General features: G+C 48.4%; 1 protein-coding gene across 1 annotated transcript; it reads left to right on the forward strand.

Moving 5' to 3' along the window:
- Positions 1–18,101: 18,101 nt before the first annotated feature.
- LOC129381992 (uncharacterized) lies at positions 18,102–57,419 on the forward strand. The gene is made up of 3 exons (XM_055065312.2): positions 18,102–18,405; positions 19,143–19,462; positions 56,941–57,419. Exons 1-3 carry the CDS (start codon positions 18,112–18,114, stop codon positions 57,062–57,064), a joined length of 738 nt encoding a protein of 245 aa, XP_054921287.2. The 5' UTR covers positions 18,102–18,111; the 3' UTR covers positions 57,065–57,419.
- The last annotated feature ends 3,529 nt before the right edge of the window (positions 57,420–60,948 follow it).

The following is a 60,948-nucleotide window of genomic DNA, read 5'->3' on the forward strand; positions in this document are numbered from 1 at the left end:
TCATGACGGTGTGACAACAGATGCATTACGGCGATTGTCTGACGACGACGCAATGCCGACGATGGCATGACAACGGTGGCTTACCATGAGTGAATGATGAGAGCATGATTTGGGTAGAACGGCGGAGAAGGAATGAAGTCGGTGGAACGAAAGGGGGGGGGGTATCACGAGAAAGAGTTGACGTCAATGGGAATTGAAGAACAAGCTGAACAAGGACAACAGAAAGGCACATCTGACACACACAGCGCTGTGTGTGTCAGGTGTGCCTTTCTGTTGTCCTTGTTCAGCTTGCGCTACAACAAAATAAGAGATGCCGTACCAATAAGCCCTTATAGCTATCCTCGTCAATGGGAGGAGCTTTCTGAAGCGCTGACGATTGTAAAATACCATCGTCGATGACTATGGCGTGACGACGGCGCCATGACGGGATTGGGATGACGTAGATAGAATGACGACAATAAAACGAGCACGACGGCAACATGACGATGGTATGACGACAATGGCGTGTCGACGACGGCATGACGAGAGTGGGATGGCAAAGTCTAATGGACAACGATGGAGTGATTGCGACGATGCTATGACAACGAATGTTTGGCGACGACTGTATGACGACGACAGTGGCTTGAAGACCATTGTATGAAGACGTGTGTATGGCGACAATGGCGTGACGAGAGTCGGATGACGTATCTGAAGTGACGGCGATAGGTGTATTGGCTAGTCGTGTAGGTGTGTGATCAACAGGCTTAGGGAACACAAGAATCTGGTTGCAAAGAGTCGTATCGGGCCACCTGTCACTACATTGCAGAAGTTGTAACCCGGTCTACGGGGATTGTACAGTGGTTAAGAAAGACAAGGATAAGCTGACACGTGAAATGATCGAAGCTTGCGAAATCCATCGTGATAAACATAATTGCGTAAGCACCTTCGGTGACGCTGTCAAAAAAGGAAATTGTATATCAGGATGACGCTTTGTAAAGGTCAGAGGGCAATATGAAGAGTCCGAATTCTCTTAATATTTTTTTTGTGTTTGGCTTCGTTAGCTTTCCCATTGGCTGTTTTAGCCTACATATATGCTGCCTCTTACAATAAAGTACAAGTTGTAGTTCAGCGCTGTGTCCTGTTGTTTCTCACTCTGTCCCCGACTGTGTGCGCTGTTACCCCTCTAAGTTGCCATAGAATGAGCACGACGGCATCCCGACGAAGGTGTGGCAATGAATGCATGAGGACTGTGTGATGGTGTGACGACGACGAGATGACGACATTCGGGTAACAAAGCTAGAATGACAACGATCCAACGAGCACAACGGAATCCCGAGCACACGCCTAGTGACCCAATCTATTAGACAACTTGGGGGACTGGGTAAGAGGCTAGTATTTGGATAAATAGGTTCAAATCGTCTGAAGAAGGCAGAGTGGTAATCGCGTTATAATATTAAGACAAAACACACCAACGTGTCTTAATGCGAACTTGGCGGCTGTATTTCGTATATAGAAATATGTGGCGTAATGTGTTTGAACAGTTAACTAGCGTAATTACGTTCATTCTTCAATTGAACATGTTGATTTCTCGTAGATGTAATGGCCGCCTCATCGAGTAATTGAGATGAAGGGTTATAATTGGGCTACCTGCCATAGGCAATATTTAAAAATTTGGTACAGCTAAAAAAACACCATGTTTATGTGTATATAGACACCGCAACTGACGGTGGTCTACTCCTCGAAGGTGCAGAGCGTGTGTGCCGAGAGAGCTCCTGAACAACGCGCTGCAGTGTGGTGCACGCGGTCTCAATCATCGATCCGGCAGACCTCAAAGGGGTGGGACGTAATGCTAACGCATTTCACTCGCCTTTACCGTTAAGTGGTCAACGAATATTCTTAGTTCTTTCATTGGGCGACGATAAATGCCGACGATTTCACGGTGCTGTCAACCCGTGCGCCATCGGTGTGCAACAGTGTCACTGCCAGCCTTCCTAATCGAGCCAGCATGGCGGCCCGCCTTGTATCTCTCAGGGCGCGGTCCCAGCTGCTGCGGAGCATTCAGTTCTCTCGCAATGTGCGTGTAGCCATGCCAACTATGCGTATTGTTAGAGCACCGTTGGATGAGCTCGAAAGCAGCAATAAACATCGCTATCACTTTGAATGCTTCGCCTTTGGACAACATAGCGAATATCTTTTTCCAAAAATACCTCAGTGCTACCGCTTGCCACAGAATAGTGTTACCGCGTCACATTCACCATTCTATAGGCTCCTGCAGCAGTTCTAAAACGCATTACATTGTTCTTATTACAATCCCTCCTTTTGAGTGTGTTTTCGTTTGTGCAAAACTCGGATACAGCGATAGCTGTGTTGAAGTCCTTGTTTGCCCGTCATGAGATAGTATTCATAGAATTGTTTGTAGAAGGAAGTTCCAACCAGTCGAGGTGCTAGAAATATTCACCTGCGTACTTGTTTATCTTTACGGGGTGACCACGTTTCATCGCCTAACAAATGTTATCCCGCAGCGCAGGACGCGCCTGCATGTGTCAGAAGTTTCTCGAAAGTTATCGATGGTTTTATCTGCTGTCTGTTTTCACCGAACCTTGTGTAATCTCATTTCATGTTTGCGCGATGCGAATGGTGTAGAACTTTATGGAAGACACGTGGGCACCAGTGATTACTCGGGAACCTTCGACGACTGATGTAAAAAAGCAGACGCGCCTAACCCGCTGATCAGATTTTCGATGATCGCCGGCTGTCTTCGCTACTATCGTTGTGCATTGAGTGTAGCCTGTTTTTGAGGGTATAAGTTCGCCTCATAAAACACTTGCTTCGCCATTCACAGTTTTGCTGTTTTCTTCACCGTCACTACCACGTGGCAATATTATCATCTAAGGCGGCCAGGCAATGACAACCATTGTTTAGGTACGAGATTATTTGTATATTCGGCCACTGTTTATTTCGTGCTCTTCTTTTTCTATGAACTGTGCTCATTCGCGGGATATCGTACTCATATATTCCGGAATGATATTAAGCGGAAACTTTAGCTCAAGGTCAACTCCAATTTCCCTATTGAAATATATGTCAAACGCAGAAATGCTTTTATGAGACAACCACTGTACCGATTTCAATACAGTGAGAGAGGGAGAGAGAGAACAAAGCTTTATTGAGAAACGGCGTAAAGATATGACTGGACCCCTTCGTCCAGGTAACCACTGCCTTGAGTGGCTGTCTGCGCTTGGTCCAAGAAAGCCAGCTGGCTTTCCTGTTCCTCAGACGCTAGCCTTGTCTCCCACCGCTTTAGAAATTCGTGTTTTTGTGTGTTGGCTTGTAGAGGTCCTCTGGTCTAGGTGAGTGGAATGTGTGACAATTTACGCTTTTCGGCACACCAGGAACCATTGTCCGCGTACACTTCGCCATGTATTTGCCTTAGCTCGAGTATATTGGTATAAGTGTTTGTTTGGACTCGACGCCAGTACGTCGCATGCCATCTGGTCAATTTTGGATGGGACCTGCCGAACTCATATCTTTCCTCTGTTTGCTATTAAAAAATTATTTATCACAGTCGTTTCAATATCCGTACGTGACTAGTCCGACGCTTGGCTACTTAGTATTCGAGGCATTCAGTCCGCCTTCAGGTTTCCCTCACCGCCTTCCTGTGGCGGGAACCACATGAGGCTGTGAAAATTAGTGAGCTGATTGCCTATGGTCCTAATCGACGCCCGGCGGGATTAGCTGACTGCAGCAAGCCAAGTTTGATTAGTGCCCCAAACATTTGACGAAAATAGCCTAAAATCGTTAGGTATAAAAAATTGAAGTACCAAGTTTAGAATTCCTTCACTCTGCACCAAAAACAGATATGGCAGCTCTATAAACTGCATTCATTATAGCCTCTAAAGCAGACAAATCTGATATACAAATATACAGCTTACGTGAGTTCATTGCAATGTCTACAAGGGTTTTAATTACGAATCGTTCGGGTCAGCTACAGGCCGGCGCCGGGCACGGGCAGCGCACGAGAACACTTTGGTGCTTGGGCCGGGCCCGGGCCAGAAAAAACAAACGGCCCAGGAAGTATTCTAGTGCGCATCAATATATTGCTGCTATTTCCTTAAGATTTTATATGAGTCCCAGTAACTGAAACCATCTACGTTACCATAACGCTGACTGGAAGAGGACACGCTGCGTGCAAGTGCGTCATTTTTCATTCATTTCTTTCTAACATTTTCCCTTATTTTAGTAGTAAGTGCAATTTCCTCATACCATCCGAATCTTCGCCAATGCCCCACAGTGGGTATGCGCCATTCACTAAGGAAAAGAAAACCAAGTGCGTGCTGTGCTTCCACAACCTTTCATCTATGTTGAGGGCCCCGCAGCCAAGTGAGCGTGCCGAGATAAGAACGAAGATCCCCGAGCTGTCATGACGGATCAGAAGAGACGTCGGCGCCAGCGGTCTCATTCGCTCTTTCAGGACGATCCCGATGTCCGGACCTTCTTTGGGGAGCAGGACCCGCTGACCGACTTCGAAGTGGAATTAGACTCCGTTATAAGTCCGGAACTTGAAAATCAGGTAAGTTACTGCATGCACAGAGAAACACAGCTTCCAGGACGCAGGTAGAGGACTGCTAGAAATAGAGCGTTATTACCACAAGTGAAAGCCACTCCAAAATCCACTTCTCTCGAAGATTGGCCTCGCTAACGGGACGGACTTCACATTTTAGGATAGTGACTTGGCCAGTAGTATTAGGTTTCCAAGTGTAGATTAAATTAAAATTTTTCATTCTTCATTCAACCTAGCGCCTTACATCATCGCCCCAACATACATTTTACACCGGACCGGCCATGCACTGCAAGTGTCCCGTTTTCGCACCAGAACTGTCACATTTTCCCGCCTCCTTTTTTCCCCGTGCAGCCAAAGATTGAAACGACCTTCTCAGCTCTATTGTTTCCACCACCTCCACATCAACTTTCATAGCAAAGTTAACACATCACCTCTGTTGTTAAAATGAATGCGCCCAAATGTATTTTTTTCACGCACAAACCACCACTTATGTAAGCGCCCCAGTGGGGTTCCTAAGGAAATAAAAAAAATGAAAATGTAAAAGATTCCTTGGTTTTGTGTGCAGCAGGCGAGAGATTCCCTCGTTTTGCGTGCAGCAGGCAGCTTTGGCAGCGTTTCAACCAGGTGTTAACAGCGCAAAACATAGACGGGACACGAGGCGAGAAGGCAACACCACAAGCGCTGTTTATAGAGCTTGTGGTGTCGGTATCCTCTCCTAGTGTCCCGTCTACGTTTTGCGCTGTTAACAGCAGGATGGAAAACCAACAAGCCAAAGCTGCTAGCCTCAACCAGTGCAGTCAAATTTCGAGCACGCGCGTCCCGCACGACTGGCGATGTGGCTGCAGCCCCGGGCATTCCCATTCGCTAGACAATAGATGCTTGCTTTTTACAGTGCCTGGTATGCTGCAGTGGCATACTTCATTCTTAAAGCACACGAGTGCTATGTTGCAATACAACATTATCAGATATTACAATACCCGTTTCTACATGCAAAGATCCGTTATGCTCCAGATATCACATGTCGTTATTCCGCTTGTACCCATACCATAGCGTAAGTCGTACTGTTCAGCGCGCGTCATGTGACACGTCGGCTGCTGTGGTCTTTGTCCTAATTATTCTTAGTAGCGCCGAAAGCAGAGCGGAAAAAATAAACATATCAACTATTACACTAAATAAATTAAAACTGACCCAGGGGATCCAAAGAGGCTTCTTTATCAAAGCTGTACGGAGAAGTTCCTTTGAAATTTATGAAAAAGCAGTACAATGTGGCACATGCGTGTCGCATCTGCTCAACTCGGGCCAGATAACAGTACTTTTTTTGTTATTCGTGAGTTCCCGTGGGGGCTTGGACCCGGCCCCAGAGAGCGTTGGCTGAATTATCGAAGGCAGTGTAGGTATGACAAATGCCCCCATGAGGACCGTCGCCACAAGAGATAGTGTGAGAGGACTTAGTGACATACACGTGCCAACTCGCCGTGGCTGCTTAGTGACTACGGTGTTGGGCTGCTAAGTACGAGGTCGCGGGGAGTGAATCCCGGCCACGGCGGCGGCATTTCGATGAGGCCAAATGCGAAAACACCCGTCTGCTTAGATTTAGGTGCACGTTAAAGAACCCCTGGTGGTCTAAATCATTCCGGAGTCCCCCATTACGGCATACTCCATAATGAAATCGTGGTTTTGGCACGTAAAACCTCATTATTCTAATTCTTTAAACACGTGTCAGTGATTGCTCAAAGAAAATTTGCAGTCGGTGAGACGAGCTCCTGTCGTTTTATTGCGATAGCAATTATCTAGGCGCACTTTTGCCGTCGCCGTCGCCGTGTGCTGCACCTGGGAGTGAACAGTGTGCGAGGGTAAGCCGACGTTTGCGGCTGAACCCGGTGCGCTCAAGGGCGGAAAGTGGGGAGAACGAGTGCCGTCTTCCATCGCGCGCTCGGAACCGGGTAGAGAGGAGACAGTGTACGCTGTACTACGGAGTAACTCACGGCCGCACAGGCTTTATTTTGAAAGCGATCTGCTTTGCAGACACAGCCTAGGTGGGAAGACGGCTCGAAGCTTTGCGTGTGCTGCGTTCTCGTGTTTCAGTTTGTGTTGAAGCGATAGACAGCACGAAGGCAACTTCGCTCGCTGCTGCTGCCGTGCTTCTTCACACCAGTGTTTCGACAGCGAGTGTCCGCGGTCATCGAGTGTCATGTTTGGATGTTTGCCTACGCACGCTCACACCACGCTTGTAATTAATTAGTAATCGACCGTGTACAAGCTTAAACGACCTATAAAACTACTTATTTTTAATTCATACAATTCTCTAATAATTTGCCGTCGCAATCGCTCCTTCGACTTTCGGGCGGGCGAGAGTGCGTCTTTTTCTTGCCATCCCCATCCGGGTTTTCCATGTCATAAAGAAGAACACCGGGCGCGTGCAGGCCGAGCTGAATACCGAGCTGCTGTTCGGTGATACGGACAAGATCGTTGCCGACGCAGAGGCCTTCTCCGAGCGCATAAAGAGGCGGAAGCCGCGCAGGGACGGGGACAGCACCTTCGCGTCCGAGGCAGACGCATCTAGAGGTACAGTGACACATGTTTGCAGGCGACGCAGTCTATGCGGAACAAACCACGGCCTTCAAGATGGGATCTGTTTCAACACTTGCTGTAGAAAACAAAGTAGGCGGCTAAGCAAACAGCGGCCATTTTAAGTGTTCCAGTTCTGAGGAATGCGTCAAAGTATATTGCTTCGCGAAGACAGCTTTGAAGTAAAAAATGATGGAGGCCATTCTGCTACCCAAACAAGATGGTGGCTGAGCAGAAAGCTTGGAAAATTGGATGGGAAATTGGCCTGCGCACGCAAAAGTGTAGTCATGCCTATGTAAGCCATACTGCTAGTGCAGTACAATATATATAGAAAAACAGGACAAGAGGAGGCTACAACACATGCGCGTGTGCTGTAGCCTCCTTATGCGAAGCATTTCTTTGCCTTGTGCGAGCCAAGGTGAAACGCCAAGCCATCCAAGGTAAAAGCAATTGCGCCGATGCGCGCACACTCGCATGCGGCTGCTCGCTGGCCGCTATTGGCTCGGCCATAGAGTTTCATGCAATAATATCTAGAGAGCACTCTGGCGCTGGGGTCGTTTAGCCACAATGCGAATGATGACAAGTACATAGATTTGTCGGATCTTCGTACTTGCGGATTCGGACGTTCTTGTGGCTTCCTTTATTACGCTTTATCTGCCTTCATTGTCCTAAATTTCAAAGCGAGATATACTTTTCTAAGTGCAGAATATTCTTTGAACAACCACAATTATTACTGATTGGCGCGGCTCCGCCTATCCAGGTGGCCAAATTCAAACGCGCCAAGCGTGTCAACACGCTCGCCTGCCCACAAGAAATTCGTAAGGGTGTTCTGTGCAGCTTCTCGGTGCATGCGTGTGAGGAGTAAATGGTTTCAACATGGAGCTTCCGTGCTGGAGGTCCTCGGCTAAAATCCTGCCGTCATATAATTTTAATAAAGTTTATTTTTTCACTACGCAGTACATTATTGAAAATGACGAATTTAAAAAGTCGGGGAGACGTGTGAAGCCAGAAGGACAATGTTTATGCAAATAATAATAATTATTCCTATGCTGGCCGAACCGCCCCGATTGAAGCTCCCGTAGACACTAGCGCCAGAGTTCCCTCGAATAAGTATTGTCTGCGGGCCCCTTGCTCGACGCTCTACTCTGCCGCCCGCACGCCACTACTGTCTCGACACTTCGCCTCTTCTTTTCTCTCTCCACTCGCCGGTGCGGGTGTGCGCGCCACGAACAGACGAGGCACGGTTGCGCTACCTGCGCTTTGTAGCGCGTACTAGCAAATGCAACCAGGCCTCAAAAGTATCAAGCGGGAGAGAAGCGGAAGTGTGCTAAGTGCGGCGATTACAGGTGTACGTGATGCTTACCGGAGTGGTGAGGCAGGCCAAGCGACGGGCCGGTGACATACACGCGGCCGTAAAGCGCGAGCAACAAGAGAGCCGACGAGAGAACAGCGGCATACCAACAAAACGGCCGCTGAACAGGCCACCGGGCTGTGCCCATGGGAGCACCACCATTTGCGGGAAGTAGGTGGACACTTCCAAAAGCATTTTGTGGGACTCGGTAGAGTCAGTTTCTGCGTGCAGCGTCTTCGGACGTCGTCAAGCAGGTGCGGCGGCGGCCCTCGAGCGTAACAGGAGTTCGCAGTTTGCGCGCCATGCAGAGGACACATTAATCATAGAGGATGCTTTCATTCGTAATTTTCTGCAGCATGTCGTACCACCGACGCCGAATTTCTACCGTAATGTAAGGTACGTCTTGTTTTTGTAGGCTCGTTCATGTTGTGGTGAAGAGGAAGACGAAGAAGGCGCTCTTGTGTCGGCTGTGCGCGCCATCAGCGTTCGTCTACTGCCAGTGCAACTAGACTGTGCCTAGTGCTTTATAATAAATCATCCTATTACATTTGGTGGAAGGTGCTGCACTCCCCGACCCCACCCTGAAACTTCGCAGCCGAACTTTAACATCTGCTCCAGCCGCTACTATGAACAACGCTCCCAACAATCCGCTTGGCGCATCTGCCGCTCCTGTCCTGTGCGGCGCCGTGCAACGGCAACGGGATCCTCCTGTTTTTAGCGGATCAGGTGAGACGGACGTAGAAGATTGGCTCTCTACCTACGAGCGCGTCAGTGAACACAACAAGTGGGATGACCCGACGAAGCTCCGTAGCGTCATCTTCTATCTTGCTGACGTTGCGAACCTCTGGTTCCACAATCATGAACGGGAGCTGCAAACCTGGTCCGCTTTCAAAACTGCATTCGCGGAAGTCTTCGGTCACCCAGCCTTGCGAAAACTCCGTGCCGAACAGCGCCTCCGCCAGCGCGCTCAACAGCCCGGCGAGACTTATACTAGTTACATAGAGGATGTCGTTGATATTTGCCGCCCGCGTCGATTCCACCATGACTGAAGAGGACAAGGTGAAGCACATCCCCAAGGGCATCGAGGACGACGCATTTCAAATGCTCCTGGCGCGGAAGCCTACTTCTGTCGCAGCTGTCGTCACTCTTTGCCAGAGCTTCGATGAGCTGCGTCGACAAAGGGTCCTTGCGCGCAGCGCTCTCGCACCTGGCGACTCCCTCTCGGGCCTCACGCTTCGCTCAAACACCACTCCAGCAGCATCACTCTCTGTTGAGATTAAGGATTTCATTCGTGAGGAGGTGGCGCGCCAATTGTCTATGCTGCCTCTCAACGATGGACCTCCCCAGCCTGACACATCTCTGGCTGCTCCCATTAGGCGGGCCATTCGCGAGGAACTTGCTAGGGGTTTACCTTTCGCCCAACCCTGCCCTCCCGTGGCTGCACCTCTGACCTATGCCGAAGTCGCCGCGCGACCTGCGCCGCCGACGTTCTCATTTCCGGCGCCAATGCGACTTCAAGCTGCACCTCCTCCCGCGTCGCCTCCCATTCCATATCGACGCCCAGTTCAGACCCCTTGGCGCACACGCGACAACCGACCCATGTGCTTCGCTTGCGGTGTCGCCGGCCACGTTGCGCGCTTCTGCCATCGTCGCATGCCACCTGCTAACGCTACTGTCGCACCGCCTGGATATGCCTATTCCCACGATACTACCGGGCATACGATGCTTCCCGACCACGAGTTTTCGCCGCCTCCTCGACGCCCTGTCGGCATCCATCGTTCGCCATCACCACGTCGTCGCTCACTTTCCCCCTTACGTCGCCGCCAGTAACCTAGCGAGGGAAACTAGTTGCTGCAGTTCCGCAGGCACGCACTGCAAGCTTCGCGACTTCTGCAAGGCCTGCACAGTCGCCACGCAATCTATTGGACGTTTTGGTTGAAGGAACCGCCGCAATTGCGCTTATTGATACTGGGGCTGCAGTTTCTGTTATCGACGAAAAGCTTTGTCGCAGCCTCCATAAGGTCACAATGCCGTTGTCTGGTATGCTTCTAAGCACCGCGACTGCGCAGCACATAGCCACGCTTGCTCAATGTACCGCAAGGCTGGTCATCGACGGCATTGTCTATATTGTTGAATTTCTCGTGTTGTGATCATGTTCACATTACATTATTCTCGGCTGGGACTTCTTGTCTCACCATCGTGCCATCATCGACATTGCCCGGGCCGAAGTTGCGCTTTTCCCGCTTGCCGATGCCCCGCTGCCTGACCCCTCTGAACAAAAAGCCTCCACGCTCACTATTGTGTCCGATACGGACATACCACCCGACATGTGTGCGCTTTTGCCCGTCTCTTGCTCTACCGCGCCAGACGCTACAGTACTTTTTACACCGTCGCCTATTTTTCTACGTCGCAAGGCCCTACCTCTCCCATTTACTGTCCTCACCACTGTGTCTGGATTATCCTCAATGTTTGTGTGTAACCCGTCTCACTACCCTGTGACGTTACTGCGCGGCGAATCACTCGGTCGTGTTCAGCCCCTTGACCCGCTTCACATTCTCGATGCTTCCGACGACACGGCCTGTTATGAACTCGACGCCCTCACTTCTCCCGTGCCGTGCACGTCATCATCATCATTGTCGGCGTTGTCGTCAGACGTTCTTGAATCTGTCGTAGACGCCGATCTGCCGCCTCCATATCGCCAGCAAGTCCTCGCGCTTCTTCAGAATTTTCGCTCGTCGTTTGACTGTGAACAACTATCTCTGAGGCGTACGGCAGCCGTCACTCACAGCGTACACACTGGTTCCCATCCTCCTTTAAGCCAGCGACCATACCGCGTGTCGGCAGCCGAGCGACAGATCATTAACGAGCAGGTCGACGACATGCTGCACCGTGGCGTCATTCGCCCTTCCCACAGTCCTTGGGCGTCTCCTGTAGTATTAGTACGCAAGAAGGACGGGTCAATACGCTTCTGTGTGGATTACCGTCGACTCAATAAGATCACTCGTAAAGATGTCTATCCGCTGCCTCGGATAGATGACGCCCTCGACTCCTTGCAAGGCGCGGAGTACTTCTCATCTTTGGATCTTCGCTCCGGCTATTGGCAAGTGCCGATGGCAGATGATGACTGTGAGAAGACAGCTTTCATCACGCCCGATGTGCTTGTACGAATTTACCGTAATGCCATTCCGGCTCTGCAACGCGCCCGCAACTTTCGAGCGTATGATGGACGCCATCCTTCGCAACTAGAAGTGGAAAACATGTCTGTGCTACCTTGATGATATCGTGGTGTTTTCGCCAGATTTCCCGACGCGCCTCGTTCGCTTGCGTGAGATACTGACCTGCCTTACCTCTGCTGGCCTCCAACTTAACATCAAAAAGTGCAGTTTTGCTGCTCGCGAGTTAACAATATTGGGTCACGTTGTATCGAAGGACGGTGTGCTTCCTGACCCAGCCAAGCTTCGCGCGGTCGCAGAGTTTCCGACGCCCACAACTCTTAAGGTGCTCCGCAGCTTTATAGGGCTCTGCTCTTACTTTCGGCATTTTGTGCGCAATTTTGCAAATATCATCGCACCACGGACCAATTTGCTTACCGCTACCAACGGCATCTCCGCGTGGTCAACTTCCTGTGACGAAGCCTTCCAGCAACTACGTCTCCTACTTACTTCGCCACCGATTCTTCGACACTACGATCCCACAGCGCCTACAGAGGTACATACTGACGCCAGCGGTATCGGACTTGGTGCAGTCCTCGCACAACGGAAAGACGGCTATGACGAGTACGTCGTCGCGTATGCGAGCCGCACTTTAAAGAAGGCAGAAGCCAACTACTCAGTAACAGAAAAGGAGTGTTTGGCCATTATTTGGGCGCGCGTCAAATTTCGTCCATACCTATATGGTCGCCCTTTTGACATTGTCACCCACCACCATTCACGTTGCTGGCTGTCCTCGTTGAAGGATCCGTCAGGTCGCCTAGGCCGATGGGCACTCCGCTTACAAGAATATGATATCCGCGTTGTCTACCGATCGGGCAAAAAGCACTCTGACGCCAATGCGCTTTCCCGATCGCCGCTACCTTGTGATGTGGCTTCAGTGTCTCCGCTCTTCGCATCCATGTCAGCCTTCAACGTCGCTGATATGCCGGACGAGCAGCGTAAGGATCCCCTGCTTTCAACTATGCTGAATTTCCTCCACGACCCATCCGCCACACCCTCTTATCGACCACTTCGTCGCCAAGCCGCTCACTTTACTGTCCGCGACAACGTTCTTTACCGCAGAAATTATTTGCCTGATGGTCGCAAATGGCTCCTGGTGATACCACGACACATGCGTTCTGACATATGCGCTTATTTTTATGCTGCTCCTCAAAATGGTCACGCCGGTGTTCTGAAGATGTATACTCGGCTAAGGCAGCCTTTCTACTGGCACGACATGTATCACTTCGTGCGCCAGTACCTACGCGCTTGCACGGCGTGCCAACGGCGTAAAATTCCACAGCGCCCTCCTGGTGAGCTTCAGCCGCTGCCCTGCCCGGCTCGGCCCTTCGATCGCGTCGGCATAGACCTATACGAGCCACTTCCCTGCAGCTCCTCGGGTAAGCGATGGATAATTGTAGGTGTCGACCACTTGACGTGCTACGCCGAGACTGCCGCACTCCCGGCAGCCTCTGCGCGCGAAGTTGCGTACTTCATCTTGCGGAACTTCGTTCTTCGACATGGCGCACCACGCGAACTGCTCAGCGACCGGGGACGTGTCTTCTTGTCCGAAGTCATCCAAGCCCTTCTCGCTGCATGCAGCATCGTTCACCGCAAGTCTACAGCCTACCACCCGCAAACGAACGGCTTGGCAGAGAGGTTCAACCGCACACTCGGTGACATGTTGACTATGTAGGTCACCTCGGATCACAGTAACTGGGACACTGTTTTGCCGTTCGTCACGTATGCCTATAATACGGCCACACAAGCTACCACTGGCTTGTCGCCCTTTTTTCTGCTGTATGGACGAGAGCCTTCGTGTACTATGGACATAATGCTCCCATACCGACCCGACGCTTCCGAATGCACGCCTGTGTCAGCAGCCGCCAAGTACGCCGAGGACTGTAGGCAGCTCGCGCGAACCCTTACGACCCCTGCCCAAGGTCGTCAAAAGCTGCGGCGTGGCAATGGCGCGCTTACACCAGTTTTCCCGACTGGTTCCCTTGTTTGGTTGTGGGTCCCGCCTCACAGCCCTGGCCTTTCGACCAAACTCCTTGCACGCTATGATGGCCCCTACCGCGTCATAGACCGTACCTCCGCTATCACCTACGTTGTAGAACCTGTGGCACCTTCCCCCGACCATAGGCATCGCGGGGGTGACACGGTTCATGTCAACCGACTTAAGCCGTACTATGACCCCCTCATCCTGCCTACGCCGTAAGTCGCCAGGATGGCTCCTCTTCTCTCCCGGGTGCCATTGTGGTGAAGAGGAAGACAAAGAAGGCGCTCTTGTGTCGGCTGTGCGCGCGATCAGTGTTCGACTACTGCCAGTGCAACTAGACTTTGCCTAGTGCTTTATAATAAATCATCTTATTACAATGTAAATAATTAAAAAGCAGATATATTATTCACTTAGTTTGTCTTGTCGCCCAAAATAGCGTGACGTCGAAATGACGTCTTCAAAACGCCTTCCACTACTTGGCCTTGAAGCTGTCTTTCCAGCTGCCTACGTAGACTGTCTTATGGTGGCCAAAAATAGAACACACTCATACACTGGCTTGCGCGCAGGCGACCCGATTTCGGAGCCCATGACCTGGTTATGGAGTGTCTTCTCTTCGCATTTAAGATTTCTGTTTTTAAACACTATTGCTATTTAATCTATCTCATTAACTGATTACGTGTTACTCTGTCAACGCATTCTCTCTATACCTTCAGTAAAACACATTGTGGGGCTAGTTGGTGCATAGCTTTAAAAAAAATGAAGCGCCAACAGTAACGGCACACAATGAAGGAACAAAAGACAGGACAAAAAACAGGAAGCGCCTTGTCCTGTCTTTTCTTCCTTCTTTGTGTGCCGTTACCGTTGGCGCTTCATATTTTTTTAAATCTCTATACCTTCTTTCGGAACCTAGATGTGAAAACTAAAGTGTTGTGCAGCAATCTTTATTAAGATTCACAAACAGTACAAACGACAACGACGTTGTTATGAAGAGCAACATCTAAACCCTAGAGCGCAGTTATTGCTGGTAGCCATATTTGGCGATTCGGGACTTTATTTCCGCGTTTGTGACATCACACTGAGTGCGGCGTGATAATTTCCCTCTTTCGCCGCGCGTCGCTGCTCAGCGCCTTCGGCAGCTTTCCTTGAGCCTATTTCCAACCAAACCCATTTCCTATGCAACCACCAGCCCCGAAGATATCACTGCCTACGTTAACCTGATCCCACGTATACTGGTCGGTTCGCGCTCCCTCTAGCCGTCATGACATGTTCGGTGGTTCCTTTGGTGACTGGCTTAAGGTCGACTAAAGTTAGGTCAGCAAGCTTTTACTACTGCAGGGTCAAAGAGAAAGCGAAGGAGGCCCCCGCAGGGCAAGAAATCCGCCAGTGGCACGAAGGCGAGGGCTAAGAAGGAAAAGTCGTTTAAGGACCCGTATTCCCCCGAGCCGACCGAGAGGAGCACCCGAAGCGGGACAACCCGCCGAGGCTACGACGAGATGGCGAAAGCCGACGAAGTTCCGCACACCACTACTAGCGAAGCCACGACCGTTGCTGAATCCACTGCGAGGGCCGCAGGCGACGACAGCGCGAAGCCGCCCGAGTCGACCAAGGCCTCAGCGTCAGGGACCGGAGGGGAGCGCCAGAGTGCCGCAGCGCAGCACGAGCCCGTAGCAGCCATTCCAACGGGCGAGTCGGCCACGAGAAAGAGTTCCAAGGAGAGGGCAGCCAGAAGGAAGAACAACAGGACGCGAGGCAACGGCGGCGGCACAGGACAAGGCTTCAACGTCACCGACTTGGCCAAGGTGTTGCTCGACGTGCTCACGGCCGAGCAGCAGCAGTCGGTTCAGGCTAGGCCTCAGCCGCAACAGCAGCCACCATGCGAAGCCTGCATTGCTGCGCAAAAGAGCAGCAACCAGTGCACCGCGTGCGGGCCGCGGCGCGCCGAAGCGGAACGTACGGGCTCGCGGTGCGAGACGTGCGGCAACGACGACCGCCGCCTGGCGACGCCTGGAGGACGTCGTGTGTCTCGTCCCCTTCGCGGCCGCAGGCGAGGAGTCTACTACGATGATGAGGTGGATGAAGAAGAGGAAGGCTACGATGAAGAAACGTTCACCAGGCGAAAGCCGAGGAAGGTTTTCTCGCAAAGCAAGCGGGGCAGCCGGGGCAAGGGTCGCCATCCTTCGCAGAGGCCCGTCGCCGTCGAGGAGACCACGTCAACGAAAGTGGTCGAGACCAGGGAGCAGCGGCAGTCCCCCTATACCCCGTGGGAGCCCCGGTTTGGATACCCTCCGGAGGACTGCGACTACGATGCAGGCTACGGACCCTTTGATCTGTGCGGACACGAGCTTTACTATCCGCTCCCGGACGACGCCTTCCTCGAGTAAGTGGCTCACACGTGCTCCTCTTTTGCACAAAGGCGTCAGAAAGCAACTCTGCTCTTTACGTAGCACCACGCTTATGAAGAGTACCCGCCAGTGCGTATTCCCTTTCTGTAGGAGCTCGCGGTGCGACAAGTGCCGAGCGCTGGACGACGGCTGCCAGGCCATGTTGCGCCTCTTAGTGCCAACGGCCGTCAAGTAGCTCGCGGTGCCTAGGACCACAAGCTATGCTTTATTGCCGTACAGTGCTTAAAACGAAAGAGAAATGGATATCCATACATTTTTTTCTCAGTAGGGCTTTGTTAACAACACCCACGACGGCGAGTAACTGAATAAACAATACCGCGACAAATCTAAAGGTTGAAATTACTTCCTACCGGTGCTATAGCGCACCGTTTCGATGTGGTTGCTCCGGTTTACAGGTGGATGGCTCGAAAGGAGGCTTTTCTGTGTTTTTCTAGGACGATTGAAGCTTTTTGTAGAGGGCTTACCTATGTTGACATGATGTGCATTGGCTAAATACCGAATGTCGCTTGATTTCACTGTTTGGTTATACAATGGCCAGTTGTATAACGAAATGTTGTATAACGAAACTAACGAAAGAAAGGGCGGCCAAGGTGCGTGAAAGCTTGCATTCGAGTAGTCACCTTCTTAAATAATAGTAACTACACTCACTATCAAGCATAGTTGCCGCACGAAGAAACCGACACTGAAAGAGAGAACAGATGGTCATCGCTGAATCTCAACTGCGCTTGCTGGAGCCCATACAGCCACGCATAACAATAAGAGCGAAACCTGTAAGAAATAAGAACTTTAGGCACCGAATACAAACAAGGCTAGCGTGGCGAAGCTTCGGATGATGCCGCCATCAAAGTACTTCAGTGACAAATAAAAGATGATAAGGCTTCTTCAGGGTACGCATATAGCTCGGCATGCAAAACAAAGGTCACTGAAGGGTAGTTATCACACGTCCCAGTAGTTGCGCTAGACAGCACTAAAATTTCAGGGAAGTGTGAGTACTGCGCAACATAGTGCTTCCCATCATTTTATTTCACTTTTGCCGAATTGTAGGCAACTGGAAGGCATAATCAGTCCATAAATTAAAATTCCAGCCTACCGGAATTAATGGATACACGCCTCCATGCATACTGTTCAGATGGCATTTGTGCAGAAAAAGCGTTGATAAAAAGCATAAGTTTAGCCAAACCTTCAGGAAATAATACACGTGTTTATGTCTGCGCATATTTTATTTGTTCTTGCGCACGCTTCGCATAAAGAAGGTACGTATTTATGAACTCTTCCCTGCCAGATGCCGGTAGTAGCGATGGCGTTTCTTTTTCCTTACGTTAGCAGAAACCATTCTATCGTCTTCCTTAGCGCTTTCTCCTGAACAAAACTCATCTAGCCGAGCATATTACATTTGAAATTTGTCCGAAATATTTACCACACTTCCTCAGACTCGTTTCCAACTTCACTTCCGCAAGCGGCGTCTCCTTCCATCATAACCATTGTGCATAATTTGAGTGCATCAAAGCCTTCCGTACTGAATATATTTTGGCATAAACAACCATCACTTCCAGGGATAGTAGTCGCTTTGCGTGTTGCAACCCATAATGTAAGCAAACTGCGGGACGGAAACCACTGGACCCCTACGTCAATACATCCACATACCATTTCCGAAGAGATGCCGGATGGTTAGCGCTACTTGCACAGCCAAACTAGGGGGCATGCACTACAAGGCACGAGAGTCCGCAAGAGCTGCCTTATGTTCAAAACTGCAACTTCGCATTCGTTTATATATCTTAGACATGTCTTTATAGAGACGACTTCACGTTCTGTTCGTAGAAGCCGCATTAGTTACATTTTGCTTTTTTCCTGCCCAGTGGTGTGAAGATAAAGCAAGCGAGAAATGGAGAAATGTATTCACGGATGCTAATTAATTGTAACATCAAGCATTGTTCCAGTTACTTAAGTGGTCGTATGCACAGCCCAATGTTTTGACACTTGTGTGATTTTATAAAATCGTCAGCACACAGACATGCCAGACAATAATTATTGCGGCTACTTGAGTCTCGACAAATCTCACGATGCAACAATGTGCGAACAGAGACCTTGGAGAGCCATTCGATCCTTGGTCGCGGCAAGGCTATCGGTACTGGTGCGGCCCTTGTGTCGCTGGCCTTCCGGCGGAGTGGCCCGTTCCTTACGTCGAGCCGTGTCCTTGCATCGCTGCCCCGGAAACATCGCCCACGCAGGGAACCATTGTCCGCCGCGAAGAGGTTTGGACCGAAGGCGGCAGGCACCGCCACAGAGTCCAGGAGATCCTGGAAGGCGGAGCGCCCTCACCCAGCGGTCCGGACGCTCGAATGGAACGCTTCCAGGTGCGTCTCGCTGTTTGACCCTTTAAAACCAACCTAATGTAAGAAACACAAATGTGTATTAAGGCGTAAGCCTTTAGTGGCTCATGAGTGCCCGGGCGTAGTCGGCGGTGAACGCATGAAAGCGGTGATCACCGGCGAGAGAAGCAAGGAGAGGAGGCGCCACGCCAGTAGCGCTGTGCGAGTGGGCGCGTGGGAGAGCGCGGACGTGCGCGTGGCGGTGCGCGCACATCGGCGACAAACCGTGCAGCCATATGGCTGTGATTGCATCCCACGCTCGCAGCCACGGCGGCGTCCATTCGCAGAACAGTTCAGACAACAGCAACAGAGGCAGTCATAGATAGGCTTTCGCCTATCGCAGTTTAGCTCAGCGATGTGGCCATAGATTTCTGATGCAGAACTGTCAGCGTAAGTGGAAGCCGTCTCGAAGCGAACACGTAAGTACCTCGCACAAGCCAGACATATAAATTGCCAGAAGAAGCCAAGTCACTTGCGCACGGCGTTCCCAGATGATCTTCCCCACGTGCCGTTCAACTGCACATCGCGATTAAGCACAATGCTGCTTAGCATTGATCATCAGATGATGAAAGTACAGCGTTAGGGATTTGTGTCTTGTAGACATGTTCTTGTGAGCTCTGCAATGTCGTTCAGTTGGAAGGTGAAGTGTTGTCCGAAAATGATACCGCCAGAAGTAGTGCATGCAGCGAGAAAATTCATTGGGCACGCCAACAACCTCGCAGGAGGCACCGTCTGGTTTCCTGCGCGACGGCGTGGCACCCACGGCTGCCGGCAGCCAGGCATCCACCCGCATTGGTGCCGACCAGCCTTCAGCAAGCGGGGGCGGCAGGCGCATCGTGTTGGACGCCTACGAGGAGATCCGACCCCCTGGTTGTCCGCCGTCGCAGCCGCTTTTCTCGCAAGCAGCCGCGCCTCAGTCCGCCGTCAGCGCCACGTTTTCCAAGGCGTCGCCGCATGCTTTTCAAGCGGGCAGGAACAAGTCCCAGTCGGCCGTACCACACGGGAGAGTGCTGTACTGGGAGGAGGACACAGCTCCCTTAAGGTCAGTGTAACTATCCCTTGTCAGATGAACAGCCACGTTGGCCATAGCGTTCTATGAAAATGAGGCCACGGGTTGGATTGCCGGCAGTGGCGAACACATCGTTTGGGAGCAGAATGCAAAAGCACACTCGTGCACCGAGTTTTTGTGCGCCCGTTGAGGAACTTGAGGTAAAAATTAAACCAGAGCTCACCGCTTCGGTATATTTTATAGCTCGTCATTGCCTTGGGATGTTAACCATGCCATCAGACAAGTAGTGTAACCTCGAGCGTAACCTTAGAAGCCTCAGGCACATCGATCGACACTTAGTGCCAAATGCAGAGCTTAAGTGCTGTGGACTTCTCTCATTATGACATAGGTTAGAAGGACATCTCGATTCTGTCCGGACCTCCTTCTCTCTAGTCAATGGGGACACCTGAAAATTTCTGAGGCAGACAGTGGAATGCGAGTGCTCGCCATTCATTGGCCGTATCTCTCCGAAGGAGTGGGAGGTTGAATTTAGCTCCGATTGCGTTGTACATGGCGAGAAAACGACATACACGTGACCCATGCTTGAATAATTGAATCATGGCTTCTTCCACACAACGATACCTAGGTAAGGCGTGTGTTCAGTACAAAGATATGAGCAATATTGTTTCTCAGTTTTGTGACATAAAATTAACGTTACATGTCATTTTAGACCAAGTCATGCTGATCGAAATGAAAGCCGTCGTCAAAAAGCATTTGGCACTTTCGACCGACGGGAGAAGCACTGAAGGCGATAGCGAGCGTTGCCCTGGAGCTCCTGAGACTGTTATAAGAATACGCGACTCGGGCGCGACACCCGAGTCGCGCACCGCACTAGCTGAATACATAGAGTTTCTCACCACGTTACCTAGAGGGAAATCTGGCGCTGCTGCGCTGTGGTATGCATGGGAATGCCGGTATATTGTGGATTCGGATTGGCATCGTTCTCGTAGAGACAGGACACCTTGAAGACGCGCTTGGCAAGTACCGTTCCGTCTGTCACAATGATTCATTTTCTACTAGAACAGCACGTGAAAAGCTGTGTTAGCTTTATTATTACGCGAAAACATGTTTTGTTTAACTATGAGGACTTGTTATTGTGTGTACAACCACATGTTACGTAAAAAGTATCAGCGGGCCGCTAAAGTTGGAGGACAGACGACAAGGTTCGCGTTCGCTTTGAAACAGTTGGTCGTCTGTTCTTGCTTTTCTTCGCTTGGTCATGCATCGTGGGTGAGTAGAAATGTAATATGCGTGAATGGAAACATTTTATGAAGATTTTACTTTGAGAACGCGTTATTTGCGTAGCCATATCCGCGTTTTAGACGAAGCCTCTTACAACACCAGCCAACACGAGCCTCGCAGGCACATATACCGTCATTCCCATGACGGCACGGTGCTCCCTTAAGAAACTCCCATAGACGGTGGCGCCAGATTACCCTCTAGGTGTTATAGTGAGAAACTCTATGAATAGCAGCGCACAGCAGCACAGCCACAAGCGCGTGCTAGCGTTTATTACGCGTCCCACAACGCTGGCTCGGTGAGGAGTTGCGGCGTTCCGCGTGTCGTACCTCAATCGTGCATTAGATGAGACAGAATGAAAACCGGCAGCGTTGCAGTTCAAGTGCAGTGACCGTTCCACCCAGACATATAGTTTCACATGCCCATAACACATAGAGTTTCTCACTACATTACATAGAGGGAAATCTGGCGCTGCTGCGCTGTGGTATGCATAGGAATGCCGGTATATTGTGACTTCGGATTGGCATCGTTCTTGGAGAGACTGGACACCTTGAAGACGCGCTTGGTAAGCACCGTTCCGTCTGTCACAATGATTCAGTTTCTACTAAAACAGCATGTGAAAAGCTGTTTTAGCTTTATTATTATGCAAAAACATGTTTGTTTAACTATGAGAACTTGTTATTGCATATACGACCATGTATTACGTAAAAAGTATCAGCGAGCTGCTAAAGTTGGAGGACAGACGACAAGGTTCGCGCTCGCTTTGAAACAGTTTGTCGTCTGTTCTTGCTTTTCTTCTCTTGGTCATGCATTGTACGTGAGTAAAGACGTAATATACGTGAATGGAAACATTTTATCAAGCTTTTACTTTGAGGACACGTTATTTGTGTAGCCATATATCCAGGTTTTATACGAAGCCTCTGACAACACCAGCCAACACGAGTCTCGCAGACACATATAGCATCATTCCCATGCCGGCACGGTGCCCCCTTAAACTCCCATAGACGGTGGCGCCAGATTTCCCTCTAGTTATTATAGGGAGAAACTCTATGCCATAACAGGAGGGAAATCTGGCGCTGCGATCGTTCAACCACCATGGGAATGATGGGGAAGTACAGGCTACGGATTGGCATTTTGTTGATTGGCGAACTAGTCTACAGGTATTTTCTGGCAGTTTTAGTTTCGCTCCAAGCGCACGTGCTATAACCCGCAATGGGCCGGTGCTACGCAAAGCTTTCTGCCTTTGTTCTGTTGCTCGAAGTGGCGAGAGCACGCTCTGCCAGCGGCTGGGCCGATGTTTGTGCCGCAGTGTGATGGCGAAGCACTGACGAGAAAGCGACGGCATCGTAAACGTTGAAATAACGTGTTTTGACCGTCTTGACCTTGGTTCGTTAAGTGTTAGGTTGGCGCTGTAGCGTTACGTGCTATGTGGAACGTAAGAATAGGAAAAGAAGGCACTACTGATACAACACATAGAAAGATGTATTTCCAGTGGCCTGATAATCCATTTTTATTGAAGGCTTCATTACGCATTGCTTGTTTATGGGCTCATAGAAATGTATGTTTTAGGACTTTGAAACACAAACTTACTTGTGGTAGGAAAGGTTGCTGCTTCCTGGCTGTAGTCTGCAGTCGCAAAATGGGTAAGTGCAACGCCACGCAATGACAGCTGCTGGCGGCCGCTTCGCAAGCGGTACGTCCATATCAAATATAATGAAGCATAGTCGTACGCCAGCGTCCGGCGCTCAACCCTGGTCGGTCAGCTACCAGTCCTCACCCAACACGTCTCTGACGTGCTAGATAAGCACCGGCAGGAGAATGTTAGTTGCATGGGGTGGTGGAGTGAGCCAGTCCGTCCATGACCGTGGCTTGATGTTAGTGGGAATGTTAGAGAGGGCTGACTGCAGTTTGGGTTCAGTGTGAGGGCAATTCCATAGACAATGCTCTAGGGACGGATATTCTATGCAGTTCGGGCATTTCGGTGGCCCAGGTAGACCTTGAATGTAGTGACGGAAAAGAGGAGTCACTATTGAGTTTGTTTGAAGTCTTCGGAGAATAGCGCTGTCTTCTCGCGAGAGGTTAGCAGGAGGAGTAATAAAGGCGACGGCAATCGCGCGAAGTTGCTTTAAAAGTGATGTGCGCTCCTTGTGCAAAGTCTTTCAGTGTTCCCTTGGGTTAAATTAGGATGGTCATAGGCATGGGGGACCCGCAAAACTAACTACGCGGGTGAACTCATGAGCTCGGGATTTCCCCCCATGCCTTGGTGCCCAGGTATCCACTGCAAGGTAACACAGAGCGAAGGGTGTGCATCCAAGTGACATTGAAGTAGGCTGTGTATATGCTCAGGTAGCAAGTTGTCGCGAAACATGCGCCATGCATCTTGGCTATCGGTGCGAATAAAGATGCGTTGGGTAAGATGATGAGGCCGGCTGACTGCTTCGAGAATAGCAAGAGCCTCTGCGTCGGATGGGTCGGGAACTCCTATGTGTACGTTTACATGGTCGTAGTCAGGGCCGACTACTGCAGTTAGACATTTACTCTCCGAGTGACTAGCATCCGTATAATAATACGTAGTGTCTGGTAGTGGCTTTTCCCTATTTACTTGTTCGACTAACTGGCAGCGGCGAGCTTCGTGTTTGTGCGGCTGCATATGTTGTGGTATGGGTAGGACCGTGAATCTGGGTATTGAGTCCCATGTTGGTGAATACAACGGTGGAAAAGCGGGTAGAGCACCTGTATAGTATCCTTGATATTCGAGCAGTTTGCGCCCTTGTGGGAATGTTTCAAGCCTTTGAATTTGCGCTTGTCTGCAAATTGTAATGCGTTCATCAAGTGTGTTGAAAAGCCCAGTGGCGGCCACAAGGTCGTTTGTGGTAAATCGGGGTACTCCTCAAGCTCATCTCGTATATTCGCGGAGCGCCGTTTCTAATTTGGAGTGCTGGGTCTTGGTGAGAGATTGATATGAAAGTTGGTTGAGCACACGGAAGTAGACAAGCGCCTCAATAATCCTTCGAAGTTCTTGCTCCTTTAGTCCTCTGTGTTTACGTGTTATTCTAGATAGCATGTGGTATATATGGTTTAGTTGTGGGATTGTTTTTTCCAACCATACTTCAGCTCTACCGTCATCCTGACGGATGAAGCCCAGTATTTTGATGTTAGATCGGCGCGGTATTTGAGTGTGTTCGATATGGAGACTGATGCTTTGGCGCTGCTCTACCGCGCGGCGGCCTATTTGATTAGTTACTACTATGTACTTAGATTTTGTTGGATAACACTTAAGCCCAATACCGTTAACGTATTCGTGAATGGTATCTAAGCCTGACTGGATAGTGTGCTCCTGTTCTCCTAGGGACCCCTTGCAACACCATATAGTAATATCGTCCGCATAAATCATATCCAGCTTTCCTGGACACGTACCAACTAGCGCCCCAAGCGGCCCCGGCACGAAGCTAGCGCGTTTTCAATGGAACGAGCGGGTTTTTCGCGAACAACAAAAGCTGCAGGTCGATTATCGAAAAACGCAGGCGACAGACGTGTTCTGGAAGACAATCCACACGATCCAAATGCAGTGATCACGCTATGGCACGTAAGAATTTTGTTCCCACAGCGGTTAAAGGTTTAGCAATGGAAGCCTATGGAAACGACGAAAATTTGTACACGATTTTCGAGGCACGAACGGTGCCTGTAATTAACCTACGACGTCTATCGTAATACGCAGTGCAGCGTATGTAGTTCGGAGACTCAGCTTTCGATTGATGCCTATCGCGACTCTCCATACATGGCGCAACACTGTTCCCAAAAGCGTTTTTTGTAACACTGTTGTGAAAATTCACGAGGTATCTATAAAAACATAAGCGTACCGCTCGGCGAAGACTCGGAAACCGTGGCCGAGTGGTATAATCGCGCGAACCTTTCGTCTCCCGTCGCGGTTACCGCGGTTCGATTCCCGCTTCGCACTTTTTTTTTAAGCCGCATAGGGCCTAGTTTTATAGTCTGTCACTAGATGGCAGAAACACAAAATCCAATATTTGCTTTCGGTTCTGGTTTTGCAGCGGCGCAGTTTTTTTTTTTTTTATAAAGCCGCATGGGACTTAGTTTTACAGTCTCCCACCAGATGGCAGAAACACAAAACTCATGGTTTGCTTTCGGTTCCGGTTTTCCAGTGGTTCTCCTGAAATATTATGTTTTCTATTTTTCCTTCCTAAAACATGGCAGTGTCGTGTTCATTAGTTAGGTCATCGCATTTATGAATATTTTATTCATTGGACATCTTAACTAGAAGCTTGCGCATAGCTTTGTGTTATGCAAAAAAGAAATACTTTAGTGCTTTGTAGCGTGGAACCTGGGAGAACAAAATGGCTATTCTTATTGCGTTCTTCTGGAAGGTCCGTTTTCACGACTTTCGCCTGTCCTTAAGGGCACATACTCCGAGCCAATCAGGTCCACCTGGGCCACAATGCCACCCGGTGGCCAGTGCCATTCCTATGCAACATTCGTGCGGAACAAAGGGCCTGCTAAGCTGAGTCGCTGCCCGAACGTTAACTATTTCTAAAGATTCATCCAAATAAGAAATGCACCAACTAGGGGAAGACGTGCAGCGTGGGGATTAATAGCTACTGTTAATGTGTTGCCTACAGCCAAGTGATATGAATCCGTAGGTGTGGCCATAAAAAAACCATATGAATAAATGTCCCGTGCTGTGTCTGCCCCGGTCGCTCTACAGAGAAGCTAGCTTGGCTAGCCGTCAGTATTTAGGATCAACATATGACGTCGCTCGTTCGGGGCAGTTGCTTTGAATGCGCAGCATTCTTTGGCGAGTACCCCTGCAATTTGGTAGCAAAATCGTGCAAAATCGTGTCTGTAACGCCAAAAAACTTGACGCATTTCCCATATGAATACATAGGTCTTTATAAAAAGGGTTGGGCTGACCAATTTGAAACTGGAAGTGGCCTCAGCATAAATTTGGGCGTGATACAGGGATGGGCCAAGTTTAGTTTGGTAGTGATATGGGAGTGGCCCAACCTAAATTTGGGGTGAAATGGTAATGAGCCAAGCTGAATTTGAGCCTGATATGGGGGTGGCCCAACCTAAATTTGAGGTGATATGTGGGTGGGTAAGCCTAAGTTTGGGGGAATATGGGGGGTGGGCCAGCCTGGATTTGGGGATGATACGGGGGCGGGAGAACCTAAATTTGGTGGGATATGGGTAGTGGGACACCCTAACCATGGGGGTGACATGGGGCTGGGCGAAGCTGAATCGGGGGTGTTATGGGGATGGGCTAACCTAAATGTGGGAGTGATTTGCGGTGGGCCATCCTAAATTTGAGGTGATAGAGGGGTGGGCCAGGCTAAGTTCGGGGCTGATATGGTGGTGGGCCAACCTGAATTTGGGGATGATATGGGGGTGGGCCAACCTAAATTTGGGGTGACATTGGGACGGGCTAACCTAACCATGGGGGTGATGTGCGGCTGCGCCAAGCTGAATTGGGGGGGTGATCTATGGGTGGACTAACCTTAATTGGTGTGTGATTTGCGGTGGGCCATCCTAAATTTGAGGTGATTGAGGGGTGGGCCAGCGCTAGTTTGGGGCGGATATGGGGGTGGGCCAACCTCGATTTGCAGGTGGTATTGGAGTGGGCCAACCTAAATTTGGTGGTGTTGTGGAGGCCGTCCAATCTGAATTTGGGGGCGATATGGGGGTGGACCAGCCTAAATTTTGGGGTGCGCCGACTCGAAATTTGGACGTCGATTTATGGAAATTCGGGCGTGCATGCACCAACTTGAAAATTAGGGGTGGCCCAATTGAAATTTGGGATTGGGATTTGAGTTTAAGGCTGGTCGAAAAGAAAATCGGGCGTGGCCGAATTTAAATTTGGGGGATGGGCCAATTTAAATTTGAGGGTGTGCCTACTTGAAATTTGGGGGTGAGCCTACTTAATGTTTGGGGTGGGCCAATTGAAATTTGGGGGCCTGTTTACGAATAGTTAGACAACACCAGCGGTGTTTCTGCATCGTTTTCATCATCGCAAAGTACGTACATTAATAATTGTTAGCCAATACCCCTCAAAGTGAGCTACCACTCGAGCCTTCCCAGCCCACTGAGCTAATAATGTCACAGGAGTGCTCTCATCGTGACGACTGCTACGTTCAATGTGGAGATCCACAAGAACAAATCGCAGACCGAGCTGACCATTTTCACACGGATGTCATCGTTAACACTACTCACGCGTGCTAGACGCAACACAAGCTTACAACGATCATAATTCAACTTTCCATTGCACGCTAGTCGACACGCTCTAAGTGCACTATTTCGCCAATCATTGGATAGAGCCTTGCTGGATGTTTTACTGTCATGTTGCGTCGTTTTTCACGAAGGCCGTCTCCCGAAAAGAGAATACATTTTTGAGATTGACGAGGCAAGCTAGTATATAACTCATACGAAGCAAATGTATAAACGGTTATATTGATTTTTCAAAAATGAATATAAGTAAATAAGATTTCAGATGGTTTTGTTTCGACCGGGCATGACAACGAGTTTTTCCCGCCCGTCACAGTGCTTTGACCGAAAACCTAATCATTTTGCTCAAACGTGTTGCCCCAATACTACATGTGCTAAATGTAGAAAAGTGCGGTGCGTGGTCACAGCTTCAAAGCCAGTCTATTTTGTGTACGGTTGTTGATATTGTAGTAATGTGGAGTTTTCTTCTTTATAAGAGCACAAAAAGAAGAATATAACAGATGGTAGCTAAGCGCAAAGTAAATTGGAAGATCTGAAACCAGCAATTATTTTTAATTTGTGGGTTGGTCTTCTCCGCCGGTAGATCGCTGTCGGATCACTTCAAAGGATTTTGTTTGTGTGCAACTGCAGCAAAAACATAGATACTACCATTTCATTGCCAGGACCTTTATGCCCTCCACACACACAAGAAGGACACCAGATAATTGGCAATATCAGTTTATAAACTGACATTATTTTGCTAGTTTCAGTGTAGCGTGGTGCCTGCGGATGGAGTATTTTCTTAGTATCAGTCCAGTGTTAGCAGTGAGAAGCAGTTTGGTCTACCATTCCCATGAGGGCATACTAGCCATTGTAGCGCTTTACTGTAGGACAAGTTAAGTGCTAAAAACTTGGTGTGCCTTGTCCTTCCCGCAGGTCGTCCATCCATTCTATTATGGTGACGATCAACGTTGTGTCCGTCAGGCCTCCTCCTCATTTTTAGCTTCACCATCGCGAGAGTGGACAGAGAAAGGAAGCTTTCTTCACAATCAGCCCCAGCGGGATTCCACCACTCGTAACTGCTGCAATTTGCATTCAGTGACTGGGCATGCTAAGCACATCCTTAGTTTCACAATGACTAGAGTACGCAGAAAAAGTAGAGCTTTCGTCGCTATCACTACCATGAACCCATGTCAATGCAGATATAAGTATACGTGCAGGGGCTGAGTATGCTAACCTCTCCGCTACCACCTGCTTCCACCACCTTAGATTTTCCAGGCATACCTGCTTCTTGTTTTCATCGCAGACGCATGCAGGGTAAACGCGGATAACTAAAAAATCTCAGTGCCCTTCCACTCTGTGAAGAAACATGACCTGCAAAGCTGTGTATGTGGGTCCCTTAATGGCGAACTGCACCTCCACCGTATGTCGGCCCCGCATTGCACTGTCTTCGGGATCGGCCCACGTATGGGGAGTGCTTAACGCCTGCTTCATCTCCGCCGCGGGTCTCCCCGGCATATCGTTACATTCGGGATCAGCCCACATATGGGGAGCGCTGAACGCATGCTTCACCACCGCTGCGGGTCGGGCCGGTATTACGCTATCTTCGGGATTTGGCTCTACACGCGGACGCGATAGGGGGGAAAGTAGCCCTTAAGAGGAAGCTTTAGCTCTGGTGGTCCTATCTAAATAAACGTAAAAGGAGAATTCGTTTTTCTCGACAGCCACTCCATCTAATTTGACAAGGTTTGTTGCATTTAAAACAAAAACTTAAAATCTAGTGTCTGTTGGTTTCGAATTCTTGAATTAGGTCATCATTTGTTTATTCAAAATTGTCAAAAATTGCAAATTTTAAGAAAACGAAATCATCAAGTTTACAACTCGCTTTCGGCAATGAAAACTGATATCAAAATTATGTACATTGCATCTAACAGCACATCTAAAGCAGACAAAATTGATATATTACGCATGAATCTCAAAAAATTTAGTAATATGGAAACACAGCTTTTCCACAACCCTTGTTCACAACGTAACGACTTCACGTAAGATATAAATCGGCATATTGGAATTGTCTAATGGATGCTGTTTACAGAACCGCGATATCAGTTCTTGATGTGGAGTTAATAATTTGTAAACTTCGTGCTTGTGTACTTTTCACACTTTCGAATTGTTGAATATCTTTTACCAAAATTCAGGCCCTAAATAGAAATTCCGCTTGCAATAGTCACTAGAATTTATCTTTCTCTCCCGAATCCAACAAATTTCATTAAAATCGGTCCAGGGGTTATCTAAGAAAAGCGTTTCGGCGTTTTACATCTATTTGAATAGGCGGAGTCGGAGTAGGGCCCGTGTTAAAGCTTCCTCTTAACGACTTCGCTGTAAAAAAAAAAGAATAAAAGTATAAAAGAAAACAAAAACGCTGCAGCCATCAATATCGCCGGCTCAGATTTTGTGATGATGGCACCGTCCCCATCGGCACGGCTCCGTGAGCAGCTACCAAGCTGTTCACTTTCGTTATCTTCCTTCCCTCGGCGGCAGCGCATTGTCTTGATGCCAGCGACGCGCTAAATCTGCATCATCATTGAGTCATGCATCGCTCCTGCGACCAAGCAAGCTTTCGGCGGCACACGTACACTGCCGCATTGACACCAAAACTTTAAACTGCTTACTTTCGAGCAAAGAGCATGAATAAAAATGGAACGCGACTATAAGGCCACGGGGAATATGTTCGCGGGGCAATACTGTTGATGACAGCATCCCGAAAGGCTAGATGTGGTCAGGTTGACTTTACAGGTTTGGAAGGAATGACTGATGGTCTAGTTGCTTCATTATCACATAAAGAACAGCATTTGAAGTTGTTAGCGCAGTTTGTGTGTGGTTCCTCCTTTGTGTCCCGTCGTGAACTGCTGTTCTTTCTGTGGCTTTACAGATGTTCCTTTTCTGCGTCAGTTACGCCTTCCAAGAGTGTTTACTTGGAACATTTTTGTTCGCATGGCTCTTACAGAAGCATGTTTAGTCGAAAGTTTTTCGATTGGCTGCATAATCTCGTGGACGGGCTCCAAACTGCTCATTTTCTTTAGCCACGTAAGAACCATTACTGAAAATATAATTAACGTAGCTTTGTTAATTACGCAAACAACTTGTCAACTTACTCCGCATCTGGAGATTACCAATCTGAACACTCGAATGATAAAATGATGTTAACATTGTTTGTATCATTTCAATAGTTTTGTTTCGTGCAGTTAAAAGCAGCCGGCATATTGATGGTGTTGTAGACTTCTTATAAAGTAAGTGTGAAAGCTTGGACAGGTTATCTTGACACAAATCAACTTCATGAGCTTAAGCACATGTGCCCAACCTTGCACGACTGCCTTTACAACCGATTCTCATATGTTATACAAGAAGCACCTCAGCGCTACGGTACATCCCACAAGGTGTGCGGGAACATTGTGCGCGCTCCCGATTAGGTTCCTGAGCGTTGGTGGCATCAGGCTCGGTTTCCTGGCATCATATGGAATAAAAACTGCTGCCTGGAGGAAAGCATAGGGTACATTTTCAGTACTTTGTAACATATGAATCAGCACGGATGTGTACGTTAGAACGAAAAGTACTGAAATATTAAGATGAGGATTTGGCTGGATGTATTTTAGCTGTCTAATGATAAGATCTAAAGAAAAAATACTGTGATTTTGTGACAATTAATGCTGACATGAAATATGAGCTCCGACACAGTACCCGTGGTGGAACTGGCCCCTGGACTATTGGGATACATTGAACCACGATACGCTGGTTTGATAGTTCGCGCTTGAATTTCTTGTATGTCGGCGCCGCTGTGCAGTATTGGAGGCCCTTTTTAAACGACAAGCACTATGTTTCAGCTAATATTGAAAGCAACTGTATTCTTTTTTTAGGGGGGAGGCTTTTTTTTAGCGTCTAACCACAGTTCCAGAGTTATCAGTTAGCTCAAGATGCGCCTGCATGTGTTTCTAATATCCAGTATGTTGTCACGGATTCAATAGCGAAAGAGCGTTATCTTATCAGATTGCGCGCGTGAAGCGAATACTGGCCTACATTCGCCGTCACATTTGACGACCCGGGATTGCGCTGCAATGTTCGAGCATTTCAGTCTGACGAACTGATGCCTTGATCCGCAGATCGGAATCAGAGGAAGCACTTTGCGCGCAGCCATCGTTGCGCTTTGAGCGTTTTCTTTTCCAGCGAAAGCTCACCTTTTAATGAGTTATATTCGTGACTCACTCTTTTGAAGTGTTTTGTTCTTGACATCCCTACAATGTGAGAGTATAGAGGCGCTCCATCTTCATTGAGTGAATACTTGGAAACGGACTAGGCCTTTTCTTGCGTCTGCGTTTACACACTTACCGCTTCAATTTATTTTTATTTTTTATAACCTAATTTAGGAGGCTGTAAAGCACAGCAACCTTTTATTAACAGGACGTTTTAATAACACAGAAAATATAAATGCTTAGTAGTCGGCTTTCACCTCATGGTAAGGAATTTCAATAAAGATATCTTTATGATAATTAAAAGCCTATCCTCTTGACAACGTTTAATCTGAGTTCCTCTTTGCAAGCTGATACAGACTTGCAGGTGATTCGTATCGGGGGTCCTCAACATATGTCTAACCGTCAAACAAAGAGTTATTCCGAATGTTTTATTTCAGGAAGGCGTGTTACCCTCCTGTCTTTCATTCCCGCTCGCAAACACGCATAAGACTAAAGTGCTGCATGAAGAGCGTCGTTAGTCAAAACCAACGAGCTAGCGTAACTCACCTCGCTTATATCGCTGTCATTTATGCTTATATACGAAATATATATATTTTATATCGACGCATCACGAATCCAAAAAGAGCTGTCCATGACCAGCCCAGCTAGGTTTCTTTCATTTCGTACTTCGTAGTAGAGCTAATAGTAGCTCACGAAGCAGAGCACTGAGTGTGGATATTGCAGAGAAGGTGTTCTATATACTGTCTCGTCACCCACCGAAAATTGCCCGCCGTGCTACTGGCCATTCCTAGAAAATTGTATACGTGACGCCCAGTCATTTGCAACACCGCAACTTTGTTTTGCGATTGGAGAGTCCAGGTGAGAGACAGGGTGGTTATGTAGATAAAGACACGCTATTTTCTGCAGTAACATAGGAATGCATGAATGAATGCCTTCATTTATTGAGAAAAAAGAAGACCAAGCACCAGTGGAAGCACGTCTCAGCAGATTGGGAAAGAAGCGGGGGACAAAGAGGAAAAGCTGGAGGCCGGGTGGCAGGCGAAGTCGCAGTTTAGGGGCGGGAGAATATAAGCAAGAGTTGGTGAAACCAGTTGAATTCTAGTGTAGATCTGTGATGTGGTGAGTAAATGATTGGAGTGACCGCCAAGCATCCGTCATTTGCGGTAGTATAAGCACCCGCCGTTCTTGGTAACAAACGTTTACTGAAAACCAATCTTCGCAGTTAATTATTCATCAGCCATACCTCGCCACGTATTTCTTAGTGGCAGGGTCAGTGGATTTGAACTACGCTGTCGCGACAAGTTACGACTATAACGTGAACGCTTGCGGTTACGGTTGCCATACTCGTGACTCTTACTATTGCGCGAATATTATAAACATGGGTTTACTGCACAAGTTAGTGAACAGACATTTTAGAACCGCGTTTTTCACCTTACATACGCGCAACGCAAGCACCATTGCAGCATGTTGCGGTGCGCGTCCCTTGTGTGTGTGTGTGTGTAGTGATTATAAGGGTGAAGGGAAGAGAGAAGTGCAGTGCCGTAACTGTCTCTCAAAGGAGGACACCTCAACAGCACTGCACAGGGTAGGGGAAGTGGGAAGGAAAAGATTAAGAGAGAATGAAAGAGAGCGGAGAAACTTCAAGACAGAGACGAGAACAAAAGAACGCGTTAGAAGACAGGGTACCGACTTGGGCCTCGTGCCAAACATATCCAAGCCAACAATATTTATTTTATTTCAACACCCTAAAGGCCCGATGCGGGCGTTACGTAGGGGGGGATTCATCAAAGAAAACTTAACAATATACAACACAGAATATAAACGGCTGAAGACAAGAATAAACAAGTTAATAAGCCAGGTACAAGTTGACAGGGGAAGAAATGGCTAGGAACAGGTACTGAAGAAATGCACATGTAGCAAATCCCACAAAACAAAACAAAAATCGCACCTTCAGAAGTTCCAAAACATGTCATCTAACATTCCACGGAATGTTACGGCCCACACGCACACACTGAAAAAAGAAACGAAAAAAAAAACGCACATCATTCTACAGTGGAATTTTCTAAGTATGGGGGGGGGGGGACCAAAGAGTTGCTTGAAATGATGATGTTCCAGCGATAGCCACAATGCTAGAAGGAAGCGAATCCCACTCTTCAATAGCCAGGACCAGAGGTGAGTATTTGTATCGTTCTGTCCGAGCGAAAATGGGTTTAGTCTTCTTCATGTGATCTACATGAGCCGGTGTGTGCGGCACCAGGAGAAGATGTGAACTTGCGAATGGTGTGTTGCTGTGATAGAGAGTATGGAAAAAAGATAAACGGCTGAGTTTTCTGCGCATGACCAGAGACGGGAGACGGAGCGATATTTTCAGTACTGTTACACTTTGATACCGAGAGTAACGGAAAAGGATGAATCGAGCAGCCTTGTTTTGTATATATTCCAACATGTTAACAAGATAGGTATAATGAGGGTTTCAGATCACGGGTGCATATTCTATCACAGGCTTGATTAGCGTGTTGAATGCGTGTAGTTTTGTATCCTGGTTGGCTTGGCGTAGTCGGCGTTTAAGAAGACCAAGTTTTTTTAAGTCTTTGGTAGTAATCAGTTCAATATGAGTGCTCCAGGATAAATAAGAGCAAAAATTTACACCGAGGTATTTTACCGACGCTGAAGTTTCAATGATAGTATTATTAACTGTGTGGGCATTAGGAATCGTCTTAGCAGCGGAAGTAAACTTAAGATGTATAGTTGTGTCTGCGTTAATTACCATCTGCCCTACCGCACCAATGAGTTAGCTCATCAAGATCAGTCTGGAGAGCAATGATGTTAACAATCATGCCGTCGTTTCTATGCAAAGAGGGTATGTTTTTAAACTTCTCGGGTGACAGTCCAATCCGCCACCTACGGGAGCGCTTGAAGCCGCCGGCGGCCATATTGTTAGAGGGAAAGGAGCACGGCTACAGTACGTGGCTGCAAGCACGCGCGACGCAACTGTGCTTGCGGTTCTGCGATGAAAAATAAAATGACACCCCTTTAGGAAGTATATCAGTCCGGCATTGTGTGTCGCTGTTATCAAAAAAAAAATTATGTCATGGTGGTGGGTGCCTTGTGTTCTGTGTACAATATGTTGCGAGAACTGAAAAACAGTCGTTTCCTGTTTTCTTCATTCAGCAACCTGACGCGTGCATCGGCACTGTGATGCCCTTTCGTCGATACGTGGTGCCGGGCCGTATTGACAAAACATGTCCTTGAAGTATAGTATCCTTATGCCATTTCTTAAAAAAATCACTGTTTGCGTTAATGAGCATTTTTGCTTTAAACCTAGAAAACAAGAAAAATATTCAACGGTAGGTCTCATTTTTGTCCGGCGTTTCAGTTCTAGCTGAAAAGAGTTGGTGAAAGCAAATTTACAGTAATGCTAAGGCGACCCACCATCTGCACGAAGCCGCAAGCCTACATGCGCTCCGATGAGGGTAACCTGCCAAAGTTAAAGTCATGCGTCACTGGCGGCTCAAGCAATCTTTACTTTTTTTTTCGTTTCTACATCCGTTCTTCCTGCGTCTGCGGCAAAAACGAGAAGTGGGAAAGCAGATAAACGGAAATTGGTGGAGGCAGGTGGTAACGTAATGGTTAGAGTGCCCATCTCCCAAATGCAAGATGCTGCATTTGGGAGATGGGCTCGAATCCCGGTGGTTTGTTTGGGAAGACAGCTTTCTGTGCACTCTGGTGACTGCGACGCTCAGTATTAGGCGGCAGCCTGACGACAACGGTCGCCGTCAACGTAACAGAATAAGCGGGCGTGCAAGGTCCCACTTAAAGCCGAAAGTACATTCAGAGGAGATACGCTATACTCTTGTCGGCAAAAAAAAAAAGTGATGAGTAATGAGCGGTGTTGTTGAGCGAAGCTGTAGACCGATAATGTCACCATACACAGGACCACGCTCCAATCCCGGTGCTCAGCGGAAATATACGTCGACAGCATGTCAACTAGCGTGTTATAGATACTTCATTAAGGTCGTTGCGTGTTTGTGTTGTGTCTAGCAGGAGCTAGTAGTATAGGAGATTTCATTGGAGAGGAGGCGGTGAGCGAAGTCCGCGAAAAGTAATTGAGGATAGCCACATTGAACGTCGACGCCGTGTTGAAGAAAGCCTGCGACTTCAGTTGCTCAGCCGACAGAAAGGCTTGAGTGGTAGCATACCGCTGGGCGTATTTGGTAACCACAGCGATAGACACACACTTTGCGGAAGTAAACAGAGGAAAGGGACGTAGTGAGTTGGCCGCCCTTTTCAAGCTCTGGTATAGCTTGAAAAATGAATGTGGCGAAGTATGACGCACCAAATAGTATATGCCAACCCAAATGAATCAGCGTGGTCATACTTGCGCGACATGCCATGGTGGCCTGCCACCAGGACATCATGAAGTTGCAGCGATTACAGTTTTCATTGGGTACTTGAGAATAAAAACGAGCACATCAGAGACGTCAGAGGGATGTTCCCACGGTATAAAAACACATCGCTCTCGCCCCCCCCCCCCCCCCCCCCAACCAAATAACTACATCACGAATATAAGCTTACGAATAGGGGCATCATAAGATCGAGCACTAGGGCGCTTGTTGATCTTGTTCAGGATGACGTCAGTGTTTCATTCAGCGTTTATTTCTGAGAAAATGAGTTGGAGTTACGTTTATTTGCATCACAATGGCGGGCGTAATCGGGCAAACATTGACAGCATTTCATTAGAGGGTGCCTGACTACTCTGTGGAGATTATGTTTAACAATGACAACAAACACAGAAAGCTTTGCTTACATCGATTCGCACATCCGTGGGATCCGCATAATTTTGTGACTATCAATTTAGATGCTTCAGAATGGCGCTCATTAGCGCAACATTTCCATCCACAGTGAGCAAAAGCGGCTGTCGTATCCACAGTAGAATTGATTTAAATGGCTTTAATCCCATGGACATATCGTCGCCAACTTCCGTGGGAATGGAGTCGTCAAAATGGAATACAGGTGACAGGGAAATCAGGAGGTTGATGAACGGCAAGAAGGCGGAAGCTTGCACATGACCTCAGGGATATAAAATGACTTTTTAAGCAGCTTATCCAGGGGGCCATGCAATGGTTTCCACGTCTATTAAAAATCCTCCGAAATATTAACAGAGGCCGACAAAAATGCGGGCATTTTGGGAAAGGGGAAACCGCTGGAAATTTCACGACAGCCTTAGCCTAAATATAAAAGATGACTTAAAAATAAGAAACCATAACGTTGACAGGGTGGCCAAATTCTGGCACAAATAAATCGGCTGTTGAAGCAGTTCAGCTGAAACGCAATGGTGCGAAATAAGGCGAGAATGTCGGCAAGTGTTGAACAAAGGTCATGTAGGTCCTGTGGCCGACGCCAGCGCTCGGCAGCTGTCAAACGACTGCACGTATTAGCGAGATGCCTGGTCGTCAGTAATTACAGTATGACTCGGGTCTGAAATATTGGACGCGGACTCCATCACATTGAATACAGTGCATTCTACGGTGTCATTCTTGGACAGATGGTACCCATTCGCTGTCACCTTCCTCCTACTGGCAACATTCCTTTCCCTCCGTAGTTGCTTAGCTTTTATTGGGTTCGGCTGCTAATCACGAGGTCTCGGGATCGAATCCCAACCACGGCAGCCGTATTTCAATGGGTGTGAAATGCGAAAACCCGCGTACTTAGGGTTAGGCGCAGGTTAAAAATTCCAAGCGGTCTAAATTATTCCCGAATCCTCCACTACGGCGTGCCTCATAATGAAATCGTGGTTTTGGCAAGTAAAACCTCATAAAGCGTTATGTAACATTCGTTAAGGATGTCCTGGGCAGTCGCACAACTCTTGAATACAATTAAGTGTCAGGAGTTGCGCGTGAGGTCCTTGAATATGTCATCATCATCATCATCATCGTCAGCCTGGTTACGCCCACTGCAGGGCAAAGACCTCTCCCATACTTCTCCAACAACCCCGGTCATCTACTAATTGTGGCCATGTCGTCCCTGCAAACTTCTTAATCTCATCCGCCCACCTAACTTTCTGTCGCCCCCTGCTACGCTTCCCTTCCCTTGGAATCCAGTCTGTGTATAATAGCTGTGTCTTACCAGTACTCACCTACGGGGCAGAAACTTGGAGGCTTACGAAAAGGATTCTACTTAAATTATGAACGAGGCAACGAGCTATTGAAAGAAGAATGATGGGTGTAACGTTAAGGGATAAGAAAAGAGCAGATTGGGCGAGGGAACAAACGCGAGTTAATGACATCTTAGTTGAAATCAAGAAAAAGAAATTGGCATGGGCAGGACATGTAATGAGGAGGGAAGATAACCGATGGTCATTAAGGGTTGAATATGTGGATAGCCTTTATGGCGTTCGATAGCTGCTAGTCTACAATGCGGCTATATAATAAAGGCGGAACGGCAACATGGTAGAGAATGTGGAGAACATACAAATCCGCATATATTACTGCACAATAATTTTAAATAGCGTTCTTGCTTCACGCACGTGGATAGCCGCCATAGGAGACTACTTTGGAAACTAACTGCAAGTACTGTATATGTCGTACCCAAATGTGTACCTGGCCTGGTGGCCAGTAAATGTGACGTAATATTGCGAGCAGCTTCGGCCATAGCATGCTAACGGATGACGACACAGACTGAAGTGACTAGTGCAAGAGTGGACAGGGGACACTAAAGACGCTACAAGGAAAGGACAAGCGCCCAGTTGGAAGTTTGCGCTTATCCTTGTCGTCTCTTTAGTGTCCCGTGTCCACTCATGAGCTAGTCACTTTAGCATTTAATACCAACTAGCCCCTCTCACACCCTGCGACGACACAGGGACAGTTTGCTCAATTCTTGTTTCGTGACTTTTGTGTCAAGGTGAAAACAACATATCCATGTATATGTCTTAATACTTAAGCACATCTAGATTTGCAGCTGCGGCGATAGCCCATGAGTGCGCATTGCAAAGTCGCTAGTGAAATCATTGTGTGCACCTTAACGAATTCGATAGGGGAAAATCAAAATCCATGCACGACGGGGTCTCTAGTAGGCGCGGTGCGATGTTCGGACGTTAACAATGTATGCCGATTGAAGAAAGGCTGCCCCGAAGTGCTTCTGACGGTTAGGCTAGCTTCTTTACTCCGTAGAATGAAAAAAAAAGAAAAAGAAAAGGAAAAGAGAAGAAAAAAAAAAGAACCGAATCAAAAGCCCAGAATCAAGAATTGCTCGTCGCGAGTAAACGCTGGATGACGAGCAATTTCCAGGCGACGAGCGAATACGCTTGATCAAGAACACTGATAACGCCGGCGGGACATGCATTGTGGCGAAGTTCAATGCGCAGGGATAGCTTTTACTTTTTTTATTTTTGTTTGTTTGACGTCATCGCGCGTCACCGCGGGAAGTTTGAAAAGTTTAAGGTGAGTACGCCACGTGGTGGCATTCACGCGAACTAAACCCTCGTGTCCAGAAAAGCTGGATACGTATTGTATTCGAGTAGTGCGATGGAAGAGAGCCGGGCAGGCAGATCGAGCAAAGCAATATTGAAGAGAGTGGGTGATAGAATTGAGCCTTGAGGAACTCCTGTACTAAGAGGGTATGGCGCTGAAAGCTCTCCATTGATTTGAATTTGTATAGAGCGACCAGTAAGAAAATCTTTAATATAATTGTAGAGGCGGGCGCCGGTTCGCAAAGTCAAGAGGTTCTTGAGGATAGCGGAGTGTTTCACGTGGTCGAACGCCTTTTGTATATCTACACCTGCGATACTCTGGTTTCTACGAGACTGTGATCTTGATACACATCTTCTAAGATACGAAGCATGGTATCCTGACTGCTAACATGTGATCTAAAGCCTGCCATTGTGTAAGGAAAAGCACTGCTGTTTTCTAAGTGCCAGTTGAGACGGTTAAGGGCCATGCGTTCCATCAGTTTGCTTACACACGACGTTAAAAATATAGGACGTAGGTTCGTGATACAGTTGGCCGGTTTGCCGGGTTTCGGGATTGGTATTATTATTGCCGTTTTCCATTCCTCTCGAAGGATTTCGGATTCCTAAATATTGTTGACGTATTCTAAAGTTGCTCTAACTGAGAAGAGGGTAAGTTACGAAGTGTACTATAAGTAATCCCATCTTTGCCAGGCGCTGTGTTTCGTTTCAGCGAAGAGAAAACCGTATGTAGCTCAGCTGAAGTAAACAGGCTGTTTATGCCTGTTGTACTCTCTTCGAGTGACTCAGTTGGGTAATCCGGAAGTTGTCCTGCATTTTGGTCCAAGGGATAGAACGTCTGTCGAATTTCGTCAGCTATTTCAGCTAGCCAGAGCTCATCTTTATCTTGTCCATGGTGTGTCGTGCTTTTCCTTGGCCCAAAAGTGATCTTAAGATATTCCACACTCTCGCAGTATGTAGGCGGCCGTTGAGCTTGTCAGATGTTTCTAACCAGTTTTCGGTGCAAAGTTTTTGCGCGTATTCTTGTGCTTCTAATGTTATTTGCTCCATAAGTTTGCGAAGGCCACGATTCTGTTTGTTTCTTCCAGTTCTGCACTATCCTGTGTCTTTTATCCCATAAGTTAAGCAGATGAGGGTCTATGTGTGGATTTTCAGCAGTACGCGCAATCATTTTGGTTTACTTTTTCCTCGTCTCGCTAATATTCCTCACCCATGAATGTAGGTCCGGCTGTTCGTTGGCCCTGGCTAGGTCTGATCGGAATCGGTGCCAGTCAGTAAGATGTGTATTGGAAGCTGCGTTAGCAAGGCGAGCCTTAGAGCGAGGAATGCTTAGAGTAACTTCAATGATGTAATGGTCACTTGCAAGACTTTCGTGAAGATTCGCCCAAGTTACATTCCCAATTCCGCGGTACCCGCTTAAGTCGGGGTTAGAGTCACGTTCGACACTGTTTCCTTGGCGCGTGGGCTCGGTTGTGTCATTAAGAAACGTATACGTGTTATCTTGCATTTTTCTTTCGAGGTGCTGCCCTGCTTTGGTTGTGCGCTGGTAGCCCCATGATATGTTATGTGTATTGAAATCCCCAGTTATAATGATGTCTTTGTCCTTATGTAGCTTTGTGTACGTGTCCAACCACTTCAGAGAAGGACAGTCGAGCCTTGGGACCCAGTATGCATTGATAATTAGAACGTCAGGGCTGCCGAAGCGGCATTGGACAGTAACGTGCTCCTGAGTTGAATTGTTTATGGAATCTGTATTGATTTGTATAGCTGGAATATGTTTGGCCACGTATGTTACAGTGGTAATGGGAACGGTCACACCCTGTGGAGCTGTTTTGTCTCGTTTAGTAATACTTCCTTGGGTAAAGTGTTCATATCCCGGTAATGATATAAGTCCGCAAGCTTCTTGAATTAAAAGGATATCTGGTTTCTGCGCTTCTCGGCAGACGAATTGTTGTAAGAGAGCCTTCTTCCTTCGAAGGCTCCAGCATTTCCATTGCCATATTACTAGAGGTCGATTAGGGCCTGCCATATTACAGATTTGCCGAGCCGGGGGACTCATCGACCTTGGACTGCGTGGATTTCTGTGCACGTGCGAATATTTGCGCGTTGGCTGCTAGCTGTTGAACGACGACATCAGTGCGTGCAATTTCTTGTTTTAGATATTGCATTTCAGCCTGTATCGTGCGAATCACTGCAACTTCATTCGCGAGGCTGTCTACTTTAGCCGTTAAAACCTGGACCGCTCGTTCAAGGCGCTGCATGCTTGTTTGGTCCCGCATGTGCGATGGTGTTGTAGATGGTGTCATAGGGCGCTGAAGAGCTTGAGAGTACGAGTAATGAAGAACTGGAGTCCGTGAAATATGGCGGGTTGACTGTGAAGTGTTAGGTGAAGGTTGTGAGGAATTACTAGGTAGGTTTGGACGGACTGGCTCACCGTTATCAGAGGCTAGCTGGCTCTTGTCATTTTTGGGACGTGTCGGCTCCGGAGTGGTAGATCGCTTGCCGGCCTTAGACGGCGGGCTTCCATTTGGAGATTTTTTTCTGATGGTTTGGTTGTTACTGTGACTTCGGCTGCGGTTGCGGCCGTGACTGCGACTGCGGCTGCGACTGCGGCTGCGACTGCGACTCCGGCTGCGACTCGTCTGGCGAAGCACGGCAAACCGGTTGGAAGTAGCGATGGAGGTGCCTGGGGTCTTGTCACTTATAGCGACTCTTGTATCCTGTTGACGGGGACGTTGTGTCCCCTGCGGCAATTCAGGGAAATCTGATGTATACTGGAAGGGCTTCGTGTTGCGTATCCGTCGGCGACGGTGCTTGGATGCCCGCGAACGCACCGCGCGGTCCGCTTCTTTTCTTGCTGGGCAGTCTTTCGAAGTCGGCGAATGTTCACCGCCGCAATTATGGCAGTAGGGGAAGCACTCATGGGGGGTATGCTTTGCGCACTGGGAAATGTTCTACTGCATTGATGGCACATGGAATACGTCGAACGATTTGGGCATACGTCGGTGGCATGACCGAGCGTGAAGCAGTGCGAGCACAGCGAACTTCTGTGTCGAAATGGGTAGAGGCGCTGGACAACTCGATTAATAAGGGCAAATCTGGGTAAACGTGGGCCTTCCACCGTCACCTTAACGGTGTTGGACGAGCCTATTCGGCGAATTGTCAGGAGTTTTACTTCCACAATACTCTGCAGCTCTGCGTCGGAGACCTAGGTTGGTATCCCATGTATGACGCCGCGTGCGTTCATAGGATCAGCGGCCACGTAGGTGTTTGTCTCGTAAGCTGCATCGCTGATAGTGATGCTCTTTAGTTCCGCGAGCTTGTCGGAAGCAGCTCAACGATAGGTGTCAACGGCCACCAGGTTTTGTGTGGTGCGGATTTTGAAGTATGTGTCGCTTCTTTTCACTGTGTTGAGTCCTGCCGCCGAGCGGATAGCGTTTCCGAGGGTGCCGCCGGCGATTGCGGCACATCAGAGGCGTCCCGCATCGGACGCTGCACCTAGAAATCGCGCTGTGAGCGGAAAGAGGAACCGCGTCGCCTAAACATCAGGGTTCGAGTGACGCACGCTGGAAGTTGTAAGGGGAGAGAGCGAGAAAACTTATTAAACGCAAGGGTATTGGGGCATAGAATGACAGCAAGCTGAGCTAGTTGGTAAGGATTCATTATGCAAAGAAGAAGAAGAAGTTACTGAGGGGAAAAAAGAAAGAAGACACAAAACTCACCTGCGCATGCTCAGGAATGGGAACACCATGTGTCAGTCGGGTACACGTGGCGGTCTACGTGAGAGATAACTGTTAAGGCACTTAATCTCTTCCTTATGTAAAGTAATCGAAGGCTAACTCACGCACGCACTTCGACCATTATAGATATGCCATGCCTCTACCATAAGACGCGTATCTTCATTCTTATGCCTGTACAATATCGCGCATTCACCTAACTCTGGCGTGCAGTTACAATCTCGGCAATGTAGCAAAAGATTAGAAGGCGATCCACCGGTTAAAGACCTTTTATGTTCCATTAACCTCTGATTGATACACCGTCCCGTTTGCCCTACGTAGAACTGGCCACAGCTAAGGGGAATTTTATAAACCACACCCATACGACAGTCAGTAAAACTGTTGTTCTTATTGTGCTTCACTGGACAAATATCTGTTCGTTTCTTGCCCTTTAGCCGCTACTTTTTTCTCTGTACGGCAGCGCATATCTTACCTAGCTTATTGGGAGCAGTGAAAGCAACATTAACATCATATCTACTTGCAACTTTTTTAAGCCTGTGCGACACTGAATGAATATACAGAATAGCCACTACTCTTTCTTTGCTATTACTGCTTTCTGTATTCACGTCCATCCCTCTCGAAACCGACTTCTTTAGGCGCTTAGCCACAGTGGCCACTGCTACGCTATGATAACCTGCTTCTAATAGGCGCCGGACCTGCGCATTAAAACTGGCGCTCATTTTGTGCTGCAGGATCTGATGAGGGAAGACTTAAGGTACGACATGGCAATTCTGTTTTTTACTGCTTTGGAATGCTTGGATTGAAAGTTTAGCAACGGCTTCGAAGATCTTGGGGAGTACTGCCAACCAACATGATTTTGTTCGAAGACCAAGGAAATGTCAAGAAACTGAATTACGCGTCGCCTCAGTGCTCCCTTCAGTTGATAGTCGGCGTTCGTGTTGTCCACTTCTCTACTCTTGTGCCCTGTGTGCACGCCTCACTTCTTCCTTTTTGCATATTGGGGCATCCTCGCACCGGTCCCCGCACGGCCCCAATGCGCTCAAACGAGGCGAAGGGGAGAAGTGGGCGAGCGGCGCGCCACCTGTCGGGGCACCGCCGTACATTGAGAGGAGGGGTATTCTGTATTTGCCGCAATAAGGCTCTACGTGTGCGGCAAGCGCAGAAGAAATGTCGCGCAAACATACTTCGTTACTTGTTTAACTGCAACTTCTGTAATTTGCATGCTCACAATTACCTATATACACCGCAGTTTAACTTTCTACGGCACGTTTCTAAGGCAACACCGCATTCACTAGAGGCGCTTTTGTCCCGTTTGAACCATCGAACTCATGGCTGAGTGGTAGCGTCTCCGTCGCACACTCCGGAGACCCTGGTTCGATTCCCACCCAGCCCATCTTGCAAGCTGTTCTTATTTATGAATTGCCTTCCGGGATTTTTCGCTCACGGCTGACGCCGACGACACGGCTTCTCTGTGACACGAGCTCCTTAACGCTGTCGCGTTAATATAGCGTTAGCAGCGAGCAGGCATCGTACAGACAACACTTGTAGCATTCCTCTCAAAGGCGCAACACTTTCTCACTATATAAAGTATTTATTTCCATAAATACTTGATGAGTATTTTTATATAAGTATATTCGCGGTTGGTATTGCTGTTGAGAAATTAAATAAATAATTATTCTATGGCGCTAAATCAGGAACAGAATTGCAGAAGAATGAGTACCCTGGCCTGCCCTGGTGGCGAACTGTGCTTCAATCTCAAAGACATACAAAGCTTATGTAATGTTTGTGCTTTATATAAGATACTGCCGAAAGAAAATTAGATTTTACGCCATAATATTTGAGTGTAGCTTCGTTTGCTGCGCCGCAAGCAAACGCCGCTAGTCTAAATATCGAAGTCCATCCGAAGCCTGTACTTCCATTCATTCCCATGTAGGTTGAGGCAACGCTCAGGAGAGCCCCCGTAGACAGTAGCGCCACATTTCCCACTAGGGTATTTATTTAGAAACCCTATGCACCCAGACCACTGTATGGGGTGTACACCACATAGTAATTTTTGTAGGAAACTCTATGGTGTACACCATGTTGTGGGACGCACACAGCTGCACACAACAGGAACGCTAGCGTTTGTGCGCACAACTCTGCCCTTGCTCTGCTGCTGAGTCGATTGAGGCTAGCATTCTCTTGCCATCGTCGTTTTTTTTTTTTTTTTTTTGCTGACATACCACACTGCGCGCCTCTCTTGTCCCTGGAGACAATTATTGTATGGATCTCTATGTGCTGAACCACCCCGATTGCAGCTCCCGTAGACGCTTGCTCCGGAGTTCTCTCTAGTAATTATTGTATGAAACTCTATGCTAGAGACATTTTAGCCCTCCCATCGCGCACCGCACGTGAGCCGCCGATACTGTGAAAACACGGCGGCAGGGGCGGCGCCAACGGCACGAACGCACATCCATTGTCCAATAAAACTGTCCTAAATTTAAGCTCTGTTCGGCCGCTGTATTACAGCTACAGCAAATTTGTTATATTGAGGTGCAATGGCCAAATACGGCCATAGAGCGCCAGGATAGTGTTGATGAGTTGGCAATGTAGTTACGAATTACGACAGGTTCATGTGACGTGGCTATCAAGGGGCCTTAAAGCAGTCGCTGTAAAGTGTGTAAAATGTATATATGTAACGAGATTATGCGAATGAGTTACAAAGTGTACTATGCACACGAAAGATGTACAGCAAAAGGTTGCTATGACGTGCTGAAAAAATTTTGTCAGAGGCACTACCGCCTTAACACAGTCCTTTAAACTCAAGGGCCTGGAGGCACAGGCATACAAAACCATTGTCGCCGCAGCATCCTCCGGCGAGAGGATGCGCTACAAATTTCTTGGGTTAATAACGTCTAATACAGCATCATTCAAGGAACATAGATATTGCTTCTGGAGAAAAAGTATGGGTGTGGACTCCAGTACGGATGCGCGGCCTATCCGAGAAGCTTCTCCGTCGTTATTTTGGCCCGTATAGGATAATTCGCCGAATTAGTCCATTGAACTACGAAGTTGCTCCAGAAGGTCAAGTAACCTCATCACGACGGCGGCATCGAACAGAAATCGTCCATGTCGTCCGAATGAAACCATACTACGACAGGCAATAACTGCTTCCGCCTACAAACATTGCGAGTTCATGGCAGTCTAGAAACCACCGTCTTCTGTATGAGCATCGGGACGATGCACTCTTGGAAGGGGGACAATGACACAAGATTATTTCGAATTACAGGCGCCAGCCGCTTCCTGCGTCCGTCATGCTGTTTACTGCTACCTGCGAAAGATAGCGGCAGTGAAGCGGGCAACACGGGCTCGCAAGGCACGTGCATTCGGAGCAGCGTGCTATGAGCGCGGGACTCGAGGGAAGAAGAAGAAGTGCGGGACTGCGGCGAAAGAGACTGTGGACGTTTTAGCGCTTAGCTGTTTGTCGGGCACAAGTTCGCCCAGCGTAAAGTTATTAAAGTAGCGTCACTCAACTGTGCGTTACAATATTTTAGTGTCAAAACAGTCGGCCAGAACCGTGTAGCCGCCGTGGCGTCGGCCATTCCTTCGTCGGCTCTCGTACGCGTCAGACGCTGGGATCATGTGCTCTCTCCGAGCGGTGTAGCCCGTTGTTCTACAGTTTCTCCTGAGCACTACAAGGTTATTCAGCCCCAACTGCCAACCTGAAACTATTCATGAACACTGTTTTTCTGCATTGTGATGTGTCTGCCAGGCCATACCGAATCAACGCTGTTGAAGAAGGAATTGAGCGCCTACCAGTAGTCAAGGATGTAGCGTCGATAGGTGCCTACGAGATTAATCACATCAGGGCGCTAACCACACATTCAATGGCCGCAAAGCAAGTGCTCGTAGAAGCAAACGAACTGTGCATCAAAGGTAAAAGATGACATCGATCCGAACGACAGTCAGGTGAGAGTCAAACTTCATTGGCTTCCTTAGCATATCAGTGACGATGCCGTACGAAAAGCATTGGAACCGTATGGGAAAATTGAGGATGTTGAGTAGGGAAACGTGGCTGACCAGAAAATTCAATGGTGCCCATACGTCACCTAGGTCGCTGATCTTGAGTCTGAAAGGCGGATTTATTGTAGGATCGCTCCCGCATGAGATTCATATTCAGGGCAGCAACACTGCAAAACCAATCTTGCGCTTGAGATGCAAGAGATCGGGCCATATAAGAAAGGATTGTCGCATCCCGCGGTCTTCTGCATGCCGCAAGTTTGGCCATGAAGCTGACGACTGCAAAAAAACTTACGCTACCATGACACGGGAGAATGGCGAGAACGACAACACAGATGCGCTCATGGACAAGGATGAAGCTGTAGAAGCACTGCAGCCTCGTAACCATAATATTTCATCATGGGTGCCTGAACCTGAAACACCAGCCAGGCAACTGAGAATGCCGACTCTCCAGTGAAGGCTGCGGCACTTCTTCGCCAGCTGCCTCTGTAACAACTGATAAAACTCGGAGCCGGAAGAAGCATGCAGTGTAGCGTTTCAAGCTCCGTGCCCTTCAGTGCCGGTGGAGTCGCCGACGGCGTCTGAAGTGATCTACCCAGCAGAACTCCTAGAACGCCCGGAGACGCCCATGGCGTCTGACGACGTGGTCTGTTCGATGGAAGCAGAGGCTGTGGGCCTAGGAGCAGAACGTCCCAAAACGTCAGCGCCATCCGAAGCCCCGAGCCTTCTGATGGTATTGGTGGTGGTACAAACTTTATTTAGTGAAAGCCAAAAAATCAAAAGAAAATTCAGATGCTGCCGTTCCTTGGGTGGCCTTCAGGTTACCGGTCGTGGCCACCAGATCATGCCTGGCGGCGACTTCCGCTGCCCAGATCGTTACCGTAGCTGGACATCCTGCTCCGAACTGCCAAAGCAGCCTCCCACAGCTGCGGCCTAGATACACGCCAAGAGGCAGGGGGAGAGTGTTTCGGGCATGAATAGAGAATATGAGCATGTTCTGTTCGTGGGTGTCTGCAGAGCGTGCATTCGGGTGAGAAGGCACCGGGGTGAATAAGGGCAAGCCGGGCAGGAGAGAGGAAAGTGGGCCTGTAAATTGCGCCACGTGCTCTGTTGGAGCTTAGACAGGGATTTGTGAGGGGGACGGAGGGACAGGCGTGAGTTGCGGTAATGAAGGGTGATGTCATGGAAGGTGAGGAGGGAGTCACGCGTGTCCATCCCGGAGTGGAGGGGGCCAGCTCAATCTGTCATCTCGCGAGCGATGGAATTTGCCGCCTCGTTTCCAGCGTGCCCCGTGTGAGCCAGAACCCAGAGGAGTTTGATACGACGAGAAGGAGGAGGGGAGTGCTCAAGGATGCTGAGCGCAGAGCAGGAGATGCGACCCTTCGTAAAGTTGTCGTCTGCAGCTTTGTTGCCGCTGAATATGAAACGGGCCAGGGTAGTGGCAATGGCGAGCGCAATAGCTGCTTCCTCTGTGGCAGTGGAGGTGGGAGCAGGTATAGTGGCAACGGTCAGGGGAGAAAGTGTATGGGAAGTGGTGGCAAGAGCGTAGGCAGGGTGGGAATTGTGTGACGCCGCATCGACATACACAGCATTGGACTGTGTGCCATACAGGCGCCAGAGGGTGTAGGCGTGGGCAGAGCGGCGGGCGGCGTGATGCTCTGGGTGCATGTTCCTAGGTAGAGGGTTGACAGTTAGCATTGAAGATAGAGAGAGGTTAAGGGGTGGGTTACACAGGCAGGGTTCAAAGGGGTCAAGCGGAGGGAAAAGAGAAGGGCTGTACCAGAAGGGGTGCGAGAAAGGCGATCGAGTTGTGCCACGCGTTGGTCTTCCACAAGCTCTGGAAGTGTATTGTGGACGCCCATCGCCAGCAGACGAGAAGTGGTGGTGTAGGCGGGGGGCGCAAGGGCCGACTTGTAGGCTTGGTGAATGAGACACTTCACCTTGTCTTCCTCGGCGCGAGAGAGAAAGAGATAGGGGAGGGAGTAGACAAAGCGACTGAGAACGAAGGCCTGTATAAGACGACGGAGGTCGTGCTCACGCATGCCGTGGTGCCGGTTAGCGACACGTCGAATAAGTCGGACTGTTTGGTGGACGAGGCGGGAAAGGACGGCAGTGCGTTTGCCGTTGGATTGGAGAAGGAGACCCAGAATGCGGAGGCAGGAGACAGAAGGGACGGGGTGCGCGCCAATAATGATGCTAAGAGTGGGGGATGAGGTGGCGGCCGTGCCTCCAGCCGGTAGGAGCAGAACCTCCGACTTTGACGGGGAGCAGGCCAGCCCGACTGCTCGAGCATGACCGGCAACTACGTCCGCGACCGCCTGGAGGACGGCCTCAATCTCTCCAATATTTCCGGTGGTCACTCAGAGGGTAATATCAACGGCGTAGAAAGCATGGGACTGGTTAGCAACGGTAGCGAGAGCGCGTGCCATGGGGAAAAGAGTGTTGAAGAGAAGGGGGGATAGGAGTGAAACTTGGAGTGAAACTCCAAGAGTGAAACTTGGAGAAGACAGAGGACCGAACGAGATCTCAGCCGTGCGACGGGCAAGGAAAGCCGTGATAAAACCGTGGACACGAGTACCCACGTTCAGGGTGGAGAGAGCATCTAGGATGGCGGAATGGAGGACGTTGTCAAATGCTTTCGTCATGTCCAGTGCCAAGACCCCACGAGTGCCCTTGGCGTGAAGAGGGTGAAGACCTTTTCAGAGAGCTGGAGCATAACGTCATGGGTAGAAAGGGAAGGGCGAAAGCCGAACATAGAATCGGGGAAAAGGTGGTTGTCGTCTAGAAAGTTCTGCAAGCCGTCGAGAACAACGTGCTCCAAGAGCTTGCCGAGACACGAGGTGAGGGAAATGGGGCGGAGACTTTCGATGTCTGTTGGCTTGCCAGATTGTGGATGAAAGTTACCTTAGCGTGGGTCCACTCGGAAGGAAGAGTGCTTTCATGCCACTATTTGTTAAAGAGGTCAGTGATGGCCTTGAGGGATGATGTGTCCAGATTACGGAGGGCCTTGTTAGAGATTTGGTCGGCCCCCGGTGTGGAGGTGGTGGGGAGCTTATGCAGCGCGGCACGAACCTCTCCGAGGGTAATATCTGGTTCGAGCGCAGAATTAGGATCGCCTGTGTAGGAAGGGAGAGAGGAAGGGGGGTTGCGGCAGATATATCCATCACGAAGAGCAAGAAGGAAGTCGGAATCAGAGAGTGAAGATGAGTGAAGGAGGCGCGTCACGTCCGTTCTGTGCGTGGCCTTGGAATGCGACAGGTCAAGGAGTACACGCAGGAGAGCCCACGCATTCCTCAGCCCGAGGTTACCAGCCATGCGCTCGCAGGTCTGGCCCCACTGCTGTCTGGTGAGAGAGGAGCAGTGCTCCTCCATGTCCATTGCCAAGCGAGCAAGGCGGAGGCGCAGCGAGCGGTTGTGTTTCTGGGAAAGCCAGCCGCGGTGCAGAGAGTGGCACGCCTCCCAGATGTGCAGCAGGCGACTATCAGCCGTGTAGGAGTGAGGAGGGGTGGGGACGGTGGAGGTGGCAGAGGAAACATCCTGAAGCAAGTTGGTGGTCCACTGAGAAAGGTCTGAGATGGAGGTGGAGGCCGTTGCGGCGACTGGCGGAAGCGATCCTAATCCACCACCTGCACCAGGCGCTTGCGGGAGGAAGATAGGGTGGGAAAGGAGGAAGAGACGAACAGGATATAGTGATCGCTACCGAGAGAGACCCAGGTGCTCGTCAACACCGCGTCCGGGATATTTTTGTAGATGGGAAGGTCTGGATTAGTGCTCCGTTGTACGCTAGAGCCAGTGCTGGTGGGTTCCGAGAAATCGTTAAAGACGGTCAACTGTTCGTTCTGCACGAAGGTCCATAGCGCCAGATCCTTCCTGCAGTTCTTGGAGTAGCCCCAACTTACGTGATGAGCGTTGAAATCCCCAAGAATTAGGAGTGCGTTCCGGTTCACGCGTCAGATGGCGTTGCGAAGGAGGACGAGAGGAGCTGCAGTTGTGCGAGGAGGGCTGTATACATTAAGGACAAAAAGGCTGGCATCTTGCCGCCGCTGGGGAAGGAGTTCCAAGAAGAGGTGAGTGCACTCCGTAACGTCAAGCGGATGCTCGATTGCCATATAGGCGCGATGAACTAGCGTGGCAACGTTCGGAAGTGAAGGGGAAGCAGGGTGGAAAGCTGTGTAGTCACGTAGTTTTACTGGGGAGAAGGTTTCTTGAAGGGCCATAATAGGGGAGAGGTTAGAGGGAGGGATGTTCTGGAGGTGGAGCTGCAGTGTGTTCCGCTTTGCGCGGAAGCTGCGGCAGTTCCACTGCCAGAAATTAAGGCGCGGGGGGTGTCTGGCCATCTTGAGGTCGGGGTGCCCCTGCTGGTGCACGGTGCTTGGCAGATGAGGATGAGGGGAGGAAGGATGAGACATTAATAGTCATCTGGGCAAGATCGGCCTCGAGGGAACTCTGGCGGGCCTCAATTGTGGCCACGCGGTTGTTAATTTGAGCCATCCAGGTCTGCGTGTCCGTACGCAGAGCTGTAATGGCGGCCATGAGGCGTCGTTCATGTGCCTCGAGGAACGAGGCCGTGTGGCGGATGACAGTCTCCATCTCCGGGGTGGGGGCACGTTCGGTAGAGGAGCGCGTCTTATGTGGAGAGCTGCGAGAGGGGTAGGCGGCACGACAAGACGCGGCCGAAGGGGAGGCGGACATAGGGGCGGGAGGTGGTGGCGGTGGTGGCGGGAAAGCGATGGGTTGTGAGGTTTCGTGACGGGAAGAGGTGGGGAGGTGGGGGCGCGCGAGCAGCGCCTGCAGCTGTCCTTTTAGTAGGGAAATCTCGTTTCTCTGGGCTGCGATTTGAGCTTTGAGCTTTTCTTTTTCGGGGTCGGGTGTGGCAGGCTGCGATCACCAGCTCACCTGGGAAGCAGTCGATGGGTGCCCCGGTAGCGATGGAAGTGAGACGGAGCGGCGGTAATGGAAGCGGGGACGCAAGAGGCGTACCATTGCCTGGAGTCTGAGCCGGAGGACGCAAGCAATAGGGCTACAAGGATCCCTGGGTTTTGTTCGGACGAGGATGAAGGCACGTCAGGGAACCTCGCAGAAATGAGAAGCACGGTGCCACAAGCAAAATGGAAAGCGGCCATGAAGAGGAACTGTGTAAACACGGCTCTTCGGATACCATCCGTGGAGAAACGTCATAAACGCTCCTTGTGTCCTGTGAAGTCACGCCTCAAAGGTATGCATCATTGGCCGGAGTAACGGCAGCTTTAGCGGTACGGCTTAGTTAAAGTTAGGAACCTTTAAGTGCGGGAGCTTGGTCGCACGCAGGAGAAGGCAGTGGTTTCTAAATCTACTACGGGAAAAATTGTTGACATTGCATTTAGTCAGGAGACAAAACTTTCATCGAGTGCGCAGTTGGAAGAGATGGACCACTTCGTTCGCAACCATTACTCGTTTAATTTTTCGCCTGCTTGTACATGCAGTGGAGCGACGGCAATTTTGGTAAAGAAACATTCAGTGGTACTAGTACACCACGTGTGGGACAAGGACCGAAACGGCTGTGTATGTAATGTGGATTTGTTATACCGGAATGAACCATACAAGCTTATTTCGATTCATGTTCCGAATTACGCCTTACTACGAATTCTTTCCAGGCCTGAGGTAGTATATTGACTCAGCGTACCGTACCATATTTGCCGGATACCTTAAATGTGTTTTACGTGTTTCTCATCGTTTGAAAAAGCAATCTCAAGGTACCAGCCTAGCAGAGCCCACGAAGCTTTTACGAGACTATGACTTGCACGATGTTACTGAACTTGCGTCAGAAGATAATGACGGTTTTACACATAGGCAAGAGGTCTGTCATCAAAGGCTGGATCGGTTTTACGTGTCTAGCGACGAGTCATCTTACAACGTGCGTTATAAGGTGAAGCCTGTCGCCTTCGCAGATCATTCATTTGTCACAGCCATATTTTGAAGTAAACGAAAGAACTAGAAAGGAGCACAAGGACTAGCAGTTCTGGAAGCTGAACGAGAGTCTGCTAAATGACGAAGAAATATGCGGCAGCATTAGGAATCTTATTAAGGAAACAACGAAAGGACGAATCGTAGACGCGGTACTGTGGGACGAGATAAAAGAAGAGTGCGAGACGTTTCTAATCACCAAAGGACAGGAAAAAGCAGCACTAACGAAGAGCGAAAAGCTGAGCTTGTACGAACTCCTAAAAAATGTAATCGAAGCCGAAAACTCACCCGAGTACCTTCACAGAAGATATCAAAGGGCAGCTGCTGTCAATCTTGGAGAAGGAATACAAAGGCGCTATGATCCGGTCTAGGACGGAATCACAGCAGAGAGATGAGGAACCGCTCAAGACTTTCAAGGCAAAACAAAGCGCGGCAGGAAGAATAGAAGCAATACAAAGCGGGGACAGCATTCTGAAATCTCAAAACGAGTCCCAAAAAGTCCTTGTGTGCTCAAGCACACAAGGACCTCTTCGAATACGGAAGTAACGCATGCGACCGTGAACTCTTTCGAAAGTATGCTTCAACGTTGAATTACATAGATGAGAAAAAACAGCAAAGGGATGAGTGTATATCAGAGTGGGAAATTGAATTAGCCATACATCAGCTAAAGCCAAGAAAGTCGCCAGGAGTTGATGGGCTCAGCACTTCCTTTTACGAGAAATTTTCACCGTAATTAGTCGTAATATTACGCGATGTGTACGATGTCATTTCCAAACCAGGTTTGACGCCGCCATCTTTTAACGACCGATTACAAAATTCTTGCTAAGATTATAGCATGACGGCTGGACTTTGCCCTCGGAACAGTTGTAGGGAATCACCAATCATATGACATCAAAACACGTCGCATCAATGATAACTTGCATGCCATGCGGATACTGTGCGAAGCCGCCACCATTGATGGATCCAGGGTAGCGGTGTTGCAATTGAATTCTGGCATTTTACGTGCCAAAACAACGGTTTCATTGTGAGATACGCCGTAGTGGGGGACTTCCGATTAATTTTGACCACCTGGGGATCTTTAACCTGCCCCCAATGCATGGGACACGGGCGTTTTTGCATTTCGCCCTCGTTGAAATGCGGCAGCCGTGGCCGGGATTTGATCCCGTGACCTCGTGCTTAGCGGCGCAGCACCATAGCCACTAAGCCACCGCAGGGGGTTGAGCAAGCGCGCTCTCAACCTCACAGCTACCATTCACAATGCGAAGTAAAGTTGGCGCTGCGGTCGCTTGTTAACACATTATCGCCAGTTACATGTGTGACGTGCCCTGAGTGTAGTGTGATGCCGCATACTTGTATTCGTGTAAATGCGCCTAATAGAAAGACAGCAAGCTTGCGTTCATTCAAAGCCGGCAGCCCCTGAATACAGTTTATGCGCTGGAGTTTGCCTGAGCCTTAAGCGAAAGGGACGTGTATACCATATTCATACAAACACAATGTAAACATTGTCAGGCGAAGTTTTTTAGGCCATAGAGAATTTTCGAACAACGCCTGTGTCAGATAATTCTCATATTTACTTCGATTACTCCGAGACGAACAAGACATGCATGAGAAATTGAAATTCATAATTCACTATTTCCGGCGAACGTACTCATTATCATCAGCAGCAGCAACCTGGCGACGCCCACTGCAGGGCAACGGCCTCTCCCATACTTCTCGAACTACCCCGGTCATGTACTAATTGTGGCCATGTTGTCCCTGCAAACTTCTCAATCTCATCCGCCCACCTAACTTTCTGCCGCCCCCATCTACGCTTCCCTTCCCTTGGAATCCAGTCCGTAACCCTTAAGATCATCGGTTAACGGGAATCCTGATTACATGTCCTCCTCATGCCCATTTCTTTATCTTGATTTGAACTAAGGTGTCATTACCTCAGGTTTGTTCCCTCGCCCAATCTGCTCTTTTCTTATCCCTTCACGTTACACCCATCATTCTTCTTTCCATAGCTCGTTGCGTCGTCAATTTAAGTAGAACCCTTTTCGTAAGCTTCCAGGTTTCTGCCCCGTGTGTGAGTACTTTTAAGACACAGCTGTTATATACTGTTCTCTTGAGGGATAATGGCAACCTGCCGTTCATGATCTGAGAATGCCTGCCAAACGCACTCCAGCCTATTCTTATTCTTCTGATTATTTTAATCTCATGATCCGGATCCGCGGTCGCTACCTGCCCTAAGTGGATGTATTCCCTTACCACTTCCAGTGTCTCGCTAACTATCGTAAACTGCTGTTCTCTTCCGAGACTGTTAAACATTACTTTAGTTTTGTGCAGAAAATGTTTAGACCCACCCTTCTGCTCTGCCTCTCCAGGTCAGTGAGCATGCATTGCAATTGGTCCCCTGAGTTACTAAGCAAGGCAATATCATAAGCGAATCGCAAGTTACTAAGGTATCCTCCAATAACTCTTATCCCCAATTCTTCCCAGTCCAGGTTGCTGAATACCCCTTGTAAACACGATTTGAATAGCATTGGAGAGATCGTATCTGCTTGCCTGACGCCTTTCTTTATTGGGATTTTGTTGCTTTTTTTATGGAGGGCTACGGTGGCTGTGGAGCCGCTATAGATATCTTTCAGTATTTTTACATACGGCTCGTCTATACCCTGATTCCGTAATGCCTGTATGACTGTTGAGGTTTCGACTGAATCAATAACTTTCTCGTAATCAATGGAAGCTATATATAGGGGCTGGTTATATTCCGCACATTTCTCTATCATCTGGTTGATAGTGTGAATATTGTCTATTGTTGAGCAGCCTTTACGGAATCCTGCCTGGTCCTTTGGTAGACAGAAGTCTAATGTGTTCCTGATTCTATTTGCGATTACCTTAGAAAATACTTTGTAGGCAACGGACAGTAAGCTGATCGGTCTATAATTTTTCAAGTCTTTGGCGTCCCCTTTCTTATGGATTAGGATTATGTTAGCGTTCTTCCAAGATTCCGGTACGCTCGAGGTCATGAGGCATTGCGTATACAGGGTGGCCAGTTTTTCTAGAACAATTTGCCCACCAACCTTCAACAAATCTGCCGTTACCTGATTCTCCCCAGCTGCCTTCCCCCTTTAAACAGCTCCCAAATTTTTCTTTACTTCTTCCGGCGTTACTTGAGCGTTTTCAAATTCCTCTAAACTATTCTCGCTTCCATTATCGTCGTGGGTGCCTCTGGTACTGTATAAACCTCTATAGTACTCCTCAGCCACTTGAGCTGTCTCATCCATATTAGTAACGATATTGCCGGCTTTGTCCCCTAACGCATACATTTGATTTTTCCCTATTCCTAGTTTCTTCTTCGCTGCTTTTAGGCTTCCTCCGTTCCTGAGAGCATATTCAATTCTATCCATATCAAACTTGCTTATGTCAGCTGTCTTACGCTTGTTGAATGACCTGGAAACTTCTGCCAGCTCTATTCTATCTGTAGGGTTACAGACTTTCATACATTGGCGTTTTTTGATCAGATCTTTCGTCTCCTGCGATAGCTTACTGGTATCCTGTCTAACGGAGTTAGCACAGACTTATATTGCACACTCCTTAATGATGCCCATAAGATTGTCGTTCATTGCTTCAAGGCTAAGGTCCTCTTCCTGAGTTAAAGCCCACTGCCTGTTCTGTAGCTTGATACGGAATTCCTCTATTTTCCTTCTTACCGCTAACTCATTGAGCGGCTTCTTATGTACCAGTTTCTTGCGTTCCCACCTTAAGTCAACTCATTATGCTTTTATTTATTCACTTTCCCGCAAACATTGCAGTGCTCGTCCTTGTCGTCCTCTCTCCGTCCATGTCTTTCTTTTTAAGCGCTGCCGTCTTTTCAAATTCCAGCCGGTGACTTCGCAATGCGTATCCACTTGGACCGAATTTTGAAGATACCAGTTTCGAGATATCCATTCCTAATGTGTCCGACGAACTACCTGCGCAGTTTTAAAAAAAGACAGTTTTATAAAAACGTAAGTGCAACAATATTGCATTTTTAGCACGAATTTCATTGCGCCTATCTGGAATTCCATGCGATCCTTAGAATTTGTTTCAAGTGAACATTGTTTGCAAGCTCACCGGCTTGAATTCATCAATTGTGATATGTGCCGTAACATAATTAAATTAAAAGTTAATAGTGACTTTTGGGTAATAAGATCATTTTGGGTTTCAAGTTCTCGTGCGAGTAATGTCCACCATATTCAGTAATGCAGCTCCGGGACTTCAATTACGCTGTCTAAAAGGACTGTAAAAGACTGTATATATTCAACACTTGCTCACATAAGGCGGGCAGTATTCGCGAATTTTATAGCACCTGCATTTATTCTTAACCTTTAGGATGAAAGGGCGAATTTCCAGGAGAAATTGGGTTTAGCCATGCGTTTAAAAAATAAAGGAAACTTGGGTGTGCAAAAGTCCGAAATTATCTGGTTTTTACCGAAGAACGAAGGAGTCTGGTTACACACAGAGGGTAGCAGTCGATCGCCCAAGTCAACTACTGGTGCTGGTATTTTTCCTGCGTGATTCGTTGCGAAAGAAGCTGTGCTAAGAGTTTAAGGAATGTTGATAAATCACGTAGTGAGTCGGGTTTCTTTTTTTTTTTGTCTTTTTCAGAATGTACGCCCCTTCGGAGCCAGCCGTAGCAACTGAACACAAGATGCGCTTCAAGAAAGATCGCTTGGAAGGCACGTCGACTGCGCGAAGAGCCAGCACTGTCGAACTTGGGAACTTGCTGTGAGATATGCCGAATTAACGTTTAATACTATTAGGTATTGCTCCTGCATCAGTTATATCAAGCTAAGGGCACCGGGCACCATGCATATATTCATACAGGAAGGAAGCAACCCTCATGGGTGGAATTATGAGAATTTCAGGAAAGTACCAAGATCAGTCGATCATGTGTAAGCAGGAACACTATGCCAGGAAGCAAGACCACGACGAGACAACAAAAGGAGATTTTCTTTTTTTATATGTAAGACATTGCATGACGTGACGCTTGAGCATATAGCAACGAAAGGAGACGCTGTTTCATAGATACCGTGCTTTAAAATATGCTCTAGAATAAAATAAAGCTCTAGCCAGCAAGAATGTTACATCGGGTTTAAGTAAAATTATTATACCATGAGGTACAAAATCTCGTTAGATAGCCAGCTACGTATGGGTACAAAAGGTTCATGTGACATATGTCGCGGAGTGAGGCAATTTTGCTCCAGAAAACAAAGGTCACGCAAGGCGTCCCGTACCATGTCATTCGAGATCGCTGTGCGCGCCCTGAAGACCTCGGAGACCATAGCAGTAGTCAGGGGGCCGGCGATGGTACAGCTCCGCTATTTGCATCGCAAAGCGCTGTGTGAGAGCGTTGCTGTAGTTTTGATCGTCCAATATGGTCAGCGTTAAAATGCGGATAAGATGGTAGGTAAGACAAAACACTGAATTATTATCGACGACACATGTTGATAGTTCGGCGGCGTGCTTCTCTGGTCCTTCTCGTGTGCCTCGCACGTAGGTCAGCCGTGAAATTGGCCGAGCCAAATAGCGTAGCTGAGTACCCATGCGAGCATGCAGCCCTCCGCTAACGTTGAACACGCAACGAAACCTTAGTTAATTGCTGAATGTGTGCTGAACCTTATCGTCGCGTTGCGGACACGAGCAGTTGTTGCCCATGAAAGTTTCTACCACAAAGATCACAAACGGTGGTGGCACAATGGCCATGGCGATGCTTTGCTAAGCACGAGGTGGTGGAATCAAATCCCGGCCACGGCGGCGACATTTTTATGGGAGCGGAATGCAGAACTGCCATCGGGTGTGCATGTCAATGAACCCCAGCTGTTCCCTATTCCCCCACTGCGGCATGCCTCACAGTCAAATAGTTGTTTTGGTTTGTAAAACCCCAGCTTTTAATAAAATACGACTAAAGGGGTCTGTTTCGTTCGTTTGTACAATGCTTTTTTTTTCATTCGTTGACAAGAGCTTACCAATGTGAACGCGATATTTAAAACCCTATTTAGAGGCTACGTGTGTTTCTGTTGTTAAGGAAGTATTTTGGCGAATAGGGCAGAAAAAGAAAAGAAATATGAAAGACACATAAACAGACCAAATGCGTAATTCTTAAATAACATATGCATTGCGTCAAATGCAGAGGCGATCCATAGAACCAGGGGGCAAAGACATCGTTCACAATAAAGTAACATCAGTTTGCGAAGTTACAGACACAGGAGAGAGTTTTGCCACCTAAATAGTCCGGAAGGATGGTCCTCGAACTACATGACAAAACTATAGCTGAACATACAGCATTTCGCAGAAAAAGAGTAAAGCCAAGTCGGCCATTGTCAGCAATGGACGGCTGGCCCTTACAATAATAATAGCGTACCACGCATATAATGTAGGGGTCGAGGACTGTCACTTCGCCTATTGTGTAAGTCTGGTTCGTAAGCGCGATGGTTAAAACTGATGGATAAAAGACGGAATGTTTGCTGGCCACACAGGAGATCTCGGCGAGATGCACCAATTTCGCGGGCGTTCAACTGGCAACCTGCTGACGGACGGACGAAGGTAATGTCACAGAAAAGATGACAAAGTTTGGTGCCGTACCGGAAGTTGTCACTAATACGAGGGCGCGCATGAAAAGCTAGCGTCCTTGTCAAACGATCCGCAATTACTGCGTGAGTGGCAAGTCGCCGAGACCTGCAGCAGACTCCCTATGCTCACGCGGGGCTGTATGCAAAACTGCATGAGAACAGTGCCGACAATCGCTTTGTATCCTAGCCCGACCGGTTTTCAGCAACGCAAATTCCAATTGCGTTTTTTCTAGGTGCAAGTTGCTTAGTCACTGAAGCGCCAGACCTGTGGAAAACCACAGCCACGAAGAAACTGGTTTTCCTTACGTTTTGCACTGCTTTTTTGCATATTCGGGCAACACATTCCTTAGCGCCTACTTCATTTATACAGGGTGTCTCAACATGGCACCAAGATTTCAAGATATGCAAATGCCACATTGCTGGACAGAAACAAGGTAACGTTTGCCATCGCTTGGAGATACTCAGAATATGTTATGCATTCCGCCTAATTAACATAATTAGGCTTAATTAAGTAATAAACTCAAACATTATACTTACATGAAAAGAGTGACTTAGAAAATTGTAGAGCAACATGAAAAACTACCGATACAGTTTTCTGTTGCTCAATACATGCTATATTAAAGTTTTTTTCCTAGCGTGAATACACCCAAAGTGCCTGTGAGCGACCAGTCGCGCGGCATTTTTCCATGCATTCGCGGCTTTCTTTCAGTACATTGTTCGTGGGATAACGGTGCGTACAGAATTGATGTTCGCAACAAACAATGTACAGCAGAGCACACCGCTTTGCAAGACACCAGCTTTCAAGGTGAAAGACCTCAAGACCTGACGCACCCTCACACTAAGGATACGGTTAGACAAAGAACTTTCACGTGTACTTAACACGTTGCCGCAGACACCCATAGCAGAAAGGTCTCACATAATAGATAAGCGTCATATGGTGTCATACACGTTCTCCAAGTCAAGAAATAGAGAAAGAAAGTGTTTTAAAGGAAAGCATCTTTTAATATTCGCCTCAGTGCCAACAAAGCGTCCTGTTGCCGACCTACCATCTCTGAAGCCACGCTGGCAAGGATCTAGTATTCCATTTGTTTCTAAGAGATAGACAAAGCGCCGGTTTATGATATTTTCAAAGTGCCTACATAGCCTGTCAAATCAGCAGGTCTGTAGCTGCGAGGTAAGCATGGGTCCTTCCTGTGTTTAGCCATGGAGATTACTATAGCTTCTTTCCAAAACGATTAAAGGTACCAAGCAGTTCACATGACACTAAAAAGAGAAAGGAATGTTTTTTTTTTGTGTATCAGAGTGTAGGTTCTTGATCATATAATAAATGATACGGTCACCGCCTGGTGCCGAGTTGTTACAACAACTGAGAGAAGTTTTAAGCTCGGCTAAGCTAAATGGGCTGTTGCAATCTTCATTTCTTACATATTTGCGATCAATGGGCTGTCGCTCTGTGCGTTCTATGAACCTCAGGAGTGTTTGTGTGTAATGAGATGCACTGGAGACACATTCTGTATTGTTCGCCCAGAGGATCCACCTGGTCTTCCAGGCTATCTCCTTCTGTACATAATAAAGGTAGGGGGTTCGACTCACGACTTTTGTATTTATTCAACCTAATCCGTGATTTCGCCTCGTCTTTGTAAGAATTTATGCCCAAAAAGGCACCCCTCCCAACTCTCTATCTTTGCACATCGACATGTTCTTATGCCTTGTGACTTCACCTGTTTGAAATTAATAAGGTTTCCGGGTGTCTGGAGAATTGCGCGGCAATCCCCTAGATTTGGACTGATTTTTGCGCTCTTTCCTACATTCGTCATTCCACCATGGGATGCACCGCTCATTAGCCGGTCCGTTAGTTTGCTTAATACATTTCGTAGTAACGTCAATAATGAAATATGTTAGGTATGCAACGGCGCTGTCTACATAACAGGTGGCAGCGTCATTTGGGCCTAAATGATCAGTCAGCTCTCGCAACACTTTCCTGCTGACTGATTCGACTTTCAGTCACGGACGATGTGGCGAAAGCATGCATCTTCGTTTGTTA

Source organism: Dermacentor andersoni, chromosome 10 (genome assembly GCF_023375885.2).
Source record: "Dermacentor andersoni chromosome 10, qqDerAnde1_hic_scaffold, whole genome shotgun sequence".
Classification (NCBI taxonomy): domain Eukaryota; kingdom Metazoa; phylum Arthropoda; class Arachnida; order Ixodida; family Ixodidae; genus Dermacentor; species Dermacentor andersoni.

Excerpts from the sequence above, each read along its gene's own strand:
- LOC129381992 (XM_055065312.2), top strand. The coding sequence starts at position 18,112 with ATGCAACAATGTGCGAACAGAGACCTTGGAGAGCCATTCGATCCTTGG. Across the intron at positions 18,406-19,142 it reads CTCGAATGGAACGCTTCCAG|GAGGCACCGTCTGGTTTCCT; the intron begins GTGCGTCTCGCT and ends ACAACCTCGCAG. Across the intron at positions 19,463-56,940 it reads GAGGACACAGCTCCCTTAAG|AATGTACGCCCCTTCGGAGC; the intron begins GTCAGTGTAACT and ends TGTCTTTTTCAG.